Source organism: Benincasa hispida, chromosome 3 (assembly GCF_027475165.1).
Source record: "Benincasa hispida cultivar pf3 chromosome 3, pf3_genome.v1.1, whole genome shotgun sequence".
In the NCBI taxonomy this organism is placed as follows: domain Eukaryota; kingdom Viridiplantae; phylum Streptophyta; class Magnoliopsida; order Cucurbitales; family Cucurbitaceae; genus Benincasa; species Benincasa hispida.
In genome coordinates this window covers 11298890-11370000 of record NC_143480.1, presented here as the reverse complement: position 1 = coordinate 11370000, position 71111 = coordinate 11298890, and the positions used below count along the sequence as shown (strand labels likewise).

Sequence of the window (71111 nt, the reverse complement as noted above, 5' to 3'; positions counted from 1 at the left end):
TCCTCGATCACCAACGAGTAAAACTCGATCCTCAATCCTCAAACAGAACTCGACACCACCACAATATTACTTTGGTGTGAGAATTCAGGAGTTGTGGGCTCTGTATAATTTTGGATAGAGGGAATGAGGAAGTAGACGATCAAGTATGTGATAAACAATCATATAGAGGAAGAAGTCCATCATATAGACTTGATACTCGATCGCATAAAGGAAGAAGTCTATCGTATAGACTTCCTACTCGATTGTGTAGTCTCTCAAGCTATCGTCCAGTATACTCAGTGTTATCGCATAGTCACTCGATTAGTAATCTGATAGCGATTTCTTGTGAGACCTTTCGAATGAATGATTTGGAAAATCTTTTTTCCTTTTATCTCACAGTTATCATAAACTGTGTATAACCACCCACCAAGGTTGGTTATTTTGAAAAAGAAATATTAATTATCATATAATTAATAAATTATAAATAAAAACAATAATCAACTTATTATATTATATTTATAACCTATAGTTTTAATATTTCATCATATGCAGCATATAAACCATAGCTCTTTTCCTATAATATGGTATTTAATATAAATCATATTTATGTTAATTCCTTCAATCAAATAATAATGTATCAAATATATCATATCAATAGTATCATAAATAATTGAATTAATTTAATTATATCATATATAATCAAATTCCCTCCTCTTAATTTGAACACTTCAAACTACCCAAAATCTAATTCTTAACTTGGATCCATTGAACTACCAAGGGATCCTTATGGACCTGTAGCTTGAAGCTCCAATGATACTTGAATGACTGACTAAACTTCTATAATTAAATTATTCACCATCCGTTAACTGTTGAGCACACCACTAAAGACCGACAACTACACTCTTTGCACTACAAATATATTTCTGTGTCCATTGGATATAACTAGTCAACAGTACAATGACCCTTCACAAATTGCTTGTAAGTACAACTAGGCCAAAATTACCGTTTTATACCTATACTTACATCTAACTCCTTAAGTACCACTGATCCCTCTAATTAACAATAAGGTTTGATTTCGTAAGACGAAGAGTCATTCGATCATATTCCCCATACCCAACTCACGGATCTTTCTTAGTAAAGGATCATAGTCTAACTATGATCAAACCCCTTTCGGACCAGGAGAGGGTGTGGCGCCATTGTTCAAGCCTCGGAATCAACCCTTAAAGGAGCAATTTATCTACTTACCTCGACATTGAGGAATGAATGAATTCTTTTTTGTGTAGCTGTATTCCAAGCTCCCCAATCAGACGAATCCCCAAAATGGTAGGCTTGTTGAATCGACAATCTAGCCACTTTCACCCATGCAAATCAAAGGACCGCCTTCATAGGTAATGAGTTCACAACTCACTCAGGATTCAGATCATGTTACCTATGATCATCTTGATGAAATGTAAGTCTTTATTATGAACGACTTTATATAATAAGACTAAACATTTTGTGGTCCCGTCTCATATAAACTCCTTTGTATAGAATACCTCCACTCACATGTCTCTACATGAATGATCAGGATCAGATCATTTGTAACACTTTACAACAATTGTAACATCTACAAAGCGGGTGGTACTCGTAGTGTCACCAGGATAAGGTATCCAGCCTTATCCATCTACTACAGACCATTTAGATTATTACTTACACATGATCCACCCGTATGTCTCTACATACATGTTTAAGCTACAAGATAACCTTGGATGTTAGTTTATTGGTTTGTGGGTTTAATGCAACTAAATGTCAAATAAAACATCATATATTTTATTAGATAAAAAAAATGTCTGTACAATACAATTATAAACTATAGGACTCTACGAGATCTAGGGCATCAACCCCAACACATGGAAACTGCAAGGGAGATTATGGAATCTCTAGGAGATGTTTTGGACAACCATCCTATTAGTTTCACCATGATGCCCTTAAATACATTTATAATTTTCGTATGAAGGAGGGCACATTGTTCGGGAACATGTCTTGGACATGATGATCCAATTTAACATGGCAGAGGCAAATGGAGCGGTCATAGACGTGCGCCGTCAAGTTACGTTCATCATGGAATCTCTTCCGAAGAGTTTCCTACAATTTCACAACAATGCTATGATGAAAAAATCCAATATAACTTGACCAGTCTCCTTAATGAGCTACTGACTTATCAATCTCTTATAAAAAATAAAGAACCGGTTGAAAGAGAGGTAAACGTTGTCCATTCCACAAGAAAGTTTCAGAAAGGTTCATCCTCTGGAACTAAGTATGTTCCTCAATCTTTTGCATTGAAAAATACTCAGAAGAAGAAGGGAGATAAGGGGAAGGCTCATGCCGCTGCTGTAAAAGGCAAGGAAAAAGCCAAGTTGGTCGACAAGGACAGGTGTTTCCACTGCAACATGGATGAACACTGGAAGGGGAACTGTCCTAAGTACCTCACTAAGAAAAAGAAGGAAAAAGAAGGGAAATAGTTTCTTTCAGCAGTTGGAAGGAGGTGAAATGACGCTCAGGGTCAGAACAGAAGACGTCATTTAAATCATGAAATGTTTAAAACGGCTGAAACTCAAAATAAAAGGCAACACATTTCTTTTAAAAGTAATGACACATATCTTTGGCACTTAAGACTAGGTCACATAAACCTCGATAGGATCAGGCGTTTGGTAAAGAATGAACTTCTAAATGAGTTAGAAGATGATTCATTACCACCATGTGAATCGTGTCTTGAGTAAAAAATTACCAAAAAATATTTTAGCAGAAAAGGTTATAGGGTCCAAGAATCTGTAGAATTAATACATTTGGATCTCTGTGATTCAATGAATATAAAAGCTCGAGGAGGATATGAATATTTCATTTCTTTTGTAGATGATTATTCAAGGTATGGTTACTTATACTTAATGAGGCATAAGTCTGAAGCTCTGGAAAAATTCAAGGAGTTTAAGGCTGAGGTTGAAAACCTATTTGGTAAAACTATTAAAACACTTTTATCTAATCGAGGTGTAGAGTATATGGATCAAAGATTCAAGGACTATATGGTAGAACATGGAATCTAATTCCAACTCTCAGCTTTTGATACACCTCAACAAAACGATGTATCAGAAAAAAGAAATAGAACCTTGTTAGACATGGCTCGCTCGATGATGACCTATGCTCAATTGCCTAGCTCGTTTTAGGGGTATACAGTATAGACTGAAGTCCACATCTTGAACAATGTTCTCTGGAAGAGTATTTTTGAAACACCTTTCGAGTTATGGATGGGGTGTAAACTTAGTTTGTGCTACTTCAAGATTTGGGGTTGTCTAACACACGTGCTTGTGACAATTCCTAAGAAATTGGAACCTCGTTCAAGGTTGTTCCAATTTGTTGGTTATTCAAAAGAAACGAGAAGTGATCTTTTCTACTACCTACAAAAAAATAAGGTGTCTGCATCCACAAACGTTACTTTCTTGGAGGAAGACCACATGAGGGATCACAAGCCGCGTTATAAGTTAATGTTAGGAAAAGCTACTAAAGAGTCTACAAGAGTTTTTGACGACCTGACTACTACTTGGGTTTAACTGAAACTCAAGTCGTCACACCTGATGATGGCGTTAAGGATCAATTGTCCTATCGACAGGCAATGAAAGACATAGGTAAGGACCAATGGGTCAAAGCCATAGACCTTGAAATGAAGTCAATGTACTTTAATTTAGTATAAGAGCTTATAGATCTACTTGAAGAGGTAAAACTCATAGAGTGCAAATGGATTTATAAGAGAAAGAGAGATGCAGGTGGGAAGGTACAGACCTTCAATGCTAAACTCATAGTAAACGGTTATACCCTGAGAGAAGGGGTTAACTATGAGGAAAATTTTTCTCCTATTGCTATGTTAAAGTCTATAAGAATTTTTTTGTCCATAGCCATATATTATGACTATGAAATTTGGTAAATGGACGTCAAGACTACTTTTTTGAATGGTAATCTAGAAGAAAATTTCTTTATATCTCAGCTCGAGTGATTCATAGGCCAAATTCAAGAGCAAAAAGTTTGTAAGATGAATCAATCCGTTTATTGGTTGAAACAAACGTCCAGATCTTGGAACAGTAGGTTTGATACTGCAATCAAATATTTTGGTTTGACTAAAATGTTGATGAGTCTTATGTATACAAGAAGATCAACAAGAATAAAGCAGCTTTTCTAGTACTTTATATGGACGATATTCTACTTATTGGGAATGATGTAGGGTACCTTACTGAAATGAAAAACTAGCTAGCGATCCAAATCCAAATGAAAGATTTGGGAGAGGCGCAATATGTTATTGGAATCTAAATCATAGGGATTGTAAGAACAAAATGTTGCCATTGTCACAAGCAACGTATATCAATAAAATGTTGGCTCGATATTCGATGCAGAACTCTAAGAAGGATTTATTGTCTTTCTGGCATGGGATTTACTTGTTTAAGGAACAGTGTCCTAAGAAACCTTAAGAAGTTGAGGATATGAGACGCATTCCCTATGCCTCGACTATCTACAACTTAATATATGTTATGCTCTACATTAGGCCTGACATATGTTATGTAGTGGGAATAGTCAGTAGGAACCAATCCAGTCAAGGGTTAGACCATTAGGCGGCAGTTAAGAGCATTCTCAAGTATCTTCGGAGAATAAGGGACTACATACTGATGTATGGGGCTAAGGATTTAATCTTTATAGGGTATACTAACTCTGACTTCCAGACTGACAAGGATTCAAGAAAATCTATGTCAAGGTCAATGTTCACCTATAACAGGGGAGTTGTAGTTTGGAGAAGCATCAAGCAGGGATGCATAGCAGACTTCACTATGAAGGTTGTGTATGTACTGCTTGTGAAGTAGCTAAGGAAGCAGTTTGGCTCAGGAAGTTCCTTACAGATTTGGAAGTTGTTCCAAATATGGACTTGGTCGTTACATTATACTGTGACAATAATGGGGCAGTAGCCAACTCAAAAGAACCTCGCTGCCACAAACGAGGAAAGCAAATAGAGAGGAAGTATCACCTGATACTGGAGATTGTACAACAAGGAGATGTGATTGTCACTGAGATAGCTTTGGAGTACAACATCGTTGATCCAATTACGTCTCGACTAAAGTGTTCAAGAGTCATCTAGAGAGTTTAGGTCTGTCAGACATGTATATAGTATAATCTATGGCAAGTGGAAGATGTGTGATGGGTATAAAGATGCCCTAGTTTATTGTATTTGTATATTTACTTTTCATGTAACGTACATTATACATTTGACATTTTCAACTTTGGATTATTTATTGTATATACATTCCACTGACTAGAGTTTTAGTTTAAATGAGAGTTCAGCAATTGGAATCAGAGCCATTTCAAAATTTTAATTTACGAATTAAAAAATAGCATGTCCCCATACAAATGAAGGAAGCTTAGCTCTCATAAGTAATAGTCTTGCAATTAATTTAAAACATTTTATAAATGATTCTACTAAGCCATTTTATGTATGAACATGAGCTACAGAATGTTCAACACTTATCTCAATTGACATACAATAATTATTAAAAGTTTGGGATGTAAATTCACCAGCATTATCAAGACAAATAGTCTTAATTTTATAATCAATAAATTGTGCTCTTAACTTAATTATTTAAGCAAGTAATCTTGCAAATGCAAGATTTCGACTTGATAATAAGCATATGTGTGACCATTTGTTGGATGTGTCTATTAATACCATAAAATGCTCAAATGGTCCACTTGGTGGGTTAATGGTTTCACATATATCACCATGAATTCTTTCTAAAAATGCAGGTAATTTAGTTCCCACCGTAACTAGAGATAGTCTAATTATTAATTTGCCTTGAAAATAAGCATCACATGATAATTCATTAAATTGAAGAATCTTCTGGCTCTTCAATGGGTGTCCATTTGAATTCTCAATAATTGTTCTCATCATTATAGACCTTGGATGACCTAATCTGTCATGCCAAATTGTAGATATGTCTGGATTAATGAACTTTGGGTTCATTATTGCATATGTTTTAATTACTCGTATATGAGTATAATATAATCTAGAAGATAAAGCAAGTAACTTTTCCAATATATGTTTTTCATTTAAGACAGTAGAGATAATATATAAATATTCCACATTATTCTTACTATCAGTCTCAATATGATAACTATTGCTACGTATATCTGTAAAACTTAGAAGATTTCTCTTTGATTGACTAGAGAATAATGCATTGTCAATTATAAATTTTGTTCTTCTAAACAAAATAATATTTATTTTTCCAAAATCTTCAATCAAGTTTGTAGAACATGATATTGTATTTACTTTTGCTTCCAACATTGTCAATTTGGAAAAGTTTTTTTTTTTCTTTTTTTGCTTGTAAGTATTGTGTGTAGTAGTTGCACTGTCTACCAGACATAGATCTTCTTTGTTCATTTTTTAATCACCCAACATATGAAAATGACTCAAGTTTCTTCATTAAAAATAATAATTACAATAAGAAAAATAAAATTTGGAAGATACAAAAGTTAACAATTACTAAGAGAAAAAAAATGGAGAGAAAAAGCAACATTAAGTCTAGATATTTTCAAAGTCAAAAGAAACAATTGATGTTCCATAAACTATGCCGATCTTCTCTTCGAAAGATTTAGAGAAGTCTGTCACATCCAAATTTGTCATATGGGATGGGTCAAATATGTCATTATCCTAGCATGCAAAATTTGCTTTTACGTTTTCTCCTTTTTCCTTCAGGGAGACTTGATAGAGATCAACTAAGTATTTTAACATATGACAAGTATAAGACCAATACCCAGTCATTCCGCATTGGAAGCATTTATTTTCAACACATTTTCAACCCTTGTCTTGTGGAGCTTTTCCTTTGTGATCATCATTTTGTGTGATTCTTTTGAAATTTAAATGATTAAAGCGACAACCACGAAAATAATAATTATTTCTTCCTCTGCCACGGTCACGACCTCGACCACGACTGTGACCTCAACCATGATTATTATCATTCACAACATTCACTTCAGGGAATGGTGTTGTTCCAGTTGGTCGAGATTTACGATGTTTTAGCAATAACTTGTTATTTTGTTCAGTCAGAAGAAGACATGAAATTAGTTCAGAATACTATTTAAAACCTTTCTCTCAATATTGCTGCTGCAAGAGCGTATTCAAGACATAAAATGTAGAAAATGTCTTGAATTTAAACAATACTTTTCCTCAAGCATAAGCTAAAGATTCCTTTAGCAAGTCAACTGCAAAGTTCTTTTCCTAGATTTCTCAAGAATACCCCGTTCAACTTCTATATACCAGAATTTCCTTAAGGCTTATTTAAGTCTCTTCTTTAAAATATTTCTAAGACCTAGGGACTGCAAGCTTACCTTTCAAAAGGACTTTACTAAATTCTGGAACATCGCATGATTTATTTTGAAAAGAAATTTTTTCTACCGGGGTGTCAAATGATTTTATCCTTGCATCAAAAATTTTCTTCATTGCTATTTTTTCTGATCTTGCGCTGATCCGAGTGCCTTGCCTTCGTTTTGGCTTGCCCCCACGGGTGTCATGCGGACATCCAACTACAAGTAATGCACTCTTTCTCAAACTAAACTCATACCGATTTGGCAGTGGAGTTGCGGTCATTGGTCTATGCGTTGATCCTGGTAACTTACTTTCGTTTTGGCTTGCCTCCACGTGTGTCATGCGGACATCCAACTACGAGTAAGTGCCTTTCACAACTTAACTCTTATCAACATGGGTTTCCCATTGCGTTGACTGTGGAGTTGTTATTCTTTTTTTTTTTTTTTTTAAGAAAGAAATAGCAAGGTCGGAAACAAATACCCCAACCCCAAATTTAAAATGCGGCAGTGTCCTTATTGCCCAAAGATTAAAATAAGTCATGTGATGGTCATAGAATGCGCTGTAAAGAGAGTTTGAAAGAAAGCTAGCAAACTCTTAACTTCTAGAATTATTTCATGAGGTTACTATATTAAGACTAAGTTGACTTTAGTATATACGAAAGACATAGAAGCATATTTTTCATCATTGAAATCATACTTGGCAAAGAAACAGAATGCGGTAAACTGCTAAATTTATCTACTTGTCAAATGATTGCGGTAATTAAAGAGGATGCAGTGATAAAACTTTGTAAACTAAAATGCAATGTGATAGCGCAAAATTTGAAATAAAGATAAGGAAGAGTACACCCCAAAATTTTTGCGCTATCGCCCGCATTGTATTGGTGCATCCATCTTTGCGACGATTTTTCTTCTTTGGATTGCAGTGATGGAGTAAGATAAGTACTTTATCGCGTAACATCTCCGCAATCCAGTGCCTCGATCATTGCAGAAAAAACAAAGAGAGAGTCAAGTTATTTTAAACAAAACAAAACTCGATATCGCAATCTCCATTTTTTTTTTTTTTGGTAAAAAGAAGTGTAGATAGATAATTAACAACAATAATGAAAATATTGATGCAGGAAAAAGGATGTTCAAAAGAGTTGCGTCCCCGATGAGGTTGAATCATATAATAACTCAAGGACTGCTTATTCCAAGATGGGTTGTTCACGTCCATGGTGACTTTTCCCTCTTTTCCTTGTCCTCTAAGATCTTTACTGCCTTAATCCGGAGTCTTTCCCCGTGAATATTCATTACAATCTCCCCCTTGCGCACATCAATTTGAGTGCAACCAATCGAAAGGAATGGTCGTCCCAATATGATGGAAGCATCTTCATCTGCTTTATAATCCAAAATGAGGAAGTTTACAGGCAAGATGAATTTATCGATTGAAATTGCGTCTTTTCAACTATCCTTCAGGTTGTATTTGAGATCTGTTCACGAGCAGGAGAGTTTCCTTTGTAGGCGTAAGTGTGTCGACATTCAATTTTTTGAAGATTGATAGCGGCATTATGTTTATACTTACCCCAAGATCGCATAGTGCTTGGCCACTGAAGGTCCCTACGATAGAGCATGGGATCGTGAAGATTCCTGGGTCGCCCATTTTAGGTGGGATCATAGCATTTTGCGTTGCAACCACTATTGCGATCTTTCCTTCCTCATTTTATTCCACTTTTAGTCTTTGCTGAGTTGCTGGTGGTTGGACTTCTTCTGTCTTAAGATTTAGAAGCGCAAAGGTGGGCACAACTTTGGGATTTATTTTCTCGGGTTTTCCAAACTATAGGTCAACGGGTCTTCGGTTGTCGCCGCATTCAAGTTGGTCGCAATATCCTTCTCCCCTACTTCCGCAATCATGTTGTCACTTAGCAAGGAGACTGCTAAGCATTATTCCTTCCCGTTACCCCCAGCATTGCGAAGTAGCTCAGTTGAGCTCGGCAACGCTCCTTGCGGTCTATTTTTCAGCTCGTCCGCAATTTGTCCCATTTGGATTTCGAGATTTCTAATGGATGTAGCTTGGTTCTGAAGCACTGATTCATTTTTCTCAATGTATTGCTTCAGCAAGCTTTCTAAGGACGAAGATTGCGATGGTTGTGAGCTGCTAGCTTGGCTTTGCGCTGGACCGTTGTTTTTTGGGAAAAATCCAGATGGCCCTCCTTTTTGTGCCACAGATTGAAAACTTTGTTGTTGATTTTTCCATGCAAAATTTGGGTGGTTTCGCCACTCGGGGTTATATGTATTAAAAAAGGGATTATCTCTCATGAAGCATACCAACTGCGGGTTTGTTGGGCATTCCTCCATCGGGTGGGCATCTCCATAAATGACACAACTTACGGTCATTTGAGTGATTGCGCTGACCTGCCCTTTCTTCGCTCCCGTATTATTAATTGTGATGCCTTGTATCAGACTCATCATTGCAGTCATTTGATTTTGCAGGGATGCAATGGCCCTATTGTTTGCGTCATTTTCTTTTATTTTTAATCTCAGATCACTTTCCCTCCAATCTTCGTGATTTTTGGAAATGCGATCAAGTATACTCTTTGCCTCTTCATTTTTTTTGTCGAGCAGACCACCAGCAGTTGCCACGTTGGCAGCGGTCTGTGAAGAGGGATTCAATCCTTGGTGGAAAATCTCCATTTGCAAGCAATCTGGTAATCCATTGTATGGATAGTTTCTTATCAGCCGCTTAAACCTCGCCTAGGCATCGCTGAGCGATTCGTCATCTTCTTGTTCAAAATTTTTTATTAATTTCCTTCTTCTAGTGTTCTCAGTTGGTAAGAAATACTTCTTCATAAATTTTTCCACCATCTGTTCCCACGAAGTGATCTTTCTCGGCTCGAGAGAATATGCCCATTTCCTTGCCTAATCACACAAAGAGGATGGAAACAGAGTTAGTCGAACTTCCTCGGTGGAGATATTCAGGAACACAAAAATATTGCATACTTTAATAAAACTTCAGAGGTGGGCGTGCGGGTCCTCGCCACGCCTTCCTCCAAACTGACCTACAGTCTGGATCATCTGCAGCATCACCGGTTTCATTTCGAATCTGCTTCCATCGAGGGCAGACATCATGATTCTCGGAGAGAAATCATAGAGGTTTGGCATGTATAGTCCCTAATGGGCCTATTGCGATCATTTGCCAACAAAATTGTATTCGCCATGACATTGTTATCATTTAGTGCTCCATTTCCAGGCTGTTCCGCCATCTTTTCTTTGTCTGATTGTGGTTGTTGTTGGCAGTCTCTCAGTCTCCTTCTAAATGTCCTCTCAATCTCCGAGTCGTAATTCGCTAGAGATTGAGAGTATGCAAAGAAATCAGGAAAATTACTGTTAACAACCTATTTTGTCGAAGTCCCCGGCAACAGCGCCAAAAACTTAATGCTTGGTTTTATGAAGTGGAAATATGGATGATATGCATTGATGGAATTGCGTTGTGCACTCAAGTTTCCCCAGTGGAATCCAAGTGTAAATTCCTTTGAGTTTCCTAGTAAGTCCAGGGTCGAACACAGGGACTTGTGAAAATAGTTTGCGTTGGTAATTTTTATGAAAACCTTCACGGTAACTGGATAAATAAATAAAGTGTTGGGTATGTTGTTTGCGTTGATGAAAAAAAAAAATAAAGGCGGGGGATTTGAGAAAAGACAATTGCGTTGATAGATACAATGAGTATGCGATGAACGGGTTGAGAAGATCTTTAGCTAGCGTTACTTGAGAATGCGTCAGACTATCCAATCATGTCACCACCATGCACTGTAAGTCATTTTCCAATGTAAATATGATGCTCCTAAGTCTAAGACGCATATGTTGAATGCAAAAGTGTCCATAGAGCTTATCCCTAAGTCTCTACTCTTGTCCTATGCATTGATGCAGAATGCATGAAAGCAAAGTGACCGCATACAATCATAACCTATCTCTAGGATGCATGCAATGCATTGATGACAAATAGTGCTCATTCCTAAGCGCCTATCTCTCGTTTATGCGTTCTAATCTGATTCTTCCAAACCTAGATTTTAACCTGACCTTCCCAAGTCTAGATCTTGTCCTTAGACTACTCTCCCGAGTATCTCTAATGAACGAATGAAGCATACATAAACAAGATGATCGCAAAGAATGAAGATTCCCTAGTTGTGCTAGCTAAATGCTTCTCAATTCATTCAACTGATTTAGCTACTCATGCATGAATAACAGAGAGTGAATAAATATAGAGAAGGAAATTTCATTTCTTATATGAGTTGAGTACAAAATGACAATGGAAAGTAGAGGTAGAGAGCTTGGTAGCAATTCTTTACTGACCGAGGCTTTTTACACTAAAATCTCTATTATGTTCTAAAGATGTTCCCGCTTCCGCAGGCGTCGGCCCTCTTTCTATCCTTGAAGCTTCTGGCGCTCTCCTAAGCTTATCGGAACGATCTATCGGCACAACTTTCTTTCTCGCATCCGCCTTAAAATGAAAGAAAACTAAGAACGAAAGCGTGTGAATTAAAGTATGAAATCTCTAACTACTTAACCCATTCTTTGAAGAATGCCCTTGATATTTATAGAGCATCCATGGTGAAAGGCGGCTTCTCTCTCCTAGTTGTACAGATGGGACAACTTTAATTCCTGACTGATGCATCGGATAATTGTCACCGATAAAGTTGAATGTACTTTGTGATCGTTATCGACTGTCAACTTAATTTGGATTCGACTACCATCAGCTTTTTGTCCCATCGCTCTTAATTATCCTTTCACCCGGATGCGCCCACCATGTTGCATTGACCAAGTTGCGGCGATCCTTCTTGGGCGAATGTTTACAAGCATGATCAACGCAAAGCCTTGTGGTGAAGTTGCGCTCGACCAATGATTTCCTATGATCGCAATCTTGCATTGCGTTAACGCATGTTCTGCACAAAAATACAAAGACCAACTATTTTAATGCGCTAAACGCATGCGACCGCAATATTATAGAATTTATGCTTAATGGACGCAATTTAACACATTTCATCAACGCAATCCAACATTGTTTAAGAACTTAGCACTAAGATAACGTGCATTTCTGCCCGTTATCAGTAAGCAACATTGGAATGTAGCGATTTAGAGATCTCAAGTGATGTTTCCATGAGGAGGAGCGAATATATTATATTCTTTTAGGATTATTAGATTATATGAAATATATACCCTTTTTCCTTCATTCGGATTTTTTCCCATTGGATTTTTTCCTAGTAAGGTTTTAATGAGACATATTTCACACATATATAATAGACATCTAAGGGAGAGTCTTATAAATATTATAAATATGTGTTAGATGGTTGATGCGCTGATTTATCATGCGATGAAAGAATGTGTGGATGTGATGATCATGGAAGTTTTCCTAACAAAGGCACGCTTTCTTAGGGACCTGGTAAGTCCAGGGTTGAACGCAGGGATTACTAAATAGATATGCGACGGACTCTCTGATCCTATTGTGATGGTGATTAAGAAATGGATGGTGATTTAACTTAGATTCTCTAAGGAAATGGAATTAAATGCGGAGCGAAGAAAGGGTGGTGTTGTAATAAGTATGCGATGAAGGGGTTGAGAAGAGATTTAGTTAGCATTTCTTAAGATATTGTACAAGTCATGCAATCATGCTATACACAAATACTAAGCACTACATTTCTCAATGCATAATGCCACATTTCCTATTTCTAGGATGCATGCAATGTGTATGGAATGTAGCAAATAAAACTTATTTCTAAGTCTCTAATCTTGCTTATACGATCTAATCTGACTCTTTCAATCCTAGATTCTGTCTTTGGACTACTCTCTCAAGTACTCCAAATGGTGAATCAAGCATACATAAGACAAGATGATAGTATAAAGTGCATAGCTTAAGTCATGCTAGCTAAGTACTTCTCAACCCAAACCATTCACAAATTTAGTTACTCATGCATGGTGTGGAGGGACTGATCATAAGTTGAAATGAAGTTTCCATTCTTGCAAATAAAGTGTTTGAGTACAAAACAATAAATGGTGTAAGAAGTATCAAGCCAGGTAAGCAATGTCTTGCTTCTTCTGGCTTTTTACACCACTCTTGTCACTTCAATTCCTTCCCGAATTGTAGACTCTTGCTCTCACAAGGGTTAGGTGTCTCTCCTCTGTGCTGTTTCCGGCAGTCTCTCGACCTTTCCAAAAATTAATTTCCTCTCAAGAATTCCCTTCCCTCGACTTCGCCTCGCCTCCTCGCACGTTTTTTTTGGTTTGGTAGCATTGGGTATTTATAGACTTCTAGACAAAGTAGTTCTTCTCACTAATGATTGCGTGGATGGGCAACATTAATTTCCATACCCTGTTGCGTCGTTTGATAGTCAACGAAAATTCAATATATTTGCAACGGTATGGTCTTCAACGGCCGCCAACTGCATTTTCGATTTGACCGTTATCAGCTTTACGTCCCATCGTGTTTCATTACATTAGGCTACCGCCTTTATGTAAAGTCATCTTGCGATCATCTTTGAGGTACCCTTGGGTCGCAAACTCGAAACGCTCCATCGTATTGTGCCTGCACAAAATAACGCAATTTAACTGCTTTTATGCGATGAGCGTTAGCGATTGCAATTTTTCTTTTAGTTTGGCATATTCAATCGTAATATTGCCTATTTCAACATCGCTTTCTCCCATTGTTTTAATAATTTGAGCTTTAATAAATTGTATTTCTACCAGTTATCAATGTTCATGCTTAGTGTCCAATGCCAAATGTCATTTTTCTATTATCACATATGTTGCCCATGTGTCATTTAACCACCTATCCATAGTCTCTAAGTGTGTCATTTCCTACTTGCCAAAAATCATCTCTATAAATTAATGGTTATTTATGGATTATGTAGATACACATACATGGGTGATGAATCTAAAAAAGTAGAGAAATTGGAGAAAATTTTCTTTTGTTATTTTATTTACTTTTGTTATCTATTTATTTTATATGTTATTATTATATTATATTTTCTTCATATCCTTGTTTCGTTGTGATTCCCAATTTTACGACAAATATATATTTATCGGGTTGAGACTTAATTATATTTGCACCAATTTAATGTGAAGAAAAGGAACTGAGGGGATGTTTGGGGGTCCAACATGAGATGGTATAATATGGGTCGATATATCATCTCAGTGTTTGGGGGCCCATTATCCTATCTCACCAATTTGAATTATTTGTGGGCCCATTTTCCTTCCGTGTTTCGTATCTCACCATTTCATTTTCCTCCATGTTTCGTTCATACTCAATCATGCTTGAACATACTCTATCATACTCATTGTTCATACTTAATCATACTCGATCGTCCATACTTGATCATACTCGATCATGTGCTTGAATATACTTGATCGTTCATACTCGATTATACTTGATCGTTCATACTTGATCATATTCGATTGTTTATACTTGATCATACTCTATCATACTCGATCATGCTTAATCATACTAGATCATACTCGATCGTTCATACTCGATCATGCTTGAACATACTCGATCGTTCATACTTGATCATACTCGATCATATTTGTTCATACTCGATCATAGCTGAATTGAATTCGATGTTTTTTATTCCTTGATGAAGATATATTTATACATCATATAATAATGTAAAAAGACCATAAAGGGCATAATAGAAACTTCAATAACAGAATGGTATAACTAATATCTAACTAATCAGTTTTATATATAATACCAGCCATGTTTAATTTTTCTAAACATGCAACCTATTGATGAGACTGTTCTGTTTCTTGTTTCGTTTTTAATATTGTGTCTTGTTCTGTGTCTTTCTCTTCAAATTTTCAATTTCATTTTTAATCCCGCCATGTTTTGATTTTCCAGCCATGTTTAATTTCAAATTTTTCTAAACATGTAATGCATTGTTACGTTTTTAATATTGTTATGTGATGTTCTAATACTAATGCCCCCGTGAATTTTGAATTGTGCTAGTCCTATTTATTAATTTTTTGAACGTTTTCAATATTATGCATTATTAGTTACTTCATTTATTAAACTGTTCACCAAATTTATTAATGACCATTCTGATTGTTTGCTAATTTTATTCCACTTGCATATTTGCATTACCTATTCAACCACTTTATTAATGACTCGACATATTTATTAATTGAATTTGAGTTCATCTACCCATGATGGATGCAAAATTTTCTAAGCAAGTTGTAAAATGGTCTAAGTATAAGGTCATTAAATTATGTAAAATCTTTTGAGGGGAATGAATTTAATGAATTTCATATCCGATCTATTTTTTTTTTCGGTGGAATGAATTTAATGAATTTCATATCCAGTCTAAATTAATGCTGTTTTGTAAAACCATTTGGCTTTCTTCAATGAGAAGTTTGAAATGAATAATATAAAATTGAACTTTATACCATATCTCGAGATTGGAAAGAAGAAAAAAAATGCAATCAATGTTTTATTCCAAATAGGATGGATACAATAATTAGATTATAAGATTTTTTTATAAAAAAAAAATATAGTGTTCATACACGCAAATTATTATAGAGTACAAAAACTAAACCAAATAACACTGACATATGAACTCTGCACACCTAAACACAAACATATGAATTCAGACATAACAACTCTGCATATCCAAACACAGACATATGAACTCAAATATAACAACTTTGCACACCTAAATACAAACATCGTAACTCTCCAAACATCAGAACTCCAGATATCCTATATCATCCCAACGTCCCAAATAGTCTCCAAATGTTTCCAAATAGGTGGAATAAACTTCCTTTAAAGAAGAAAAAAAAAAAAAAAGTGATTTTGGGGCATTAATAGATAGGTATATGATTTGGTTAAGGTTAAGTGAATGGGAGCACCACATTAATGGACAAAAAGCCACCGTTAGTGGCGGGGCAGCCTTTAACTTTAGCTTCAGATACCCCATTATCATTATCATTATTAATTCCTATCCTTTTTCTAGTGGAAGCCATATGAGCACGTTTTTTTTTTCTTTTTTCTTTTTGGTAGTAGATTTTTCGTGTGATCGACGATTTCATTTTAGTTTTTTTTTATTTCATTTTTCGTGAGATCGACGATTTCAATTTGAAAACTCAAAATTACCCTTCGGTTCTTACAAGTCACCTGATGCCACGTCACTACTCCCACCATTATTAAACTTTCAATTCTCACCTTTTCCTTTTATTATTCGATTCAAAATTTCATTTTCCTTGCATTCCAATGATTTAAAAAGAATGTGATATTTAACTCTTTTTTTTTCACATGACAAAAACATAAATTTATAATTTGGAGTAGAGAAAATTTGAAAAACAATAATAACTTTAAGGAAAAAAAAACTATCATGCCAAAATCAAAGATAACAACTCTAGAATAGAGAAATTTAAGGGGATGGATTATCCGAAAATTAAATAACCATTCATTGTTATAATAAATACTATTTTGTAGTTTTTCATTAGTTACGGTCAACATTATTTCAACACACATACTATTATAACCCTAATTTACACCTTAAATACAAACTATAATAATCCAACTAAAATAACCTAGGACTATAATATCAACTCCTGGCCTAAATGTTCTCTAAATTATTTGGAGCTGTGACAATATATTTATTGGAGGGTTGATTAAAAGTTCATCTTATCCTAGAAGGATTAGGATATAATTCTTTTTCATAATTCTAAATAAGTTGTGATTAAATCTGAGTAGCTCAATCACTATTTGACATTTTGACTTATTTAAATAAAAAATCTGTTTTATCTTAAACTTATTTATTTTTTTAATGATATTTCACGTATTTCGTCCCGTCTAAATTCACCCTAACATAATTAACTCATTGATTTTCTACTAAACTCTTACGTTTGAATTATTCTTCATAATTCAGCTTGCTTTCGCATCAAGTAATTTGAATTTGAAGCTGAATTCAAACTGACCTTATCCATAGATTTGGCAGATGACGTCACTGGCTCTACTAAAGAGAAAAGGTCAAATTTGTAATTAGGTAAAGTTCGATTGATTTTGATTTGGAAAAATTGACCAGAGAGCGGTGGGGTCAAAACTCAAAAGCTCATTCATCACAAAAGCAACGGCGAAACGAAAACCAAGACGCCATCGCCAGTTAGGCAGGGTCAAAATCGTCAACTCCTACAAGGGCATTTCCGTCATCTTGCATTCTAGTTTTGTGAGTTTTTTTCTTTATATATATAGGAATTCCGAACTAGTTCAAAGCATAGCAAAGCTTCTTCTTCTTCTTCTTCCTCTCTCTCACTAAATCAGAACTTTCAGCTGCACAGAGATGGCCGGCAACAGGATCAACGCGATCAACGGTGGAAATTTGTCGAGGAAATATTCTGACCGTCTGATTCCAAAACGGGGTCAGGTGAAAATGGCGATCATAGTGGGTATTGCCCATTCTGTGACTTCGATCTTCTCTCACGGCGGCCGGAAATGACTATGGTACCGAGAGAGCGAACGAGTTAATCGGGAGCGTTGAGTTGGTTTTTTTAAAAAAAATCGACGGTCCTGATTATCCGGTGTGAGCGGTTCAAATTTTATCGAACGTCACAGATAGACGCTGAGATCTTCCGAATTGTTAATTGAAAGATAAGGAAGAAACTGAGATGGCCTTTTTTTTTTCCATGGCGTCAAGCAATTTGTGTGTGTGTGAGATTTTCTTTCTTATTTTCTTTTTAATTTTTAAAGAAGTTGTTAATTAGAGGATTTATTATGTGAGGTGTCTGTAAATTAGCAGAATTGCTTAATTTACTGTAAAATATTAATATTCTTCTTGTTGATTTTGTACTCATCGCTTCTGTTGAATTATATAAATGTTTTATTTTTTCTGATTCCAATTGAAATTTTAGTTCAACTATTTAATTGAAAGAGATAATGATCATACGGAGTTATGAACTCATGATTATATTGTTTTTTTGACCACATAGAAGTGAAGGAAAATTCTACTCAAAATAAAGGAGGGGGGGGGAAGATGTTGGTCGAGGCTATAAATTATAGACTAATTGAATTTTGATTAGGTTGGTAATTAAATTCTTATTTGGTTTTAGTGTTCAAGTAGAAAAAAGAAATGTGCAATTCTCGTTTTTCTTTTTTCTTTTGATTATTGAATTGAGCAGGGTAACTGGTTAAATTAAATATTTGATTAAAAGTTTTAAGGTGGTTTAATAAACTATTAGTTTTTAGTTTTTTCAAACTAAGTATATAAATGCTATTTTGGCGCAAATTCATTAAATTTAGTTGAGAATTGAAATTAGAAAAAGTCATAAGAACATCGTAAATAAATGGTTCCCACATGATTTTTAACTCTCCATATGGTTTTTAAAAAGATATAAAATTGTCATGCGGTAGAACCTAAATTTTACCAATAGGACGGACTAAAATTCAAGATAAAATTATCAAATATAGACTTTGATGGGTAAAACTTTAGTTTAAACAAAGAATCAAAATGCACTAAAAATGATATTTTAATCTAGATAATGGTCCAAAAACTCCTTTTAAAGATTGAAAATGTCACGTGAAATTATAATGTTGTCATTGTTTTCTTATTTTTTTCTCTCTATTTTTTTTCCTTTTTTCTCTTTTTCTTTTTCCTCTTCCTTTCTTTCGACTTCTTTCGTTGCCTCGTCTTTTTCGACTTCTTTTTTGATGTGTCTTCTTTTTTTCCAGTACAGTAAGTTCACACGAGTAGTTTTGAAAAGAGCGATTGTTAATGTCAGGTATTTGATAAAATCCTATGAGGAAAAAAAAGAGCGAAATTGTGAGGAAAAGAAGAGCGAGATAGACGAGGGGAAAAAATGGATCTTTTATACATGCGAGCAATAAGGAGAACGAGACTACTTTTCTGTTTGTACATGAACATATTTTAGTAATTTTATTCCAATTTGACGTCAACAAAGAGTACATTTTGTTAAAAACTAAAATAATTTATATTTTTATTTAATTTTTGGATCATCCATCAGTTATACCTTTGAAGCAACAAAAATCAATGTAAAGTTATTGTTATAGAGAATATAAAGTTAACAGTGACAATATTACTCAGAAAACACTCAAAATAAATAAATAAATAAAAAGCCGTCACCAGATAAGAAAAATGGTAACAAAATGTCAAAATCCCAGAAAAGAGAAAAGGACAAAATCTCAGAAGATGGATGCGAATCTTTTTGGCCTTTTAACACAATCCAACACTCTGTCAAATAAATTTTAATAATAATATTGATAATATAATAATAATAGTTTTGAAAGGTGTGTGTTGGGTAGGCTCAGGCTCAGTGCATTGGATTCAATTCAGTCATGCCATTTTCAAATTCAATGTCTCCACTATTCCAAATTACAATTTTACCCTCTATTTATATTACAAAAACAAGGGGATTATAATTTTACTATTAACATTTGAGTTCTGTTACACTTCTTTAAAATTTTTTAAGTAAGTTTCACTATTTTCTATCACTATTAAAAGAGAATAAAAAATTTTATTTCATAATTATTTTAAATTAATTAATAGATATTAATATTAAATATTTGAAAGCGAGCATTACGTAAAAATTTTGATAAATATTTGATTTAGAAACCTATAGACTAAATTGAAATAAAACTCAAATCTGATAGTAAAATGATAACATTTTGAAACCTATGACTAAATTGAAATCAGATTCAAAATTTAAAGTCTAGAAGTGTAACGTTTTGAAATTTAGTGTACAAATGAAAAATAGACAAAAAGTCTAAAGACTAAAAAAAATATTTTTCTCCAAATATAATAATTTTATAGTTTCTAAAGATTAAATCTCCATAAATTTTGAAGTTTGTGTTTATTCATGTTCCTTAACTTTTAAAAACCTTTAATATGTTTCAAAACTTTCAATTTTGTTTACAGCTTCTAGAACTTTAAAATGACTAATAGAATTTTAAAGTTTTGATTTTGTGTTTAATGGATTCTTAACCTATTTGATATCTTTTAAATTCATAGCATAAAATTAAAAATTCAGAGTTTTATTTGATCTAACATTCAAATTTTATATTTTTAATGGATCAATTAATTTTTTAAAAGATAATTGAATATTCAATGATCTATTAAACATAAAATTGAAAGTTTAAAAATTTATAAGGACCTTTCTAAATCTAATGGATTAGATACAAAATTAAAAATTTAAAAGTTTATTAGTCATTTTTAAAATTTAATAGAAAATAATCTGTTAGTAAACTTGTAATTTAATTTTTCTATTTAAAAATATTTAAAAAGAAAGGGGTATGTTTGTTTAAAAGAAATGAAAGAGGTAGTTAAACAAATAAAAGTCATAAAATGAAACTAATAAATTTTTGGTTATTTAAAATTGGGCATACAGACAAATGTAAAAATATGCACTTGGTGGTATTAAGAATTCATAAATTGACATGAAATGCAATACAAATAGATAAGGATGATGTTGTGTGCATCATAAATTAAACCTAACTTGAATCAAACGTAACTTTCACCTTTCCTCACGTAAAACGACGTCGGATAAAGTATTAAAAACATCGAGATAGGTTATGCCAACTCATTTTTTTATGTCGACATAATCGTCATCGTATTGGAAAAGTTTCACCTGACGAAAACTATTTTTATCGACATTAGTACCATTTTTTGAGACGCAATTGTTTGCGTCGGCATATGTTTTTCCCAATAAAATACAATTTACATCGGGAAAAGCATATTCCTAAACAACAAACAATTTCAGTTCAATAGATAGATTTCTACCAATGTTTATTTGTATCCGCATAAGTTGTTTATAATTTTATATTTTTTTTTTTTGTAACAATTACATAACCAATTTTTTACTTCCTTAATACCTAATTATGCATAAACAAAAAATAATCTTCAAATAAATCAATTTGGGATAAATATAACAAAAGTAAGCTTATATATTTAAAAATAAGACTAATATTCAATATACAAGCTATAAAATTCTACAAATAAAAACTGTGTATACAAATAAATTTGAGGTTTTCTAGCTTCTTACAAATACCCTAAACCAAAATAAGTGAGATACTAAACCAAACTAAGTAATTATCTCATAAAATCTACTAACCAAACTAAGTAATCATCTCATAAAATCTTCTCACAATCTTAAAAAAAAAATGATCTTTAAGAATTTACATGAACAACCTGAAATAGAAAAACAAATATTATTAAAGATTTATTAAAATCAACGAAGAAAAATGCACAAAAAGATCTTAACAATCACACAAAGACTTAAACAAAATGTTTAAAATGGTTACGAGGAATGATCTCTCTCTCAAGTTACAAACACATCGTCAATGTTCATAATTAAAACATGGACACCGCAAACAACCATTTAACTATCTAAAAAGTGATTAAAATGGTTATAATTAAGACGTGAACCCCTCCCCCATGCTACAAGCATGTCGTAAATCCACTTAAACAAATAGATAAACACTCTTTAAACCTCCATAACTATCAGATCCTTACAAATAAGCCAGGAACTTGTTTCTTTAAATCCACAATTAGGCTTCAAGATAATCTAAAACATAATTACAACATATACATCCCCTCCCCTCCCAAGCTACGAATATGTCATAGTTTTACCTAAACACCATTTAAACCACAAAGTAGCAACAAATGCATAAAAATCATCAAAGTGAATCCCCCCAAAAAAAAAAAAAAAAAAATCCACTAAATTTCTTTCAAGGCAAAACCCGTCATTTTATAGTCCTAAAAGCATATAACTCAACTCTCGGATCCCAATGAATAAATCCAAGAATAAAGTTCCTTTAAAGTGCACAATTAGGATTCTAGATAATCTAAAAAACAATTACAATATATACATCCTCCCCTCCCCTCAAGCTATGAACGTGTTCTAGTTCTACCGAAACGCCATTTAAACCACAAATTGGCAACAAGTACACTAAAACACACATATTTAAAGTGACTACCATAACTGCAGGATAACCATAAAACAAACAAATGAAGTTCCTAAATCCGCTAAAATACTCATATTTGAAGTGCCTACCATAACTGCAGGATAGCCACACAACAACCAAATTAAGTTTCTAAATCCACTAACTAAGAAATGAAAGTTATCATAACGTACCTAGTTATTCGAAGGTCAATTTCCTTGTTTTTGTTGTGCAGCTAACTGTCTTGTGATTTCAGTCAATTAATCTTGAAAGCCCGAAACTATTGACTTCAATATGGCTAACCGAACATTCCTTAGATCTGAAGCAAATTCAAGAAACTCTCTATCAAAACATTTCTACCCTTTAGCATCAACTGGATGTCGCAACACACCAATTGGTTTCAACTTAAAGCATATTATTTTCATAAAAAAGAAAGATTAGACTATAATATTAACAAATGAATCTCATATACAAAATTAAACCAAAATACACAAATAATTCATCCTTCATTGTATCCATCAATATACAAACCAAAGATAGAAGAATGATTTCATTCATAAACAAATGAATATCCTAATTCTAATATGAAACAAAACCCTTTATCAGAATAATAACACTAACACAACCCATGAATAACATTTATTAGAAAAAAGTAAATAGAAGGAGAACCAACCAAAGCGTGTGGTGGTAGTGTGTGACGGCGTTGGGTGTTGGAATGGTGGCCGTTTGTGTAAAAAATGGAGGGGAAAGGGGAACTAATAAGGAAAGGAAGAGTAGGGGTGGGGGGGGGAAGGAAGAGTCCGGGGTGGGGAAGGAAAAGAGAAAGGAAGAGTGGGGGTGGGTAGTTTAGTTTGAATTATTCAAATTAAATAAAGAATTAATTGTGTAAGATACAATTAATATAATGTATATAGATACATTATATTATAAAGTTAAGTTTGGAGAAGATTCAAAATTATACTCTATAATTATAATATGAGAGAGAAATATTTGAATAAGATTCAAATATCATTAATATAAATGAGATTCATATTAAACCTATAGGTTATATGAGGGGATGTGATTTGAATATGATTAAAAAATATTAAATATCTGATATTTAATAGTTGATCAACTAAATGTTAGATAATTAAAATTATATATATATATATATATATATATATATATATATAAAATAGAGAACAACTCCTAGTATAGTGGTGGAGGGAGTCCTTTCATCTCGTCATGTTTATACCCAGAAAAAAGAGGAGAGTAGAGATAACCTTTACATAGAGCAAAATTTTATCTCTTAAGAATTGTTCTCTAAAAAATTCATTCGTCCCTACCAAAACAAGGAGATCTTATAGATCTACACATTAGAAGCTTCAATGATATGAGATTAATTAATTAAAGTAATCAACATTCATTAACTACATATCACTTCAATAAAAATCCACAGCTATACTATTCGTACTGTAGATATATTTCTATGTCCATGAATATAACCAATCAACAATTACTCGATCCTTCATGAATTGTCTATAACTACAGTTGAGTCAAATTACTGTTTTACCCCTATAGTTACATTTAACTTCTTAAGGACCACTAATTTCTCTAATGAACAAATAGTTCATAGTCCAACTACCTCCTAGTGAGAGAGAGACCTCATTGTTCAAGACTCGGAATCAGCTATTAAGGGAGCAATTCATGTACTTACCCTACCCTCAAGATGGGAAAGAGTGGATTTCATCTTATATAGTAATGTTCTCAGTTCCCTACTTGGACAAATCTCCAAAATGGAGGTATATTGAGTTGGCGAATCTGGCTACTTTCACTCATACAAATCAAAGGATTGCCCTCATAGACAGAAGCTCACAACTCATTCTGATTAAGGTCGAGTCACCTATGGTCATCCAATTGAAATGTTAATCAGGTGACAACATTATAAAAAGAGACTAATCATTTTGTGGTCTGATCTTGTAAAAACTCTTTGCATAGGATACCTCACTCACATGTCTCCATATGAATGATTAAGATCAAATCATTTATAACACTCTACAACTATTGTAATAATTATAAAGTAGTGCCAAATAACCTTAATTATATGACATTTTCAAAACAAATGGGTTATCGTCTTCGCTTCGCTTGAGCACAAGAGACACCAAATTTCTAACTCGATACTCTTAGAAGCCAAAATCAAATCAGTATCTCTGACAAAAATTCCTAGAATCTTGTCTTCATCCCATTGTCCATCATAAAACATCAACTACTAAATTACATTATTATGAAAGGTTGTTCAATAATTGTTTTTTTTTTTTTAATGAAAGAAATCGAGAAACAACCAACCAAAAATTACATCCTCATCTCTCATCATGGACAAGAGGGAGAATACAAGTATAAATGACATCTTTCAAGACAACGAACAATCTTAAGAGGATGCCAAAGCTGCAAGAGTATGAACAATTTTATTCTCCTATCTATGAATTTGATGAAAACAGGAGCTATTAATAGATTCCAATGCATCAAACTCTGTCTCTAGCAACGAGTTGATGTTGATCATTCACGCTAGATTGCAATTTGTTCAATAAATTCAATGAACAAAATTTATCCATTTCTCAAACTTCGTAGCATAAAATATCACTTTTTGAAATCACACGAAAAAAAACAAAACAAAGAAAACAAAAACTTACTCTTTCCTAAATTATTATAAAATTTTGAAATCACACATCGAGAAATTATAATGATCAAATTAAAATGCATATCCATTAAAAAATATTGAGAGTGAATAAAATCTTGAACCTCATCTCCCACAAAATAGCTTGATCTGAATTTTCTAAATTATTAATAATAAAACTTCTAGAAGTAATTTCTTGAAGTTGAAGCATGATCCACATATTTTATATCAATAAATGAATGGGACCTACAGTAAAATATTATATTAAAGATTACAAATTAAAAAAGAGTATATTCAATAAATAAAATACATGAACCTCCCCCACTCCAATTCCGCAACCACAATACCCCGGCGGCGGGGCCTCAGTTGTTACAATCAGTCACTGTATTATCACTAAAAATAAAATAAAGGATAAATTTTTTTTAAAAAAAAAATATTATATTATAAATAGGATAATTCAGAATTTAAATATTATATTATAAATAAAACCGCCGGCTGGTTATTGCCAGAAGAGGTGCCATGTGGTTCAGCTGAACCGAATAAAAAGCCACCGTGGCCCAGTAGGTGTGGGTCAGGAGAACTGCCACCTGGCCACTTTCTTTATTTTTCATTTTTTTATTAGAAGCAACTTGATTTTGAACACGTTTTTCATTTTAATTTCGTCAATGGATTCAAAAGCATCGAAGTCCACTTTCATTTTTTTTTTTTTTTTTTAATTACATGATTTGTCTTTGCCTTTATCTTGTTCCCCACGGTCGAATAGAATCCCATTCTCTTTTCCCAAAAATCAAAAACACCCTTCTCCTTTAAAAAAAGAAAAACTCCTCAAAATTATAAGCCAGAGCCCCTAAGGTGGAGAAATTGGTAATTTCACAAAATATAATATAAAATACAAAAGACAGCTGTTGTGCAAAAGCCAAGACCACCTTAAATTAAGTCCATAAGCAATTTTAAAGTAAAGTCCACAAGTAGTGTATAGCACCAAGTAACTTCTTCACCAAATTAAAGAGTAGGTGCTTATCTTTCTCTTCCAATAATTATTAAATTATAAATTTTGAATTGGCTATCTATATAAATCCACCCCATCTAGTCCATTTCAAGCATCCAAAACTTCAACAACAAAAAAAGGAGTTTTCTTTTACTTGCACTTAAGTCATCTCTCTAGAAAATGGGTGAAGAAGCTAAGATGATGAACAACATCGACGGTCACAGATTAGGAAGGAGAGTTTCTGGGCGTCTGATCCCAAAGAGAGGGCAAGTGAAGATGGGAATCATGGTGGGGTTGGCTCAAACTGTCACTTCCATCTTCTCTCACAGTCACAGTACTCGGCAACAACATTGTACATCTACATAGACACAAACATGGATAGCTTCGATGTAATTTTGAGGTTGTTGAAGAGATTAAGGTTGTAAATTTGTAGTGATATCAATATCAATTTGTTGCTTTTCAACTATTTCTTGCAATTCTTTCCAACTTTTCTACATGAATTTGGAGAAAAACACCAAAAATCAAAGAATCAAACTTGTCTAATTCTAAGAAATGTGCAACAAAAAAATAATAAGAAAAAGCAAAAATAAAAAAATTTCGTGGTTATTGGTGAGTTTAACCAATCCGGGAGTTGTCTCTGCCGAAAACAAGAGTGGTAGCCCAATTGACAGCCACATAAAACCTGTTTCTCCAGCTGATTACACGAGTCAGATATGCAGATCGCCATATGACCCAACTCAAGAAGCCCGCAAGTGATATGCCTCTTGCATCCTGTTAATACCCAAGCACCCACAAATCAAATCATCATCAACAAAGCATTAACCCCCAAGAAATTCAATTTCTACGTTCATTTTTGTGTGAAGTTGATGATATTTGAATCCATCAAGAATGGTTTTCATTTGTTTTTACCTTGGACTGGCGTAGATCGACAAGAGCCTTGTAACGACCGACTGATGCCATGCTTCCCAGATGTTTATACACAAAAGGGTCACCCAAAGGAATGTCTTTTGCACTCAAAGCCTTGCCTCCGTTCTGTTTTCCAATCCTATTGAACATTTCAACAAGATACTTTCCTTCCCTTTCTGCAACCTGTTTCAAACGGTTTTTGAAGATATTGGTATGGTATGGTTGTTTTAACTCAGAAATCCCATTAAGTTAGGTATGAAACAACTGTTATGAATATTGCAGCTCCTTGCTGCATACCTGAGCTAGAGCGGGAAGAACAGGTTTTCCTGTTTGTTCAAGAAAACCAGCGCAATCCCCAAGTGCAAAAACATCTTCCACGGAAGGAACTCGCATCCATCCATCCACACCAATCCTGTTTCACTCAACATTATAAGCTTTGACTGAAAACCATTGTAGATAGTAGGCCTTGAAGAGAATAGTGCTCTAACATCCACATATAAGCACGTGTCCTCGACAAGGATACATATATACATTTATTCATTTATATGCAAACTACTGTGTGCATGCTTCTTAGATAGAGTGGCCATGCTTCTTTAGAGCTGGTAGGAATGTCAGCTTATTCTAAATATACCTTCCACCAGGGGCCTTTGGAAGATCGACTGATCTCACAAATTCAGAGGGCCCAACGCCCGTAGACCAGACCAAGAGGCCGTATGGAACATCAGTACCATCACTGAGAACTATCCTCTCGGGAAGCACTTCCTTTACAACACCCCGCATCAGGCGAACGCCACACTGATTAGCAAAACAGAAAATTTTCTTTAACACACAGATTCTAAGCAGAAAACTTGTCAAAGTGTTTGATGCAGGCTGTACTACCTTGGTCAAGTGCTTTGTTGCATACGTTCGCAGCCCGAAGTCAAAAGAGGACAGAATCTCATTAGCCTGTTTAAAAAGGGAAGTGTCAAAACCAACACAAATGTTAAAGTTGCATATCTTCTTAGCAATGTTGAGTGGTCTGAAGTTGGAAATGAATGGCACCTCAATTAGTGTAACTTTAATGTCGTCTTTAATATGAGCATATCGATCTCGAACATCTCTCATAATGAAGTCGCTCAATTCACCGCTAAACTCAACGCCGGTCGGTCCACCTCCGATCACCACGCAGTGAAGAAGACGTTTCTTTTCTTCTTCTGATATACCTGCAGGATACAGCAGCATCTAAAGTTATAAATCATCAGATGTATGAATGATCAAATTCCATTGCCAAACAGATTTTCCATCTTTCTTTGCTGATTGCTTAGAGTGTCAGCATGGCCGAGCTAACCTGGTTTTTCAGAGAGCATTAGATTCAAAAGAAGCTTTTTCCTTATTTCTTGAGCATGATTTACTTCACGGAGGAAAGAGGCGTGTTCTTTCACTCCCTTGATACCGAAAGTCAAAGGCTCAGCTCCAACAGCAATCACAAGCTTATCATAAGCAACTCTAAATTGGTAAGGCTCATGAGGGCCTTCACCATAGTTAACAGTCTCACAGAACACCTGGTTAATGAATGAAAGAAACGATTATGTCTTTTCGGAGACGAAAGATGACAACACAGATGAATTCAGCATCAAGTGAACTGCTTTCTACTTTTATTTTAATTTTGAAAATACATAGTTTCCCACTCCTGAATTGGAATAGAAGTCATGTGCCCTTCCTAGAAGCAACTATTTCTGGTAGGGAATCCATTTTAGTTCTTTAAGCGGGTTGATTATCCATAACTCAGTAAAACAGATATTTTGTTCAGAGTTCAAACAAATTAGAAAGGTTTTCAAGTACAATAGATATTCGTAAAGGGAAAATTGCAAACACAACTTCTAAAATAGAGTGGTAGTTGCAATTACACTCTCAAACTTTCAACGGTAAAAATTGAGTCCACAAACTTATCCATGTGTTAAAATCAGATCCGTAAACTTACAATATACATAGAAATTAGACCCTCAAGTGATAAAAATTAAACCCTCAAACTTGTACAATAATTACAATTTCTATCATTATATAAGTTTGAGAGTTCAATTTTAACACTTGAGTTTGAGGGATCAAATTTTATAATTGAAAGTTTGAAGGTATAATTGCAATTACCACTATACTTTAGGATAGTTTGTAATTAATAAAATAATAGGAAGGCATATAAACTGATAGGAAAAGAAAATGAAGTGTCTACATGATTCACTAACCTCATGTTTATCTGTATCAACGCCAGTGCATGAAGCCAGATAAAAGTAAGAATTGGGATCCTTTGCCAATGCAGTTTGTATTCTACTGACAGGCTCAGCTACAGAGCGAAATTCCAAGGTTCCAACACAAGTTGAAGCCAAAAGAGGAGTAAATACCATATGATTTCTAGGTGATATGCAAACAACATCATAAACCTTTGTATCAAGTCCCTTGAGGAAACGGCATGCAGCCCAGCCAGTGCCAAGGACAACCACCCTTGGCTTTTCCCCTGGCTTGGTTGCTTCCAGTCCAGGCCAAAAAGATGGCTCATCACACTCTAAATCAGACTCCTCTACAACCCTTTCAGCTGATGGAAATTGGCGCTGTGGCGTTATACTTATTCCCCTGCTCCAAAAAGTCATGTGATTCACTCTTTCAATGTGAGGAAGGTTCAAGACATAGCCATTTGTAGTGGCAGTGTTGAATGATTGGATGAAGCTTTTATATGTTGATGATCCTTGGGAAAATGGATGGAGTGGTTGCTTATTGAATGTGCTTCCTGATCTTCTCAGTCCATTCTTGGCAATTCTTGATAAAGCCATCTTGACAACAAGATTTGATAATGCTTTTTCCTGTTCTATTGGAAGCCAAATTCTGTAATTCTAGTCTGTTGCAATTGAAAATAAATAAGAATGAGCAAATATCATGAGAGTCCCTTTGTCTAATTTATAGAAAGTAGATTTCACCACGACATGACAAGAAAACAAAAGACAACTTTACTCTGCTCATCAAATGGTGGCAGATACAAAGGGCAGTTTCTTACATGTCTAAATAACCAAGGAAAAAGACAACAAAAACTCCCATCATTTCAAGCATCATCAGTAACGAACTGCTTACATTTATTTTTCCTTTGGGAAACAAAACTCCTAACGATTGTAACCACCATTAGCGCAAAGACCAATTTAACTCCCTCTTTCTCTTGGTAGGTAGCATGTTTGGGAGTAGTTTTAAAATGCTTTTGAAATATTCAACATCAACCTCTCAAATACGTATAAAATCAGTTTAATGTTTGATTTTACATTTTTAATCGTGATTTTGATAAAACTAAAATTGATTTTGAATGATCAAAGGCACGGGAAGTGATTTTAACCATTTTAAATGTCTTGTTTTTCTACTTCATAAATGTATAATTCTTAGCGTCACTACATGTTAGAGAACTGACACTTGTGCATTTAAGGATGATTTATGGAATCTTTAATCTTAGACATTAGGATTACAATAATGATATACACGTATACAATTAAAGAATTGACTATTTTATTCAGCAAGGGCAATCAAATCTCTAGCAGCAGAAGTAATAGACCGCAACCAACTAAAGAGCATTTCTTATTTATTAATACTATACGTCTAGGGAAAAGGGGAAAGATTTTCTTGAGGCCATCGCTATTCCCTGGACAATAATGAAACATATATGCATCCAATGAAATCTGTATATGCAATGGAAGCATCTTCAAACATCATTAAAAACATAGATTTGGACCCTTGTCAAGATCCTGTATTCAAACTACTTCCCCATTAAAATTGATTTCTACTCGTTAGATGTTCTACAAATTTCTAAACCCACGAGAGAAACTTATGGGCAGCAATAACAACCCTTGACATTGGAAGGACATAAAGAAAAGAAAAGAAAAGGACAAAAATGTGAGAAGCATTATGACAAACACATGCAACCACATTACAACAGATCTACAAAAGAAACGTAACCCTTTCATACTTATACATTTCCATAATGAAATCATTCTATAACGACACAAAAAAGAAGGGGCAAAAAATAACATGTAATCTGTAAACCGTGGAAGAACAGGACAATCAATGGTGAAAAAAGTATCGAGAAAAAAAAATAATGGGTTACTCAGTTAAATGCAAATAAAATAAACAGGAAAGCAAAGGCAGGAAGAACACAAACAAGATCACTTTTTTTTCTCCTTTTACTTCTGATGGTGTTGTGATGGGAGCTTGAGCAAGGCGGCGAGCAAATCCCAGAAACGTGGAGATCCTTTTCAAGAAGAAACTGATTTGGGTTTTTTTTTTTTTTACTCTTCATATATGTAAAGGAAAGTATTCAAGGCCATGTGTTAAATGGATGCAAAAGACAAGGAGGGATAGGAACCGAAGGTCAAAATTCCGAGTACTTGGGGTGCAAGTAAGCAATTCTTGTGGGGGGAAAAATTTACATTATTGCTTCTTTTTTTTTTTTTTTTTTAATAAATTGATTTGCTTTGTCTCCGAATATTCCTTCATTTTTTTACATTATTGTTCTATAAATTGAAATTTGGGTGAATGGGAAGACAAGTTTAAGGACTTTCCTGGAAAGTATACTTAACAAAAAGACCGGCAGCCGCCACCTGGCACCTCCGGCTGCTTCTTTCACGGTTTCATGTTGTCAAAACCGTTCATTTTCTTTAAAATAGGACTTCAAATGTGTTTAGTAAATTTGTAATAAGTTACTCTTATTTCTCATAGTTTCTTAAGAATTAATTCAGCTATTTAAAAATAAGAAAAATTTTCACACTTATTAATAAACTTCTATCGGCGTCTATTCAGTTTTGATATTTATAGACTTCTATAATTTTCTATCAAAAACATTAAAATTTTACTATTTTGTATAAATAATTTTTCTTATTTTTCTATTTTTGAAAATTTTTATTTAAACAAAATAAAATAGTGTGATACAAAAATTAAAAGTTCAAAAGATATGTTGGATGGATTTGAAAGTTTTTAGGGTTTTTTTTTTTTTTTTTTACTTCAAACAAAATTATGCATTGATGGAAGCGTTAATATATTTTCTTTTTCTTCTTTTTTCTAAGACATCCAAAAAGTCAGTAGAACAAATATCACAAACTATAAGGATATAGAATTCAAACTATACACTTTTTTCTAGGATTTTTAAATAGAAACACAAAAAAGAAAAAGAAAAATACAAATACAAATACAAACAAACTTACAAATGGCAAAACAAAATTTAATCTTTGTTTGAATTTATTTCTCATATACGTAATACTTTACACACGAGACACGAGGGTAGTTTGACTTTGTAGGTCGTGGTCGTTGACCAGGAGAATGTTTAAGATGTGTTCTGTCATTGTCCTGCGTCCTATTTCCATGCTATTGCTAAGAATTTATTGACAGAACATAGAAAATACAATCTCCTTTTCTTTTAATCTCTAAATTTCGGGTCTAGTTTTTATATGAATTTTAAGTTTCAAAATCTTAAATTTTTAATTTTCTACATCTTGATTTCAATTTAAATCTTAAATTTCAAAATTATATATATTAATAAAATTTAAGTGTTTAACAAATATTTGTACTTTCAATTTATAGAATGTTATCTACTAAAAAGTGGCTAGACATATAAATTTAGATTTGATGTCTAATAAATTTGTTGATCTAAAAAAAACTCTTATTAGCGAATTAAAATTGGAGGAAAGATGAAGTGAGAAAATACTTAGTCTAATAGCTCAGAAGACTCTTATTAGACATTTTTCATTAAAAATGTAGTGAATTAAAATTGGAAGAAAGGCGAAGTGGGAAAATACTGAAAAGCATGTAACATAAAGAAAACTTGGCATTTGTTGGTCTCATAATTATGGGTAAATTGGGTTAACTTGGCTCTTCGAGAAGATATAAAATTCAAAAAATCAACAAGAACTTGCGTGTTAAATGAGTATTCTTCTTTCCCAACGTTTGATAATGCAAGAATAATGCGCATATGTCAGCTTCTTGCAAAGTAGCAATTCAAAGATGCCATCTTTACAATTACACACCACTGTTTTAACTACATTAAATAGACTAAAATTTGATTATTGGTGGACTGGTCTTTTGACCTTCAATTTTCAAATTCAAAAGCAATTAATTCCATTAAGACTGCTTGAAAATCATAATCGCCATAGAGTGCGCTGTCCAGGATGTTAGACTCAGATCTTTGAGTTTGACACTTTGTTATCTCCTATGAATCTCTCATAAAACTGGGTTTCTAGATTGAATGTGTGATGGTATGGGTTTGTCTTGAAGTGACAACACTCTTAGAGCTTCAAAATGAACCATACTTGCACTCTTGTTTTAAGTAGAAGCTGCAATGCACAAAAGTAAATGAGCACCCGACAAGAAATAACGAGGAAACAATGTGGTTAACAATTTTGCACTATTCAATGTAAGATACAAATTCAAGATGCTTTTGAAGTAGTCAAGTTGTATCGGCCTCAAACAATTTCATATTGTTGAACTCAACGATGCTCTACTTGGCCTGTAGACAGATATTGTTTAAAATTTAAGGACAGATTCTTAACATATGAGAAATTTGCCTTAATTGCAATCTTGAGCTTTTTGATCTCTAAAAGCAGTAAAGCAACAATCATATCATTCCTGAATATCATGTTCTTTTACAGTGACTGCTCTAGTTACAACTGACTCTCCTCATTTAGGGTTCTTTTGGAGTAATAGCAAATACCATAAATCAATTCATGTTCTTCAACCATTTTAATATCTTATTGAAGTTGATCTGATTTCTCCCGCTCATTGTCTTCAAACTTCAGCCACTTTCACTTCAGAAGCAAAGATACGGTTGAGGGTAGAAGCCAATCTTATGCCACTTTGTGCTAACCTCTTCTCGACGACTGGCAACCGGCTAAGAAAATAACTGTCTGCAACAAACAGGAATTTTTTTGCTTATTTGTGCACCACTGACTCTAAATTCTATAGATCCAAGGTGTAAAGAGCACAGAGAAAAAAACGAACTATTCTAGCATGTTCATATGCCTCGACAATGAAGAAAAAACTGAAGAGTTGAATTTCTGGAATGTCTTTTGAGCAGGAGCAACTATTAACAGATTAAGAGTTCAGATTTTTGCATCATATTGAAAGAACAGAAAGGAAGATTTACGAATGTACTTGTATTGGAGACATTCCTACGGATAGAGAGATGGGTTTTAAAATTTCTCGAGCAGAATATAGAAACTGGAAGATTTAACACAATCAACTCATCTGATCTTTATGACAGGCAAATGTGTATCTTTTTATGGCAAGGAAGGATTGCAAGTGCAACAACAAACCAAGTACCACCTAACCGATTTTGACATATAGAACCAATTCCCATAGGGCTACACCCTTTTCTTTCTTTCTTATCACCAGGATATCAAGGTCTCAAATTCTGCATTATGCTCATACCCACCTCCACCAATCCCCATTAAAAAGATCAGATCCCACCTACTTATTACCACAGCATTGAAAAGTTAACGTGATTGTGACCATACCTTCTAGTGTGCTTCCTGGAGTGGCGTTCTTGTATGCATATTTACATGCCAAGCTAATACTTTCAGAAGCATACCTGAAAATTAAGAGGCACCACAATAAATTTTTGTTATGCCTAGAACTTTATGGTAGGCAAATGAAGGTTACTATTCATCCTCTAAATGTTTTTCTCCCCTTCCAAATTCAGAAAAGGACATCATAAGTCTTGAGCAACATGTTATACTCCACTGCTTGGAGTCTTGAAGACATAACAAGGCAAGTCCATCTTTATCACAAGCATCATCTCACTTTCGTATACTGATCAGAGATGTTCGAATCATAGCAGAGGAACAATTCAAATATATGATTTAACATTAGCATCTCACCAGACATGGATAAGGGAGAAGAATATAAACACTCACGGGTTAGGACAAGCTGTGTGGTTCAGTGTGCAATTTCTCCAAGCTGAGACATCATTATACCATTCGTCCTTCAGAAATTTAAAAAGATGATGCCATAAGGAAAAATAACTACAAGTAAAAACTACAAAAAACAAGCTGTTCCACTCCTATCGTAAATGGTACACAAGGACATAAAAGTAGAAAGAGGAGGCATATAATACCGAAATGTTGTTTTGAATCGCTTGAATCATTAGCGTAAGGTTTGAATGGTAGAATGTCTTCAAGGCAGACTCGATGATCATGTTATCCCAGACCTAAAGCAAAACTATTTATTTTTTATAGACAAAACTATTCCAATACCAGATGAATAAAAAACCACAACATTCTGCAGAATGTCATGGGATTTCCAAGCTTGGCAGGGTACTCGTGGTGTGGGAGGGATTTGAAATCTCTAGGTGACACTTACATGATGGAGATTAGTCTTTCTACGGTACCAACGGACTGTTATTGAATTACCTCCTAGATCTCCAACAAAACCGACATGCAGAGGCTGCCATTGAATAACGGTAAAGTCAGATGCAAAGAGATAAAATCATTGATTATCCCACTCTTTTTCGAAAAATAAAATAAAGGAGACATTATTATTAGTAATATGTGGTTAGGGGTAAATTTTGCATCTATTTAAGGGTGCAAAGAACAATATCCAGGCACAAGCAACCAGCACCATTGAAGAATTTCAAAAAGCATTATATTATGGAATTTTAGTGCTGTAAAAGGAAAAGGTGAAAGTCCATTAATGGAGGCTATAATGTATGCATGTAATCAATACACAAACCTGCTTAAGAAATCTTATTTAAAAAGGATGAGGGGCATGAACAGCCCATTGATGAAAATGAACTTTCAACAACATTCAGAGCACTAAATTTTGCAGTTACACCAATTTCATGAATCTAGCACTTCACATTTTTCATTTATCTCTGCCTTTTAGTGTAAATCTGTAGAAGCAAACCTGATGGACATCTCCGATAAAATGGGACAAGAACATAAGAGCCTCTGTTAAGTTATCTGAAAATATCATGTGAATAAAAATGACATTTGTTCAAAAAGTGTATAGACACAAGATTAGTCATCTAAGATGCTTACATCTAATTTCTGAAGTCATCTCTTTGTAAGCTGATTCGAGTTGCATAGTATAGTTGTAAATTGCTGCAGTCACACATCTACCCTTATGTCCATGAGTGTCATGACAGTCTCCTATCAAGAAGCAGAGAATACTGTTACACAAGCAAACATCATCAAAATATAACTTTCAAGTTTCAAGTATTGAAAATTAGTTATTAGAGCTAAATATTGGTACCTTGTTGAACGAATGGAATCAAAACCCAGTTGAATTTAATAACAGTCATATATGACATATCCAAAATGACACACTTTCATTAAACTCAACCGAATTGCAGAATGAGTTTGTTTCAGTCAAAATCTTAGAGTAGGAAGACATTGATTTTACAGTACTATATATCCAAATCAGATAGATCATGGTGACATTAACCATATAACATTAGAGGACATGAACTATGAAATTTCTCAGTCTCAGACGTGTTCTTCTGGTTCAACAATGAATTTGATTTTAAAGCTCATGAACACAATGACAACAAGCATTACATCAAAGAGTTATACGGCATGATAGACTACAAGAGAAATTGAAAATACCATAAAGCTTAAGCTTACTCGAGCAATTATAATTACAAAAGAAATCGGGCGTGTCAACGTAGTGTAAGGCGCTACTCCAGCGATAATGAGCTTTTCGTCGAATTTCATCAGGCCAGGAGCATACAGCCGCAAGATCACCCTCAGCAGAAGCTGGAAGCAATTCTTTGACCGTGGATAGAGTATCTTCAGTGAAATATCCCTAAACCAAAGGAAGTGATATCAGATTTTGGCTTCAACAAAATTTGTACAGGATATAATGGTTGAAATCATAATCATAGAGTGATATGTCATAATCAGCTGCAAAATAACTGACCGCAAGAAAGTTCTAGCTTACTGAGATGCTCAATTTTTTCAGTTTTTATGCAAAAAATCCAAATGGGTCCAAATGTTTTTCTAATAGCAAACCAAATCTCACAGGACCCCTCTCTCCTTTGCCATGTTTGTTTAAAATTGAATCCTGGCCTATGGTATCACAACTACGAGAGGAACACTTTCAAGAACTCAAGATCCAAATCCCATCAATTATAATCCTTCCGTATTAACCTTTCATTACACCGAAAAGCTGGACAAAATTAAACGCAATTGATGCTTAAAATGACTCGAATATGCTTACCTCCGCTATCTTGCAAATTACATAGTGACCTTCCTTTCCCCAGCCGAGGATTCCAGGTAAAAGTAGCAGAAAAACGAAAGCATTCGCAGTCCAGCAAAGTTGAGACTGGCCCATGTCTGCTCCTAACAACAAAATAAGATAGTGAACACAATGGAACTAGAAATCAACTCTTCGCAGCGATAGCAGCTCCGACTTCACCTACTTGACCGCCGGCTCTGAAGCTTGTCTGCAAAATTAAACCAGCTTCGCTTCTCGTTTTTCGACGCTTGCCTCTCACCCAATCAGAGGTTACGAACGTTAGAATCTAAAAAAAAAAAAAAAAAGACAGTTAAATTAACAACTGATTTTCCCATCATTTTTTATTATTATTATTTGTAGAGATTCTTTTTTTAAAAAAAAAAATTACGAATGATCAATTCACAAAGATTTTTATGATTAATGATCCGACTTTTACAAACGTATGAAATCTAACATTCTGCATAACGTATTGTCGAATTTGTTTATCGGAATCCTAACGCGATGTCCATCACAATTGGGATAAAAATTTTCAGTCGTCTTTTCCTCATATTTCTTTATTGTGTTTTTGGGTGAACTTGTATCATGATAGAGATAGTCATCGTGATAGGACTACACATGACCATCTCCAATGCGATACCTTATATTAAATGTGTACAATTTGTTGTGTTTTCCCCATTTTTCTCAGTGTTTTTCCAAGAATTTTTTTTTTTTAATCGTGATAGATATGACCATCGCGTTGAGCCTACGATAGACATAGTCATTCCTAATGCGATATGTTTGTGATAGTGTCTATAACATTAACAAAAGATCAGATTTCATACGTTTTTTAGAGGCGGGTCATTAATCATAAAAGGTGCTTGTAAAAAAGTCGTCAGTATAAAAATTTCTTATTTAGGTTTAAAGTATAATGGCATAGAATTGGAAATGTCCTGTGTTTTAAATCTCTCTATTCTTATGATTTGAAATATGTATATATATAGATATAGATATATATATATGTATGGCTTTTTCTTACCTTTCATTTTAAAAATTGGATGAGTTTTGTCTTTTGGCCCACGATCGTTTATCTATACTATAAATTTTAATAAATAAAAAAATCAATTCATTAAATTTTCTATTCATCGAACTAACTTTTCATTGATGTATTTTTTTCATCGAGATCAAATTTAATTTGCGATGTCATTTTCTTGTTCCCAAATGGTCTTCTTCAATTCTTTTAGGTTTATGCTCTACTCCGAGTCAAGATCTACACACATAGGACAAATGCCCCAACAGCATGTCTTTTTGCTTCGATTTTTTTTTTCAATTTACTTCATGTCTTCAACCAAATATTCGACCAACGTATTCATCATATTACTCAATTGGTTAAAAATTTTCCGTCAATGCTATTTATAAATTGAATATTATATCCTCACTATACTTTTTTCTTAAAAAAATTGAAAGCTAAAGACCCAAATTGATATAACCAAACAAGTTTAAAGTCAATAGGGTCCACCCCCCCCCCCCCCCCCCCCCCCCCCCAAATTTGAAACACTCTCCAAGTGTTATTTTAAACTATTTTTTTTTATCAAAAGAGTTTAAACAAAAATAACTTTTAAAAAAGATTCTATAGTCAATCTGAACTAATTCTTAATCTTTATGGGTAAGAATTTATTTTAGTCTTGTATGTCTTATCCATTAAACTATGTTACGTGCATACAAAATTAACATGTGTGGATAGGGTAGAAACTCAGACTTTTGACTTGGTTAAAGATATATATCTAGATAAACTATGCTTGTGTTGACATATAATCAGATTTATGTCAAAAAAAAAAAAAAAAAAAAGTCCTGATTTATTAGATATTATAGAGTTTAAAAATATATAAAACTAAAAGTAGAGTCACCTCTAAGTCTCTTTTATATGTGGACAAGTTTAAAGAGAGCTATGGTGATGGATCCTCTTCACGTTAGGTTCTATCAGTGCCAATCATTGTCGAGCAAGTTCCTCCTCAAAAATCAGTGATGTCATTTATTTGGGATGTTGCATGGTTATAGACTATTGACACAAGAGGATTCGATTAAGTGGTGAGGAACATCATGTCAATATCATTACGACAATCAATCAATAATCAACATTTCTCTATTATCTTATTAAAAACAAAGGTGATCGAGATGAGTTTGAGATCGATTGATTCCATCGATTCTTCTATCTTCATTGAATCTCATTGTTTAGGGATTAAATCAAATTAATGAAAACCAACTGATGTGAAGATTATTATAATGGAAGATTATTATAATGGAGATTTTGTGGGTAGCTTCTTTAGTAAATATGCAATCATTGAGAGATGACTAGTGAAGTGTATCTCTCAACTTGTTCATAATATTTATAGTCTTTCAAATCTTGCTAATTTCCTTGTATTTTTTTTTCAAAAAAAATATATCTTTTTAAAAAAGAAATTAAATTAACCAATAACAAATTAGATACAAAGAAGTTCCACAAATAGAAATAGAATAGAGGATACTCATCTTCTTGCACTGTTCTCGAATTATTTTGGACCTTTTATCACAAAACTTCTTGCTTGATTCATTGTTAAATTATTACTGTAAGGCCAAAGTTTAAGTTGAGATATCAACACTTTTAATATCTTGTTAAGGATACTATTTTTTAGTGGGGCGAGAGGTATTGCATAATGCATGGGAATTGTTTTGAATAAGCTTTGTGTAATTTTGTAAAGCCTGTTTCTTCTGTAAATGTTCAAAACCCTTTTATCAAAGATGATTTAACGTTCTTTAATGATCTTTTTCGGGTAGGGAACAATTCCTAATATACTATATGCATTAAGGAAATTACATTACTAGCATCTGCAGCACAGGCATGTGCTATTCTTGCTGGAGGCGGATATGGCTACCCCAGCTGGGCAATTACTTCCCCATTCCACCTGGTGTTTCATTGAAGGATGCTGCTAGTCTTCCGGAGGTGGCTTGCACCGTTTGGTCGGCTGTGTTTATGACAAGTCGATTATCGAGAGGAGAGACATTGTTGGTATGGATTAGTATTAATTTACTGGGGGAGATACAAGAAGACTGAAAAGGGTGATGAGACAAAGGGAAGAATGTTACTCTAGGAGATATGTTGACAAACTTGGAGTTAGTTATAATCACAATTGAATTCATTTATGTATTGCCATCATGAATGAAAAGGTATTCAAATTTCAGGTTCATGGACGCTCAAGTGGAATTGGTACTTTTGCCATTCAGATAGCTAAATACCAAGGGGCAAGCAATTACTTTGGTCTTTTATTGGTTCCTGAGTTTGTCCTGATGTTTTTGAATCTTCGTCGCCAGGTAGTGAAGAGAAATTAGCTGTCCCGCTGCTAGATTTTCAAAGTTTGTTTGCGAAACGCCTTACTGTGCAGGGTATGATCATTTTAAATGAGGTTTGTTGATATAAATTGCAGTCTGAACGTCCATTCAAAGATGATCTGATTCATTCCACCCAAATCAGAAACTCATTCTACCGTTTAGAAATTTTAGGAGTTCAAATTAGTTAAAAGTATACAAATGTCAAATACATATATTGAAGATGTTATAGCAATCAATATATCATTATCTTTGTTGTACTATGTCTGTGCTTCTAAGATTTTATACCATGTCTGTGCTTCTAACATGATTAAGATACTACTTAAATAAGCATCCGTATACACGGAAGTGTTTTCCTTCCGATGCAACCATCCACAATAGTACGATGTTGTCCACTTTGGACATAAATCCTCATGGTCTTGCTTTTGGTTTCACTTAAAAGGTCTTGTACCAATGAAGATAATTATACTTACTTATATACCCACCACATGTATCATGTACGCAGCAGCTGGCTTGCAAAACCGGTCTCCTGAAAACAAAACAGTCATTTGTAAGTGAGGTTGAGAAGATAGTTTGGCCAGTCATTGCAGCAGGCAAGGTAAAGCTTGTGATCTTTAAGTATCCTCCATTGTCAGGAGCAGCAGAAGCCCGCAAGCTAATGGAGAGCAGAAAGCATATTGGAAAGATACTGCCGATTCCATGATGGACAGTGCTTTGGCAATATATTGTGTTGTGTGGGTGTGTTTTCTTGTCATTTGCAAGGTTATTCAACTGGATACCTAACATAGGCCTTCCAAATTTGGCAGTAATAAATTGTATATTGTTTTGTGACTTTGTAGTTACTTTTACATCTCCGATCGGTGGGCGGAGGACTGCACCGGTAAGGCGATGGGATGAGGGAGAAGACTAATTTGAACCGTGAAGGTTAGTTCATAATTCAGTTTAAGAAGTTTCAGAAAAAGTTCAAAACTAGTGAGAAGATTCGAACGCAACTAGCAAAGTACTAAGTTTAAAATAAGTAAAGTTTGTAACGAGACACAACCATGTTGTTCCATATGGCTTGGCTCCAAAGGATAGTTACAATCTCCTTTAAGAAAAATTTCTCTCTTTTTTTACACTATACATTTATCTTTGTAAATATGTAAATATTAGTGGATTCATAATACTAGAAATTTCCCCCAGTTTGCAAGCTTTTCTCATATAAACAATGGCCAAGTAGAGTTAACAACTGATTTTTCTATTATTTAATGCATAAATATATGTTTTACTTCTTACCTTTTTTGCAATATTTTTTACCCTAAACATATCAATTTGTATCAATTTTAATCTAAAAAAATTAATTTTATTTAATTACACATCAAACTTATATCTGTGTTACACTTGTAATCTTCAATTTTAACTTTTAAAAATTTTTGCTCCAAATATCGTTTAAAAAAAAGTTTTATTATGCATTCAATAAATTATAAAACATAAGTATGATATGAAATTGACAAAATTTTAGAGAAAAACGACATTAGAGCAAGTTATGATATTTGGTAAATTTGTAAATACTTATTTAATTTGTATGTTTTTTCAATTCATTTTTGTGTAAAACTTAGTTGGTTGAAATTAATGAATATATAGAGATTTTTAAATGGTTTTATGTTAAATTTAATAGGTGAATTAACTGAAATTGAAATGCAGATAAAAATTACATCAATTATTTAATTTTATGGTTTAATTTAATCAAAATTGAAAATTTAGGATCTGAGAGTCAAATATAGGTTTTTTTCTTTTCTTTTCTTTTTTTTTTCAATTAAATCTCCATTGCTTAGGATTTATTTTATAAATTGGTCAAAGGTTATGATGTCCTAATAAAGCTACCCACTAACAGCCCATTTGGTTTGAGGGCATTGAAGATTTGCTCATGTTTGTTTGAAAATAATGAAATTTATTTTTAGGAAAAGAATTTTCCCATTTCACTTAATAAGGGAGGCCTTTTCTATCCCCTTGAAAAGAAGAAGAAAAAAAAATAGAAGCTTTTGTTACATCATTTGGTTTCTCCTCCTCTTTTTCTTTATTGTTTTCTTAATTTCTTTTTTAAATTTGTTATTTTTCATTTCCTCGTCATCTGTTATTTTCTACACCCATTTCTTCAATTTCTTCTCTATTTATTAAAATATATTAAAATTAAAATTATTAATGTTGAACTAAATTAATTAAAAAAATAATTAAATATTAAATTATAATTAATACGACTTTCATTAAATATATTAATGGGTTAGTTTAACTATATATATTACTCAATTTTCAAGTTATTATTGATTTTTAATTAAAGAAATTATTTCAAATGATATAGCAAAATTTTAAAACTATCAATGAGTGTCTATCAATATCTATATCAGCGTCTATCATTGATAGTTCTAAAATTTTGCTATATTTTGTAAATATTTTAGTTCAATTTTCTATATTTAAAAACAACTATTTTAATTAGTTAACTTTTATCAATACACTGATATTAATTTTTATTTATTATAATATATAAAATTGTAATACTTAATTTCATAAATTTAACATTAAACAAATTTAGAGTTTCAATAAAAAGAATTCTTATTAATTATTTGATGAGTTATTTTTAAATATAAAAAATGAAATAAAATATAGGACACAATTTTACAATATCTTATAAATATTTTTCTAACGGTTTGAAATAATTTCTCTAATTTGACACGCGAGTCCAAAAAAAATCACACAACCATAACCGAGGGACAAACATGTAATTTACTTAATAAAATTTTTAAAAAAAAAATGTGTAATAATATCTTCTTTTGAATTGCTTGGGACAGTCTGGACAGAGCGGACAAACAAACAATGAAGGCTGTTGTGATTAGCGAGCCCGGCGAGGCCGAAGTTCTTCAATTGCAGGAGGTTGAGGACCCAATAATCAAGGAGGATGAGGTTCTGATCAAGGTGGAAGCCACTGCCTTGAACCGGGCCGACACGATACAGAGGAAAGGCTTCTATCCCCCGCCTAAGGGTGCCAGTCCCTACCTCGGCCTCGAATGCTCTGGGATCATCGAAGCTGTCGGCAAAAAAGTCTCCCGCTGGAAAATCGGCGATCAGGTCATTTATGGAATTCATGGAACTTCACTTCTGGTTCATCGAATTACTTTGAGTTCTGTTCTTTTTTCTTTTCTTTTCTTCAAGTCTTTTCAGCGCGGTGATTTGATCTAAAAGCTGATGGGTTACCGTGTAAACTTTACATTTTATCACGACTTTTTGCTCTGATTTATCGATAAATTAGTACTAAAAGCAAAAGTTTGAGTTGAAACTTGAAAAATAACGATGAATTTAATCTTATATCAACATTTTTAATATCTTTTAAAGGCTTTTTATGTTTTAATGGGGTGCGAGAGATATTACATGCGATTATTATTGTTAAAACGACAATTAAATAACACAAAAAGGAACGTAGAGATAGAGAAGATCGACATACAAATATACGTGGTTCACTAACAGTGTGTTAGCTACATCCACGAGTAGAGAGAGAATAATACTATTTGAGAGAATGTTTTCAAAAATTACATCAAAACGGCGTCTCTAGGGTTTGAGAGTTCATATAGCGCACTACTCTAAACCCTAGGGTCATAAACTTGGTTGTTCGAAGCACCAACAAACAGATTCAAGGCATCTAACAATTTTTAATAAGCTATGTGTAAGTTTGCAAAGCCTGTTTCTTATGGAAATGAATGCTCAATGCTGTGATCACAACCCTTTTATCATCAGAGATGATTTTACTCTTCTTGTTTGAATATTCTAAACGTTCTTTAGTGATCTTTTATGGGTAAGCAACAATTTATCATATACTATATGCTTTTGGGAATTGAAATAATTAGCATCTGATCATTTAACATACTGCTGCAAGCACAGGTATGTGCTCTTCTTTCTGGAGGCGGATATGCTGAGAAAGTGGCTGTCCCAGCTGGGCAAGTACTTCCCATTCCACCTGGTGTTTCCTTGAAGGATGCTGCTAGTCTTCCGGAGGTGGCGTGCACCGTTTGGTCGACTGTGTTTATGGCAAGTCGACTATCGAGAGGAGAGACATTGTTGGTATGATTTTGGAAAACTTCATGTTGGTATTACTCTACTCGGGTGAGCTAGAAAAAGACTGAAAAGGAAAATGAGAGAGAGAAAGAGAGAAGAATTTTACTCGTTGATTACCATCATGAGTGAAAGAGTATTCAAATTTCAGGTTCATGGAGGCTCAAGTGGAATTGGTACTTTTTCCATTCAGATAGCTAAATACCAAGGAGCGAGAGTATTCATTACTGCAGGTCTAGCGATTACTTTGGTCTTTTATGGGTTCATGAATTTGTTCTGATGTTTCTGAATCTTCGCCAGGTAGTGAAGAGAAATTAGCTGTCTGCAAAGACCTTGGAGCAGATGTTTGCATCAATTATAAAACTGAAGATTTTGTTGCACGAGTGAAAGAAGAAACAGATGGAAAAGGTTAGTCTTTAGCATATCTATAACTCTTCAATGTTTCAAGGTTCCATTTCCTGAAAATGCTTGTTCCTTTCTAAGATTGTAGCACTGAAAATTTATGTGATATTCTATACCGTGACAGGTGTGGATGTTATTCTTGATAGTATTGGAGCTCCTTACTTTCAGCGGAATCTTGAAAGCTTAAACTTAGATGGTAGGCTTTTTATTATTGGAACCATGGGGGGAGCAGTAACGCAGCTAGATTTTCGCAGTTTGTTTGCGAAACGCCTCACTGTGCAGGGTAAGATCATTTTAAATGAGGTTTGTTGATATAAATTGCAGTCTGAACGTCTATTCAAAGAAGCTTTAATTCATTCCACCCAAATCAGAAACTCATTCTATTCATTACATTTTTTTTTTTTTTTGATGCATACTGATTAGAAATTTAGAGTTCAAATGAGTTAAAAGTATGCAAATGTCAAATACATATCGAGAATGTTATACCAATCAATATATCATTATCCTTTTTGTACATGTGTGTGCTTCTGATACTACTTAAATAAGCATCCGTGTGCAGGGAAGTGTTTCCCATACGATGCAAGCATGTATTATATGCTTCAAATGGAAGTATACCTGAAAAAACTTAAGAGCGGGTTAAGTGCTATTGAGTGAAAGACCAATCATACCATTAATTTTAGAAAAACATTGATAAATACATGTTTCTCTAAAAGACTTTTTTTCAAACTTTTAGAAATTCTTTTTGATACGTAGTCAAGCACATTTTAGGATATTAGAAAGATATTTCTCTCTAAATGCGCCTTAGTAGTGGTTGTGTGGAATGAGGAATCAAGATTTTGATAGACCAAGTGTGTGCTTGGAGCAGGATTATCTTAAGAGATAATAACCACTTCTTGCTACAGTAAATATTATTTTGTATTCCCCAATTAACTACCGTTAACACTATTTCAAAACCCCCATTTACTACAATTTTTACTATTTTTACATTCATCGTTTTTTTATTATTTGCTCTAGTGTTTACTATTTCATTCTTAAACTAAAATAGTTTACACCTCAAACACATATTATTATAACCTGAACTAAAATAATCTACACTCCAAGCACAAACTATTATAACCCAACTATAATAATTTAGGACTATAATAACCAACTCCTTATCCTAAATGTACTAAAAGATATAAGATAACTTGACTATAAAATAAACCAAGTGTCTCCGTTACTTTGACCCTCCTTCTTTTGAGAGAGACTCTTAAGTCTATCACTCACTAGAATATTGTCTACCTCCTTGAATCTCACTCACTGTATTTGTAACAAAATTTCCCTATTAAACCCCTTAGCTAGATACCGGCATATCCTTAATGCCTACTAATGTCCCTATTTCTATTCTAATAGCATTCCTATCAGATTTGTTCTCAGAATATTTCAAGTTTCATTGATTATCTATACACATTCTTACCAATTTCCCCTTCACCGAGCCATCAACTTCTGTGACCACACTGATAATCTTTTTTTAATGTTTAACTTTTGAGGTTATATTAAAATGAAATTGATACATGACCCAAAAAAAAAATCCCCTTGAATTTGAAAGTTTCCACATTTGGTCCAATTTCGACACTGCACACGAGAGACCTAATGATAATCTTTTTTACTTTGAATGCTTCACATCTGGTCATTACAAGGAAATAATTTCTCCATTTTCAAAGCATTGGTCTTTTTCTCATATCCCCCATCTTTTTCGGTGCATAATCTTTCAATGACAAAATATCATGCATCGTGAATGCAGCGGCTGGCTTGCGAAACCGATCTCCTGAAAACAAAGCTGTCATTGTAAGTGAAGTTGAGAAGATAGTTTGGCCAGCCATTGCAGGAGGCAAGGTGAAGCCTGTGATCTTCAAGTATCTTCCATTGTCTGGTGCAGCAGAAGCTCACCAGCTAATGGAGAGTAGCAAGCATATTGGAAAGATACTACTAACACCATGATGCACATGGATCGTCAATGGACCCAGGTGAAGACATGATTGCTGATTAAGTTGTGGATGAAGTTTAGTTTTATCTGGTCGGGTTCTGGTTTTGTTGTAGGCCCTCCAAATTTGGCAGTAATAAAATGTACTTTGTTAGTTACTTTTACTTCTCTTACCGGTCTTGTTTCCAATGATGGTACAAATTTAATTAAAAACGTTACCGCCCCATTTGGATTCAAGAAACTTCAAGGATTTTAAATTTTTTTTATTTCGCTTAGAAAAAAAAAATTGAAATGAATATATTTAAATCTTTGTCTAGATGGTGCCTGGAAAAGAAAGTAAAGTTCAAAAGATTATTGATATAGTTTTTTTAAAAAAATACTAATATAGACTTTTAGTTCTGTTTTATTAATTGATAATTGATAATTAGCCTATGACAATGAAAATCATATAGTTCCAAACGTGGATTTTTTTTTACCTAAAATCTTTTGATATTTATACAAAATAATGAATTAAGATAAGTTAGAAGTGTTCAAATCAGAGTCATGCTACATCAATCCTGATTAAAACGCTATTCATAAAGCAACATCTAGTTGATCCAAAGTTTCAAGTATTAATGCGACTTCATTTATGGGTTTATCTGTCTTCTTTTAAAACGCATGTTGATCCAACTACAACAGTACGAGAAAATTAATCAAATTAAACAGAAATGAAATAAATCAATCTCAATTTTCTAAACAATTAGCAACCCACAGCAATAATCGATTAACTATAACTCATAATCTAAAAAGATGCTATTTTCTACCATAAAACCCCAAGAAATGCGGACGGGGTGTTTTTACTATTTCCTTCAAAAACTCATTGATTTTAAAACAACTCTAATTTACATTACAAAACACTGTTAGGCTTTCTTTTGCCTTTTTATTCTCTCAAGCGCACCTAGGTGGCTGTCATCATCCTTTTCTCCATCCACCTCATCGGAATCTTCCTTCTTTCGAGCAAGACCTCCGAAAACTGCAGATGGGACTTCTTTCTGAGCAATTTCGACGTTCTCGTCTTCTTCCGAGTCGCTTTCATCTGGCAATTCAATGTCTTCTTGATGAGCAGTAACCTTTAATCCTCCATCAGCCTGTGATTCCACTCCAGCACTCACAAAACCAACTTTACGGCTGTTATCTTTGGCCGTGTCTTCAATTGCAGGGGCCAACTGCCTCTCTAGAGCAGCCATTTCGTCTTCTGTAACCCCAGCCTGCTTCAATTTGTCTTTCGCCTCATCGAGGTTCAGTGTCTGATCCTTTTGCATTAGATACTCGGGAAGAATAAAATGTGTCTGACGAACATAAAGAAGGTAAGAATGTGTAAGATAAGTATTCCAAACATTTACATAAAATAATTAACCATGTGTTCATGCAAGAAGTAAAAACGTGGCTAAAAATCTCATCAAAGTAACATTTTAGTCATTGAACATTCAAAAAGTAACAATCATGTCCCAAAAATTTTAAATGGTAACAATTTAGTCCCTCTGTTAAAAATTCAGTTTCCTCCTGCACTTTCATTAACTATCTCTTCCCTATCCTTTGCTTCCCCCTCTTCTTTCAAATTTCTTTGGTTTGATTCCATAAAGGAGGACTGATTTCTTGTCTTCATTAACAAAAGTTCCACTAAATAATGGGAGGATACACTAGAAGTGTTGAATAAGAACATACCTGGCTATAGCTAGCAGAAACACTCCTTTTGATACGAAGCATCTCTCTAAAAGTATCTTCATTTCCATGTTGCACCTCAAACTCGTGCCACTTATTCCAAAAGTTCAAATCTGATCTAGGATCTGCAAACTGTGAAGCAAATACATATATTCCACGAGAACGATCAATTTCTCCCAAACTCTTCTCCAGCTCAGCATACTTCAAGCACATAGTCTTCACATCTTGATCGGGAAGACCAGATTCTATTGCTTGTTCATAGATTTCTCTAGTTTTAGGAACACCAAATATCTCGGCTGCACGGGCAATGTATATTTCATACATGCTCAATTTCTCATTGTTCGGAACAGCTTTAGTTGCCTGATCATAGACCTTCATAGCTCGCTTTGCCAAACCATGGTCTTCCTCAAGCTTCGCGTATTGAAGATACAAAGGCCTAACAGAATCAGCAGGTGCCTGAATGCACAATCAAAATATAAAACCATTAGCATCATCATAACCATTGTATTCGGTAAATGTGATAAGGAAGAATTTCAATATCATTCAACTCGGAAACAAAGGCAAGACCTTGAATCTACTTAATGAAAAAGAATGTTATAATGAAACAAGAACTACTCAAAAGTCTATATCAAGCCCTTGAAGGGAATAAAGGTGGGGAATCGCTGGATTTTAAGATCCTGAATGGTCAACTTAAGAACTACCCAAACATAAATTCTAACAACCATTTTCGTTATCTCCATAAACAGAAACAAAGAAAATTATTAATCTAAAATATATGCAGAAGCACAGGAGAATATGACAACCACTTGGAATGGAAAAAAGAATATATATCTACTAAAAGAGAGGTAATTTAAATTTGTGTTTTAACTTTGATTTCCTTTTTTAATTTTTTTTTTCTTTCTAAAAAACACTCCACTATTTCTTTTTTTTCTTTTTTTTAGAGAGAAACAGAACAAATTATTAATTAAGAAATCAGACTTGTTTTGGAAACTCTAGTACATTGGCTTACACAGGGACTCATCCTCAAGGCTCTCCCAATCAAAATCAGCAAAATCTATCAGCTAACATAGGGATCCCAGTAGAAATTCTAGTACAATACAATAGCTTACACAGTGGCTCATCCCACTAGAAACCCTAAAGGCTCTCCAAAAATCAGCAAAATCTATCAGTTAACAAGCAGTCTAAGCTAAAACAAAGAAAAGGATTTAAAAAAAGAGAGAAGAAATGTTAGGGAGAGGGGATACTTGAATACACACCACCCCCCACCCCCAATATAATAGTCATATTCAGCTGACACAAGATTGTACAAGGCACAGGTTGCCTTTTACTCCAAAACCAATTCTGAGAAAACTTGTTGCATTATGTGCACTTCCCCAGACCTCGTCAATTCTCACCTGAAATGAACTGATTTGGAATAAGAAAGTAAATCATTTAGCTACTATTAGAATCACTATCTTCTTTGGAACCATCCGCCCTAAAGTACCTTGCAGGCTGTAGGTTTAATGCATCAAAAAACCACAGCATCTCCATCTGCTAACTTATGAGCAATTGAGAAAACCTTCCATCACCCCACTAAATCCTGTTTTTCGTGCCAAATTTATTTTTGGATACTCATATCACCATCTTCATCTATTAACATCATTACTCCATCATTCTTTGGAAGGTGCGTCTTGCAGAAATGAGCAGAAAGGCCCAGCCGGAAACAACTACTAACATGAGACTGGACCATCGACTTTATACAGATGGGATAATTTGGCTCCAATCCTGCTGTAATTCCTGAGCTCTTTCAAAGGCATTCTTTCTTGCTTCATCCAAAGCATAAAACTGGTCTGAAAATTCTCTTGCTCTGGAGATCCTTCTAGGAATCACCATGCAATCAACAAGAACTTCAGCGTAAGCAGGGGCTGGCTGTTTCACTATGCGACTGGACCTCCTCACCACCATAAGTTGTTTCTGAGTCATGTGAGGCTTTGTGGGCTTACTATGGAAGGACTTGAAATGGGAAGAGTTGATGAGAGATTGAGAAGGCAAGGGAAAATTAGGGCTTCCATTCTCTTCTTGTTTTCAACTCTTTTACGACAATATTCCTCATATAAGAGGTTAGAGATCCCTATGTTCTCTTCTTCTTCTTCTTCCTCGCTTCGTAGGGTTTGGTGCATAGACGAAAGCAGAACTGATGCGGTATTTGGGAATTGGGGAATTTTGATTTCATACAAAAAATTGATTGATAGTAGACCGTTTAACTTTCCCACTGTAAAAATTATTTATTAAAAAAAAGCACCTCCACTATTTTGTTTCAAATATAAACTACAGGCATCCGTCCTTCCAGAACTGTTACTACAACTTCGTATGCATCTTGAAACTCTTGTGCTTTCTTCAAACTAAGCCAAAGTAAAATAGCTTCATAGATATCCAATTTTCATGGAAGACTCGATTGCTATCAGATAGTTTTAGATAATTGCATTTCAGCATAATTACAAGAAGCCTTTTTTTCCATAAGAACCAATTCTATTAATTCAAAGAAATGCAAGAGATGGAGAAGAGATCAATTTTACATACTGTTTCAACCGCATGCTCAAATAGTTCTCTTGCCCGCTCCAATTTTGTCTTCCCATATCTTTTCACAAACTTGGATAGATATGTGACCCATATATCTTTGACATGAGGATATTTGAAAATCTTCACGCCCCTTTCATATACCTTGAATGCATCTTCAAAGTACTTATGTTCCTGAACATGTCAAAATCATGAGTAAATCTTAATCCATCCACGGAATAAAGGTAATATAAAACGACACAAGCCAAATTTAGCATACCTCAAGAAGCAAGGCATAGTTGATTATTATTTGTGGGGTAGCGATTCTTAAGTCCAGTATTCGCTCATAAACTGCACGGGTAGACTCCAAGGTTCCAAGACTTTCTTCCAGATCCACATAAAAGGTCCAAAGTCTTAGGGACTTGTGCACCTTCATCTGGACTGGTTCATTCCCATCAGCAGCCACTGCAATTATAAGCATAAACCAATGTAACTATTACTGTTGCTCCATATACCTTGAGTTCATTTTAGATTCACAATGACAAATATAGGTTTGTTGAAATCAGTATTCTTCTGTTGAGAAACAAACTATTTAATTTACTGTTCAAAATATCCTACTAAATAACCTCTAATTTAGTTCCATGTCTGCTATACAACCAAAATACTTGCGACTAAACCCCAAGTAAGATGCTTTAACACAAGAAAAACCAAGAGTACTGTTAACTCTAAATGAGATAATCAGCAACATAATTAAACACGAGTGCAATTACTAATGAGAAAGCTTTATGGAGTTACCTTTTCGTTTGACTTCAACAGATGGCTCTGCTGTAGCACGACGCATCAGCTCCAAAGCCCCTTTGAAGTTTTTATGTCTCAATTCCATTTCCGCCCATTCACACCAAATGCTAGCCAAGTTATCCACTGTCTTATAGTTAACTTGTACAGCTTTGTCAAAAATAACTCTTGCATTTGGAAGATCTTTGTGTGCTTCATACAACTTAGCAAAAGCAACCCATAAGGTATGAGGCTTACCTACTGCTTTCATGGGATCCACTGTTCTCACAGCCTCAGTATACGTCAATATTTGTCTTGTGGGATTGCCCTCAAATAATTTAATCCTCCGATGCCATTGTTCAACATTATGAGGATTTTGTCGTAGAAGAACACTATTAGCTAATTCTGGTCTTCTGTCCATAAGATGGTCTAACCTAGCTAGTCTCAGATCAATGTCATTATCATCATACAGCCAAAACCCTTGAAGTATTTTCTTCTCAAACTTAGAAACTGATAAATCAATATCTAATCGGATGTCCTCTTCCTCCTCCTCCTCCAGGCCATTTACCTGTACTTCATCTTCCTCATCACTCAAATCTATATTTTCCATTTTATGAGCTAGCATACTCTCCTCGAATTGAGAGTACGAATCAAATATCACACTAAAATCTCTTACAGTAACAACAGTAGTCATCCCTTCTTCAAATATATCTCTTGCCTTCTCGTGTAAATTCCTTCTGATGTAATATTCTGCGAGTGATGTCCACAAGCGCCCTACTTCATCGGTGAACTTCCTAATGCCGCCCCTTATTATGGCATCAACATTCAACCCTGAAACTTCAGTAGCATGTCTAGTAAGCAAATCACACAGCTCCAACCACAACCGATGCTTGGTCTTCCCCTTTATAGAATAAAATTGATCGTCATTCAACACGGAAGCCAAATTCTCTGCAGCTTCTTGCCACAGATTTGAATTAACCAAAAATTCAATCAAGTCTTCAATGTGTGTAGGGTCGTATTTTAAATACCTTCGATAAACTCTAAGTGAGGTCTCAATTGGAATACCCTTTTGGCTAACAAAAACAAGGTATGGCTCCCAAATGCGATCGTGCTGTGTAACTGGAAGAGCACAAAGGGCTCGGTCGAACGTCCGACGCGTTCGGGTCACTAATTTCTGGTTAGTCAAAGTCTGTAGGTACATTATCCATATTCTTGGCATTTTATGCATAGTCACAAGCGCTCGTTCAAACGTGTTGTTAAGAGTTTCGTATTGAGAATGAGTAATGGGAAGATTTCGTACCAGATCGAGGCGTTCGCGCAGATATGCATACCATAACTTATAGCTTCCGGGGAGGGCCTTGAGAGCCCGCTCGTAGATAATGAATCGCTTCTTGAATGGTGCTTCTGCTCGTGCTATGAGGTAGCGCCACCACAACTTCAAACTAAAAGGATTTCGAAGGAGCTCTTCTTCGTAGAGAAGGTCATCTTGTGATGGATATAAATCTTGGGAAATCGACATGAAAGAAACCTAACGGTCCTAATTCGACCAATCCTCCCACAATCAAAAGCTCTGAAGTGCTTCCCGACTTAAATTGCACAAAGGCATTGAGAGGATAAACAATTGTCTGAAAGTTTTAGGTCTGAGGTTAGAGAGAAAGCAAAGTTGGATTGTGTACGATGAACTCAAAACACCGAAGCAGAGGGCACTTGCTTTAATGGCTGCCTCTTGAATAATAAGAATATCTGAACCCTAAAACCCTTCAGATCAGTGAGGAGAAGCCGATAGGAACATGCTGAAAGTGAGAGGAAAGAGGGTGGGAATTTATTTGTGGATAATTGCTGGAAATTTGTTCAAACTAACTAAAAAAAATGATATGAGGAGTGAAATTATGTTGAGTTAATTGCAATGGATAGCATTTAACCCTAAATTCCATATAGTCTATCAATTTCGAAAGCTCTAAATTTTATTATTATCTACAAATTCTTTTATATTTTATTATATTTATTTTGAATTTGGTTGTTATATTTGCCATTGTTCCTAATAAATTACTCTTTGACAAATTTAATTTTAATTTATAACTATTTCATTTAGTACTTTTAATTTTGTAACACTCATATTCAAACTTTAGTATATACTAATTTAGTCTTTGTGATTTTAAGCATTGCATTTTCAATCTTATGGTTAAAGAATTTCATAAAACTAAGGCATGATAACCATTTTATTTTTTATTTTTGTTCTAGAAAATTTAGCTATAAACACTACTTCTGTCTTCAAATTTCTTATTGTGTTATCTACTTTTCACTGATGGTTTAAAAAAACAAAGCTAAATTTTGAGAACTAAAAAAATAGTTTTCAAAAAGTTGTTTTTGTCTTTGGAATTTAGCAAATAATTCAACCATTATACTTAAGAAAATGTAAATCATTGTAAGAAATGTGATGAAATAGGTTTAATTTTCAAAAACAAAAAATCAAATAGTTACCAAATGGGCTTAAATGTTAGGTTTTATTATTTACCAATGTAGACTTCTTTTAGACAACTATATATTGACGTAGTTTTAATAGTTTACAAACATATTGATACCTAATAAAATTATAAATCTAATCATGTGAGAAATCTCATTAAATTTTAATTCTAATTTTCACGACATGAACTAAATTACTACAAATTTTAAACTACAAAAACTACATTGTTACATACCATAGTTCAAATATTAAATTATTACAAAATTAAAATTATATAGACTACGTTATTAAATAATGAAAAATAAAATTTAAAAATTAACTTGTTGCTTTCTTAAAAATGTAGAAATCCATGTTCGGAGAATATGAAAGGCGATTTTATTATATTTCTGACCAGGAACAAATCCTATCATAAGAATATTTTGTAAGTGGAACGGTAGCTTCTATGTTTAATATATAATCAAAGGACTTCACAAAAATAACTTTTAACCTTTTATGTTTTTCTTGATATTCTTCTACTCCATTTAAACCTCCCTGCTCCTTTTTTTTTTTTTTTTTCAGTAATATAAAAAAGAACAAAACTAACTAGATGTCAAATCTCCCTACTCCTATTTTTTTTAGTAATATAAAAAAAGAATAAAACTAATGAGATGTCAAATCACAAGAGGTAATGGCATCAATTTATGGGGTTATCTTCAAGCCATACATTAAAGATTTTGGCTTGTCGTGCATAACATGCCAAAATGTGAACAATGGTATTACAGATCCGTGGAAAAAAAGAGAAGCATAAAATAATATTTTGTTGATTAAAAGCTTGAATGTCATAGAAAAAAATGCTTGATGAAACAATCCCAACCTTTTCAAGTAAGTTCCATAAAACCGTTACAATCTACAAAAAGGATAAATCCATACTTCTTCGCCTGTAATAATTTCATCTAAGAAAGCAGTAACCTCGACGAGCTCAACAGTATCGCTAAACTTTAGAGCTTTCCCGTCAAAATCATAAGTTTAACATTAGAATCAATTGATTGTTGGTTAGATTCTAAATTTGGTCCCTAATAGTTGGAGAAAAGTTATAATTTACTCCCTATAGTTTACTAGTTGAAACTACGTGTGTTGTACGTGTTTAATGGAAAATAAAGTTATGTAGGTTGAAATAAGAGTCTAAACGTAATAAAATAAAAATGTGTATTGAATGAGTAAAAATGTGCTGAAAACTATCACATAATGTCTTTCCCACCAAAAAGAATTCTTAAATTAAATATCGAAAAAAAAAATATTTTCTATTTATGATAAAGATTTTGTTGGAGTTAGCAAACAATCAGCGGAAGAATTCAGAATCATTAAGCACTCTAATTCATCAATTTTAGTATAAAAATATGCTTATTCGTAGAATACCAATAGGGTTTCATAAATACCTTTGAAGATTTTCTTTGATCCACAAATTTAGCTCCAATTTCCTGTCCAAATGTGTAGAGACCACCAACAGATTTTCCCTACTATTTTCTTGGGTCTTAAATTAATTTGTGGGAATCAAAATGAGCTAAATTGAGGAAGAGTTTTTTTAGGAGAAAAGATGGTTTTGAGAACTATATGAAGAACACTTCATCAACCTTTCAATCTCAGAAAATTTCAATCTTGCAGGTCTTTATCTCAGCTCAAAATACTGAGTTTTGTATAAGAACCTCATGCGATCAGATTGTACAACAATAAGATAGCTCCTACTTGAATAATTTTAGTGGAACTATGAGTGAGAGTGGGAAAAATCCACTTAATTTTGATTTTTCCAATTTCCTAAATTAAAATCAAATTTTAATTTAAAATTACTGTTTCAAAATTTAATTTAAAATTCTAAAACTCAAATTAAATCAAAATTAATTTTTATTATTTTAATTTTCATATAATTTAATTTTTTAATTTTAAATAAAATTAATTCAAATTATTACTTTTAAATAAAATTAAATAATTTAATTAATTAAAATAATTAAATATCCAATATTAAATTATTAAAACACCAGTTCCACAAACCTAAATCACTATTCACGTAATTAATATTTAAATCACATTTAAATATTATCCAATTCTCCAATTTCGTTTAATTCGATAATTAAACGTGTAATTATATCATATATAATTACTAATTCCCTTATTTTGGATTTGAACATTTCAAATTTTCTCATCACAGTATTCTAAGGTTTAATCCATTTGTGACCTAGTAGGGGACCTAATTGACCTACAGATCATGAGCGTTAGCGATCTGAGATTAACCAACTAAACTCTTTAACCTAATTAACCACTATTCGTTAACTACCAGGTCACTCCACTAAAGCCCAAGTAATTGCACTCCCCTCACTGTAGATATATTGTGACCACTCGATATAACCCTCATTAGTAAGTTAACCCTTTACAGGATTTCGTAATAATGGTTGGATTAATAACTGTTTTACCCCCGAGATTACCTATTGTTCTTTAAGTCCCACTAATCCTCTAATGAACAATTAGTTTGAGTTCCAATCACCAAACCGAGTCCCTATCGGGCCAATGAGAGTGTTTGTTCAAGACTCAAAGTCAGCACTTAAGGGGACAACGTTTCTACTATCCCTAAAAGCGGGTATGAGTGAATTTCATCTTGCACCCTATGTTTCCAACTATCTATCCAGTATTATCCCTAAAATGTGAGGCTTATTGAGTTGGTGTTGTTGAGTCAACCCTCACCCATGCAAAACTAAGGACAATCCCGAATAAATAGGAGTTCATAGTTAGCTCAAATGTCAAGTTACCTAGGTCATTGCTTCGAAATAGTCAGTTTTAAACAGTAAACATCGTTATAAAGTAAGAATGACTTATTTCTTGATCCGATCTTATGTAAACTCTTTACATAGAATGCCCTCATTCCTCATGTCTCTATAAATAAATCATGATCACTTCGTTTGTAGCACTTTACAACATTTGTAACATCAACAAAGTAAGCCGCATCCGATAGTGTCCCTAGAATAATGCACCTAGCCTTATTCATATACTATAAACCATTTTGACTTTTTACTCAAATCCGATCCACTCTTATGCCACATAAAGTTCAAGTATTCATGTAATAGCCATGAACCTTAGTTTATTGGATTTTGATTATTTCTAAAATAAAATAGGCAATTCATGTATTCAATAACAGTTTTATTGAATCGAACTTCCATAATATATATCGATAAACAAAGATAAAGGTGTACATGGATCAAGTTGGGTTGGATTTGGGGAATTTTTTGGACCAACCCGAATGACCCGAATAAGGTCTCCAACTCATCCCAACCCAACCCAACCCAAATTTTAAGGGTTGCGTTGTTAGGTTATTTATTTCTTTTCTTTTCTTTTTATTACATTTTTTTTATTAACGTACAATAATTAAATTTGTATACATACTAATCATTAAAATTTCATAAAACACAAATGTTAAATATCAAAATCCAAGATATCTATTACAAACATCATAAAGATATATATGAGTTATAATATTTATAAGTTATAATATATATATATATATATATTTAATAATATTAGAAATTTGGGTTGAGTTGTGTCAACCCGAATTTTTAAAAGTGCAATCCAAAAAAAAATAAAATAAAAAAGCCAATCCAACCCAACCCAAAATTAAAACTAATCCAACCCAATCCTTATAATTTTGATTGGGTAGTCCAAATGGTTTGGATTGTCGAGTCATTTGAACACCCTAGTCAAAGAGAACATCGATGAGTTAATAAAATACAAAATCGTTGTATGTGGCATAAAAATAACAAAAATATTTACATGAAATGAAAAATAACAAAATCTCTATATGTAAAGAGAATAATAAATATATTTACACTAAATAAAAAATAAATATGGAGAGAATTCATATGTCTCTCCCCTCTTATGTTGGCAATAATTAGTTGAGCAACCAATCAAAGAAAACTCATGATGTATATAAAACTAATGGGAAAAAGTCCAAAAAAAAAAACAAAAAAGCAACAAATGGACTAACCTATTATCCAAAAAGAAAGAGAGAGAGAAAGATAGATAAGAACCTTAAAATATTAGGAGTATACTTTAATATAAATAGATAGTATATATATATATATTAAAGTGATAGTATATATATATATACACACATTATCACTTTAAATCATTTAATTAAAAAAATTCCTCCTATTTTTAGGCAATCACGCTCAAAGAAAAAAAAAACTAAATTTCTAACCATTTATATTCACTTTGAAAGAAGGATAAAAAATTAGAAAGAAAGAAAAAATCTATAAAATAAAAATGGCTATAAAAATAATCCTATACAAAAAAACCAAAAGCATTGAAGAGCTTATGGAAACTGCTAAAGGAAATTGATAGACAATTTGAAAAAAATGAACGTTGAAGAAAGTACCTAAAAAGTAAAATTTGTTGAAAAAAATTATCTTATATATATATAAAGTAAAAGCTTTAAAGAGATCAACTTAAGAAAAACAAGAGATCAACTTAAGAAAAGTTGTTTGATGAAATTATAAAAGAAAAATCTAATAGAGAATTGGGAATTTAATTTAGCTTAGAAGACAAATTAGATTTCAAATTCTTGAAATAGATAAAAGAAATGGGTAGAGATAACCTGTCCAAGGTTAGAACAAAAACCTAAAAGCTTTAAAGAGAACGAAGAAAAATAGGTGATTGGAAGTAAAATAAAATTGGGGATGTTTATCGTTGAAAAACAAATATTGGACAATATAAACAAATCGGAGCTACATAAAAAAATAAAAAAAGATAAAAATTAAAAAATTTAAAATAAAAAGATATTTTAGAAAATTTGAAAGCATAACTCAGTCCTATAACGCAAATTTAGATTTAAAATTAAATTCGTCTTATCTTAAATCAAATCTTTGAAAAAATCAAGACTATTTTTTTTTTTTTTTTTTGTTTATCGTGATGATGCTTTTTTTCCTTTTTAGAATGTGATAATGATAAACTTGAATCTTAAATCAAATATCGAAAGGAAAAAATCAAAAACCGAAATTTATTTTTATTTTATAGTGATGATGTTTTTTTTTCTCTTTTTTAAAATGCGGTAATGTTATTCTTTAAAAAAACGTGATAATGTTATTAGTTTGAAATATATTCCTTTTAAATTAAAAAAAATACAACAGTATTGTTATTTTGAAATATATAGGAAGAAAAATCAAGATTTTATCTTGATGATGCTTTAAACGTGAAAGGTAGGTTAAAATCAAGATTTTATTTCGATCATGGTAAATAATGGGTTAGAGATAAAATGTGATTTTTTTAAAGTTGTAAAAACATTTATCTAGTGATTTACATGTGGAATTACCACATATATCCTCACAACCATCCACTAGAAAGGGTAAAAGGAAAAATCAAAAGTTTCTCTTGCACATCCTTTTATATTTTAGATAGATATTTATAATTTAATCATTATTCGTTCTAACTATTTATGAGATTTTATTAAACATAAGGACTAAATACTAATTTTAAAACGAGAGGCACTCAATCCTAAGTTCCTAACTTCCTCCAAATTGCAGGAATATTTGGACTTTTATTTGGGATTTTGGTAAAATGAATTTGGATTTTGAATTATGGCAAACGTCTAAGATGCACGTGCTTCTACTTTTTGTTTATCCTAAATTGTCCCTCAGCATATTTAAGTTTAATGTAATTAGAATTTTTCATTAACAGATTTGTTTTTTTTTTTTTTTTTTTTTTTTTTTAATTTTGTATATTCTCACTTAAATTCTTGGGAAGCCTGCACTAAACCCTCCCCCATTCTCATCTCATTCTCCTTCTTTGTTAGTTCTCCAGCCGCCTATCTCCTCCACCGCACCGGCGTCTTGACTCGACTCAGTCGCACGCCAATGTCGTTCACGTGTTGCTCAGCCACTCGTCTACGCGTTCAGCTGCTCACAATCGATCTCGTCGCCCAACCAATAGTTTATCGTTGGTTGCATAACAGTACCGTCGAATTGCAATCTATCATTGGTTTTCTTGTTCGCCAGCCTCGATTTCCCCTTTGTCGTTCCTTGTACTCCACTATAGATAGGTATTGTTGTCCCTCTCCTTTTTCTCATATCTGGTCTCTTTCTCCCTTATCGTCTCTCTCATTTAGTCAGTAACTCTCTTTTATCCTATTCAAAATGGTAAGATTCCAATCAAATGATGAATATTCAAATGCTAGTCATTGGCGGGACATAGCATGATGGAGGTTTTGATGGAACGAACACATGCACAATGAAAGAAATAATGGATGTAAAGTACTCTAATTAGGTTAATTTCAAAGAATAAACATGCAATTAAATAAACTACGAAGGGACAGAAGAAATACAACCTTTGTAAACTCAAGTCTTCTCCAAATCAGCTCAAATCTCCTCATGAACGGTTCGTAAACCATCACGAGAGTCTTCTCGACTATTCTCCAGCCTTAGAACGGGATGGTGGGATCCGGTGAGTGACTAATTCGGAGAGGAAAAGGCTAAGTCTTTGAGAGAAAATAAGGGTTGAGATTATCAAATAATCTCATAAAATCCCACTTGGCCAAGAGTTTTTCAAATTCATTGAACTCTTCATTTTAAAAGTCATTTCATGCAAAACATTCAACTTTGAGTTTGATGAGAATTTGACACTAAAAAATCCACTAAATCAAAGTGAAATTAGTAGGGCAAGTATCTTCAATTGAAGACAACATTTAGCAATGCAAATGTTGGCATTTCTCACTCACAATGGTTGGATCTTTTCAATAACTTGGTCGAAAGTCAAAGTTTGACTCTCAAAGTCCAAAGTCGACAATTTTGACTTTTTGACTTTCAAAATCAAAAGTGACTTTTATTGCATTTTTTACCTAGTCAACAATTTTGATGGTTAATATGATTTTGACCAATTTCATTTAATTTCAAAATTAATTCTAATAATTAATTTTAATATTAAATAGTTAATTAAATAATTTAATTAATTTAATTTAATATTAAATCCAATACTAATCCCAAATAATATGAATCTGTATTCATAATCTTGATATTTAAATCTTATTTAAATATCTCCTATTTTCTCTCTTTTTATATTCAACTCACGATTAAACATTAGGTTAAATATATCGTATATAGTTAATGCTTTGCTCCAAAAATCGAATTTGAACACTTTAAATTTGTTCATCATATTGTTCTAAGGTTTAGTCTGATATGAGTTAGTAGGGGACCTCATGGACCTACAAATCATGGGCTCCAATGATCTGAGATTAATCGACAAAACTCTTTGACCTAATTAACCATCATTCATTAACTATCGAGTCACTCCACTAAGGTTCAGTAGTTGCACTCCCCTCACAGTCGATATATTGTGTCCACTCGATATAACCATGATTAGTAAGTTGACCTTTCTCAGGTTGTTCGTAATAACAGTTAGGTCAAAAGTTGTTTTACTTCCGAGATTACATCTTGCTTCTTAAGTCTCATTGATCCTCTAATAGACAATTTGTTTGTTATCTAATCATTAAACCGAGTCCCTCTTGGGCCAATGAGAGGGTGGGGCCTCTTGTTCAAGGCTCGGAGTCAACACTTAAGGGAACAACCTCTCTACTATCTCTAAAAGCGGGTAGGAGTGAATTCCGTCTTGCACCCTATGTCCCCAGCTATTTACTCGATCTTACCCCTGAAATTGGAGGCTTATTGAGTCGGCATTGTTGAGTCAACCCTCACTCATGCAAATCTAAGGATAATCCCGAATAAACAAGAGTTCGTAGTTAGCTCAGGATTAAAGTCAGGTTACCTAGATCATCGCTTTGAAATAGTCAGTCTTAATTAGTAATCAGTGTTATAGAGTAAGATTGACTTATTTTTTGGTCCGATCTTATACAAACCCATTGCATAGAACACCCCCACTCCTCATATCACTACATGAACGAATCAGGATCACTTCGTTTGTAGAACTTTACAACAAATTGTACCAACTACAGAATGGGTCACATCCGATAGTGTTACCAGAATAAGGCACCCAACCTCATTCATATACTATAGACCATTTTAGCTATTTACTCGAACTTGATCCATTTTCATATCGTCACATAAAGTTCAAGTATTCATATAACAACCATGGATCTTTAGTTTATTGGATTCAGGTTCTTTCTAAAATGAAATGAGCAATTCATACATTCAATAACAACTTTATAAATAAAATAAAATTTCAATAATATCTTTATTGATAACAGAATAAGTTTATTGTTTACAAACAACGAGTTTTAGGACATAAAATCCAATAGGCTTGATGAGGTGAAATAGAGATTGTACATTCGAATTCGGAAGATGAAGAAGAAGATAAATAATTAACGAATAATTAATTTTTTATTCTCAGCAATTTCAGTCCCTTAATTTACAGAATTATCAACTATGCAGTAAGTTGTCATTATTTGCTTATTTCTTTTGTTGTGGACTAATTTTTCTTCAACAACATATTAAAATGGCAATTTAATTAACCAATGAACATGACACGATTTTCAAACAATCATATCAATTAGAGTGTAACACAATTTTAATAATGTTTATTAGAGAAAAGAAAAATTGGACTACATGACATCTTTTTACATTCCATTCGAATTCATAATCTTTGCAAAATAACTCATTTGCACCTGATGATGACTTCTTTTATCCTAAAATGCCTCAACATTATATTTAATTTCGATGTAATTGAATATTGATATTCAAATATTTGAAGCAACCTCCAATATTTTGAATCTAAAAATCTTTTTAAATCTTGTTAAAGAAAAAGGTTAAAATCACACATCTTCATCTAAAAATCGAATCTCACCTTAAAAAAAAGAAAAACTCATATCTTCATCTTGTTCCATTTTTTTTTATCTCGTTTCGATTTTAAAAATCTCATATCTCCCAATCTATGTCTCTAGCTCCATCTTCAAGCCATTGTCGAATTGCTACTGATTGTCTGAGTTTCTTTCCCTTTTTCTCTCGTAACCATCCAATTCTCCAACTTATGTACCAGTTCTCACCTTTTCATCGACTTTTGTTGTGTTGCAAAGCACAGTCTCAGGCATGGCAGAGGAAAATCAAGACCCTAAGGTTCACATTGTAATTTTTTTCTTGCCAATTAATCTTAATTTGCAATGGAGGATTTCTTTAGTTTTGGAGTTTTAGTGGGGTTTTTGTGTTTTAATCTTTAAGAATAGGTCAATCATTTATTGTAAAATTCATGTCATGTTTTAGTTTTTTAGGAAGTTGGATCATACATTAGTTTTTAGAAGGTTGAATCAAATCCTATTTTCTTTAAATAGAATATATTTTAAATACCAATAAAATGTTGTTAAAAAAAAGTATTTTTGGAATAAACTAATTGTAGATAGTATTTGAGTATTTTTGTAATCCAATAATTAGTGACCAATTAAATTCAAAGTCGTTTTGCTATTTTTCTAACATAAACTAAAATATCAATACTCTTAAATACTTCTCAGATATCTATATGACACACGATTTGACAAAAAGATAAGCAATTAATCAAATCTTTTCCAACTCCAACCAAAACAGCCTATTGAAAAAAGCTCTTCGGTCCAAAACTAAAAGGGAAAGAAACAATAAAAGATCAAACCCTATAATCATCTAGTTTTCATCTTCACGTTTGAGTCTTTACGAAGCCCCCAAATATAACCCACTTGAATATCTTAAAACTTCTCTCTCTAATCTTATTTTTCTTCTCCGATTAAATCCAAGTCAATTTTCCCCTCCGGTCCAAAATTAAAAGGGAAAAAATAATAAAAGATCAAATCCTAAAATCACATATAGTCTTCATCAACATGTTTGAGTATCTAAAAAGTCTCCTCAAATATAACCCACATGAATATCTTTAAACTTCTCCCTCTCCCTCTAATCTTATTTTTCTTCGATTAAGTCCAAGTCCATTTTTTGTTTCATTCTATTGACTATTATACTTCAATATCTCCGAGATTACTTTTTGTATTGTATTCAATGTTTTATATTTTGTGCTATTGTCATCAACTTGATATTTTATAATTTTTGGTAGATTTAGTGGATTACATTTAGTATCTTTTTGTCAAATGTATCTATATCCTAGATTTTATAAGGAAAAAAGCGGATCTTCAACATATTAGTATCTTAATATTTTAAAAATTAGTATCATCGTATTCATATTTGTATCCGTGTCTGTACTTCATAGATCTAACACATATTGCTATTTTCTAAAACGAAAGTTTGAAAAATTGCTATCTCCTACTAAAAAAAGTAAAAACAAATTTCTCCATAACCCTAGACAGTGGGCCGAGATAGATTTTTGTCAAGCCCATGGAAGTTCGTATCTCCAACCTCATGATGGGGCCGATCAACTAAAAAGGCCCAACTGTAATCATGTAACTAAAGAACGGAGACTACATCAACTTCACTGTGCCGCCGCTCCACCGTAACAGAAGATGAATTTCTTTTCCTTTTCTTTTATTTTTTGTTGGTATTTTGCTTTGCAACTGCCACACGCAGATGCCGTAAGCAGCAATAATAATATGTGCGAGCCCACACGCAATCTTTCCCCTCTCTCTCCAGATTTCTTCATCCTCTCCCCCGACACGACCTTTGTCTCTCACCATTCACGAATCGCCTCTCTTTCTCTCATCAGGGTTAACATCTTCCCTTTCCTTTTTTTTCCCCTTCTACTCAGATTGTTCTTCTTGATTGTTTCCATTTGATCTCGCGATTGTTTTACTTTTCCCCTTTTGTTGTTACTGATCATCCTGTTTGGCCGCCGAGAAATCGGAGGAAAATCATGAATAATAAGTTTTTGGTTGTTGTTTGTCTCTTGTTCTACGAAAGGATTTGTCTTCTCTTTTCATAGATCAGATTCGATTGAATTTGGTTGATATTAAGAAGGGTTTATTGTGTTTTCGAATGTGTTTTTCCCCCAATTAAGAACCCGTGTTTTCTTTTTCCTTCTTCACGACTCTAGACTGAATGGATTGTGGTTTTGTTTTGTGGGTTTGCAGTGTTGATCTGTGAAATTCAACCTTTCTGGATTTATGTTTACTCTATCTCTGTGTTTTCTTCAGTGAAGAAGGTCTTTCTCTTTGCGCGTGTCCCGTTCTCTTCTCCAATCCTCCACAGATCATAAAACCCCCAATTTCTCTTCACCATTCGCACCCGAAGATTGCTTCTATGGAGGTCAAGCTTTGGAACGACAAGCGCGAGAGAGAAATGTACGACAATTTCGCAGAGCTATACGCCATTATCAAGGCCACCGAAAAGCTCGAAAAGGCTTACATCCGTGACATTATCTCCTCCTCCGATTACGAGACTGAATGCTTCAAACTCATCGCACATTTCAAAACCCTGGCCTCGACGCTCAAAGACACAGTCCCGAGCATTGAACGATTTGCAGACACTTACAAAATGGACTGTCCGGCGGCGATTAACCGTCTTGTGATAACTGGGGTGCCTGCCACGGTGGAGCACAGGGCGGCCGCCGCTGCCTCCGCAACCACATCCGCGGCCATTGTTGCGGAGTGTGTGCAGAACTTCATTACGGCTATGGATTCGTTGAAACTGAATATGGTGGCGGTTGATCAGGTGCATCCCCTGCTCTCGGATCTCTCTGCTTCACTGAACAAATTGACCATTCTGCCGCCGGATTTTGAAGGCAAGACGAAGATGAAGGAGTGGCTTGGACGACTTTCGAAAATGGGCGCGGCGGATGAGTTAACAGAGCAGCAGGCTCGTCAGCTTCACTTTGATCTTGAATCTTCATATAATTCATTCATGGCGGCTTTGCCTACTGCTGGTACTTGAATGTTAATGGTAATCTTGTGTGTATATAGATATAAGAGCTTATTGATTTTGTCGTACTGCATAAGTTCACTTTCTTCATAAATCCGGATGGGTTGTGCTCCATTTTCCTATTAAATATGGAATGCCTGTTGATGGAGACAAACCTTTTTCTTCTTCAAATTCTCATATCCAGTTTAAAAGGGCTCTTGAATTTCCATTGGCTTAGATTGTTTGAATTGTGTTTGTAATTCTAATTATGTGAGAAAAAAAAGTGCTTTGGAACTTGGGGGAATTGGGATTTTTATGGGTTAGGCTTGGCTTGATGGCCTGGGCCCATGGTTTTGTGAGCATTGTTAGCTTTGTTCTTCTATTAGGCTCTCACTTTCAAACTGATGGGTTTTTGAAGAGTGCTTTATTGAGAAACCTACTTCATTGTTCATTTCACCAAATTGTTATTTGGAAACTGGTACTGAATTATGCATGTGATATTCTGATTGTTGTAAGAAATTTTTTTGCTTTTGAACCAGATTCTGCTATGCCATCTACATCTGATCTACAAATCCTTTTTTGGATACTTTTGGGGTAATGTGGGGTTGGATTTTGTGACGTTTGTGCTTTCAGTTCCAGAACTCATGGGTTCATTGTTACAGTTCTTTATCAGAAACCTGCCTCATTTCCTCTAACTTTTTCAATTCTTTTGTCCTCTATGCTGAGTTTTCTTATTAATAAAAGCATGTCAATCTAAGTCACGGCCAAGCATCTAGTGACAATCTTGGCCTTGGGGACCGCTTTTATTATTCCCTTAATCCATGACCTTCAACTAGGAGTTCAAAGGAAATTTTGATGTCTAGTACATACAATTTTTCTTATGGACAATGGCAAACCTTCAAAGTTCCTACACCCATTATCTTTTGGGATTACGTTTAGGCATCTTCTCATGTTGCAGGTTTAATTTATATTGTAACAGAATTAAGAGCATATTACAAAAACCACTCAGAGTATGGTGGTAACCCTCAAACTTTCCTGGATAAAAATTGAATTCTCAAACTCGTACAAATATTAAAATTAACAATTGAGGATTCAATTTTTATCATTTAGAGGTTTAATTTCTACTATTATTGTAAGTTTGAGGGATCTAATTTTAATACTCTAAAAATTCAAAGGTCTAATTATTACTATTGAAGGATATAATTACAACTATTATCATACTTTAATGATAGTTTTACTATTTGCCCTAAAATTAATTAGAGTTTGATAACAACATTTGAATTTTAAAAATGGCTATTTGGTAACCTCATACTTCACATCATTCCTAACAAAGACTGTATGATAGATGACATTATGACAATGGCTGTGACCTAATTTGGTTGGGTTGGATTTGATTGATTTGAGCTATAAATTTGTGGTTAACATTGATTCATAGGAGAAGAGTAATCAGAATTTGTTTCAAACACTCAATTTCTTCATAAAGACACTTGAATAGTTACATGTGGCCACCTAGTTGGCTACTTGGTTGTTGGACTACATTAGATTTGATGATGGGTTTAATCTGGATTAGGTATCACACCACAAAATTGGAATCCTATGTTATCATGTAAATGGACAATATTTTTACCCAAACAATGAATTAGCATATGGCATAAGAATGATGGGGCAGTAAATGTCTTAATTACTAAGTGGGATTTATGTGGGGAAATTGAGGAATCTGGGTGGTAGGAAAAAAAAGAAGAAAAAATGGGGGGTAGATACTATGGCTGTGAGCTGCTGCCCAAAGTCTCAATAATTGCTGTGGCAAAAGTGAAGGATAATGTGATGTGGAATGGAGTCTAGAAAGAAGATAATTTCCAACTTTTTGGTATAAATTCATTTCAAGCGTGCAAGTTTGCTGCATAGGAATCAGGATAAATGCTACGGACGGACCTATTGCACTCAACATAGCTATTTCATTTCATTCATTATATATTCTATTCATTCTTTTTCCTTATTTATTATTATTTTGTTTATTTCTCGAGTGTCCGAGTCAACATTTACAAATTTATTTCTAAGACCCATTTGGTAACTTTTTTTTTTTTTTTTTTTTTTTTTTTTTTTTTTTTCAAAAGTCTTCATTTGTTATCTATTTTTCACTATTTTTCACCAAACCAATGGTTTAAAAAATCAAAAGCAAAATTTGAAAATTAAAAAAAAAATAGCTTTGAGTTTGTTTTTGGAATTTGGTTAAGAATTTAACCATTGTACTTAATAAATATGCAAATCATTATAAGAAATGTGGATGAAATATGTTTAATTTTCAAAAACAAAAATAAAAACCAAATGTTACTAAACTACCCTAAGTAAGTGGTCATCATAAATTGAACCTATTTTGTTATTATTATTATTTAGGGAAAACTTTAGATTGTGAATGTGTGAAAGATTGGCACGAATAATTAGATATTTTAAAGGCTAGCTATTCTCAGGTTCATAATTGGTTTTAGGGTTTAATTTAAGATAATTGAAATTGCAACATCTACATCTAACAATTGTAAATCCAATCGTTTGTTAAAAAACAAAAAAAAATAAAAAATGCTATTGAGAGTTCCTTTTATCCACTTCACCATTATGCTATTCTTAATTCTTATTTTTCATCCTTTAGTTTTTTGTGGAAATTTTTTAGGAATAGTCTATTCAATTTTCACTCTACAAAATCAGCACGCTATTTGAAAATTGTTCCATTTTTCTTAATCTATCTCAAACAAGATCCACCACCTAGATTTAGTTCTCAAGTATAAAGCAAAAATTTTTTGACCCGACAAACAAAATTCTAAAAAAAACAAAATTTTCTATTTTGTCGATTGATGGGATACACTCGGCCATTAACCACTTAGATTCGGTTAATTTTTTTCAAATATTACGTAATCCTCCCAAATTTTATACCAAATCTTATAAATTTTCAATTTTTCTCGTAATTAACTTATCTTTACCAAAGATTATAACATAATTTCTCAAATATTTAACTCAATTTATGTTTCTACAATTATATGAATTTACAAACTTTCAAATGAATATACCAATTATTGGATTTCAAGTAATTGCATTTTAATTTTTAAAATTTAGGAAAAGTTAAATTTTGAAAAAAAAAAAAGTAAGATATTGAAAATATATAAAATCTCAATATTAATCTTGGGCAGGTTAACATTGAGATTTTATATATTTGAGTTTTCTCGGTGAATTCTCAGTCAATTTTGCACTGAGATTCTATATATTTATCATATTTTACCTTAATATTTTGAAATTTTTGTTTTTTTTTCTCAAATGGTAAAAATCACAAGTCAATTATTTGAAAACCATTTAGATAATTTGAAATTCAATATAATTGTTAACAGAAATTACGTAAACATTCGATATAATATTTAAGATTTGGGAAGATTAATATATAGTATTTGAAAAGATCAACAGAATTAATGGCCGAGATGTAGCCCATATAAGTTTAGAAAAAAAATGACTTTTTAATTAAATTTTGGTGGCTGATCTAGTATTGAAAAAACCATTCTAACAAGTTTTAAAAAAATGCTAGTTTTGAAAAGTGAAAACTTGAAGAGGTTATTTGACAATTTCCATATTGTTATGATATTTATATTATTTGAGTTGTAAAATAAGTAAAATTTTAGGCTAATTTAGTTATTTCCTTATGTGGTTGATTCTTTTTATATTTACATTTATAAAATTTTTACAATATTTCTATTTAAGCTCTATACTTTCAAATACTAGGAATGGTTCTAACTCGATGAAATTAGCGACAACAATTTAAATTAAAAGTTCAATAATATTTTATGAAATTTTTATACTAAATAAATAAATACCTTTTTTAGTTCAACATAAATAGAGAGTTTAAACATTTGACATCAAAATTGACAACATATATTTTATAGCAGATAAATTATACTCACTTTAACCATATAATTTTATAGTTATAAAAATTAAATGGGCGCAATTCTATTGGTGCAATCATTAATTATTCTAAAGAAACCTTAATTAACTTGACCATTAAAATAGTTCATTAGATTTATTGAACAAAATGGAAAGGACGTGTCATTACTTTTTTTTAGTTGCCAACCGCAACATTTGTTTTTCTAGTATGTAATACTTGGAAGTAAAGATTACTTAAACTCAACTTTTCCTCATTGCTTCCTCGTAATTTAAATATAAAACTATCCTTCTAACGAAGGAAAAAAAAGAAAAAAAGAAAAAAAGAAAAAAAAAACATTATTTTAGTTGAACAAGGATTTTTATGGTGATATTCATATTTTTAATTATTAAGTTTGAAGTCTCGAGTATAGTTCAAATTTCAATAGTACATATTATATTCGTTCTCTTGAATTTAGGAGTTGAAATATTCATATCTCACATATGTTAGCTTGAAAATTTTTTAGAAAAAAAATGAACCATTTTCATTATATACTTTCTTCTGGTTGAATATTTTCATGAATTCTTTTTAACTAAATAAATTTTCGTACTAAAATTGTAGCATTTCACAGAATTTAAAGATGAATTGTTAACTTAGCTTTGGCATATTAAATATATAGTAATAAATCATTGATTGGAAGACCATGTTAGTAAACTTTTTTGTTATTATATTTTCTTTCCCTTTCTTGTAAGCATCCATACAAAAATTGTAATTTCATTCACTTCAAAATTTCTAATCATTCACGTGTCAGACAAGACAAAATAAAATTAATTAAAAAAAACTATTTCCGAGCTTTACGATGAAGGTTTTTTTTTTTTTTTTTTTTTTTTTTAACAATATATATTTTTTACATTACTTTGGGAATATTATAATTATATTAAATTAGGTGAAATGTAGATGTAGGCCGTGTCACTTATCTATTACATTATGTATTGTTCATGTGTCTCAGTCTATGTAATTCACTTCATACTTGTCTGCATATAAATAGTGGCATGTAGTGAGTTTTGAAAGACATATATTAGATATCAATCCAAAAAGATTGAAGAAAGTGGAAAAATCCATAATTTATTATTTTATTTATTTTATATATGTATATAT

The 71111-nt window shown here is 33.2% G+C and overlaps 6 protein-coding genes, 1 long non-coding RNA gene and 1 pseudogene across 18 annotated transcripts; 3 read left to right on the top strand and 5 right to left on the bottom strand.

Annotated features, from left to right (window-relative positions):
* Window positions 1-21241: 21241 nt before the first annotated feature.
* On the bottom strand, window positions 21242-23058 carry LOC150037017 (uncharacterized). Its single transcript, XR_016528361.1, has 3 exons — window positions 22935-23058; window positions 22456-22580; window positions 21242-21509 (listed from the first exon to the last, which is right to left on the bottom strand). It is a non-coding gene; the product is annotated as an uncharacterized LOC150037017 (long non-coding RNA).
* A 2954-nt stretch (window positions 23059-26012) lies between these two features.
* On the bottom strand, window positions 26013-31161 carry LOC120072702 (internal alternative NAD(P)H-ubiquinone oxidoreductase A1, mitochondrial-like). 3 transcript variants are annotated; one of them, XM_039025157.2, is made up of 9 exons: window positions 30974-31161; window positions 29028-29674; window positions 28136-28349; window positions 27850-28010; window positions 27688-27753; window positions 27440-27603; window positions 27106-27220; window positions 26812-26991; window positions 26013-26673 (listed from the first exon to the last, which is right to left on the bottom strand). In XM_039025157.2, the coding sequence occupies exons 2-9, from the start codon at window positions 29607-29609 to the stop codon at window positions 26518-26520; spliced, it is 1638 nt and encodes a 545-aa protein (XP_038881085.1). In that variant the 5' UTR covers window positions 29610-29674; window positions 30974-31161; the 3' UTR covers window positions 26013-26517. The 3 variants fall into 3 exon arrangements, with proteins under 3 accessions (XP_038881085.1, XP_038881087.1, XP_038881088.1); XM_039025159.2 differs by having other exon boundaries at window positions 30982-31158; XM_039025160.2 differs by having other exon boundaries at window positions 31000-31117.
* Window positions 31162-33387: 2226 nt separating this feature from the next.
* On the bottom strand, window positions 33388-37355 carry LOC120074257 (endonuclease 4-like). 9 transcript variants are annotated; one of them, XM_039027320.2, is made up of 10 exons: window positions 37216-37355; window positions 37018-37133; window positions 36405-36603; window positions 35838-35948; window positions 35704-35759; window positions 35161-35244; window positions 34916-35008; window positions 34716-34783; window positions 34317-34390; window positions 33388-33707 (listed from the first exon to the last, which is right to left on the bottom strand). In XM_039027320.2, the coding sequence occupies exons 2-10, from the start codon at window positions 37129-37131 to the stop codon at window positions 33589-33591; spliced, it is 918 nt and encodes a 305-aa protein (XP_038883248.2). In that variant the 5' UTR covers window positions 37132-37133; window positions 37216-37355; the 3' UTR covers window positions 33388-33588. The 9 variants fall into 9 exon arrangements, with proteins under 9 accessions (XP_038883248.2, XP_038883252.2, XP_090167818.1 ...); XM_039027324.2 differs by having other exon boundaries at window positions 36423-36603; XM_090311692.1 differs by having other exon boundaries at window positions 36423-36603; window positions 37018-37139; window positions 37220-37352.
* A 2534-nt stretch (window positions 37356-39889) lies between these two features.
* On the top strand, window positions 39890-41077 carry LOC150037016 (uncharacterized). The gene is made up of 4 exons (XM_090311850.1): window positions 39890-40057; window positions 40231-40255; window positions 40360-40451; window positions 40880-41077. The coding sequence occupies exons 1-4, from the start codon at window positions 39890-39892 to the stop codon at window positions 41075-41077; spliced, it is 483 nt and encodes a 160-aa protein (XP_090167976.1).
* Window positions 41078-43129: 2052 nt separating this feature from the next.
* LOC120074746 (uncharacterized) lies at window positions 43130-47060 on the top strand. The gene is made up of 6 exons (XM_039027975.2): window positions 43130-43476; window positions 44284-44463; window positions 44606-44687; window positions 44755-44862; window positions 44981-45139; window positions 46640-47060. The coding sequence occupies exons 1-6, from the start codon at window positions 43225-43227 to the stop codon at window positions 46834-46836; spliced, it is 978 nt and encodes a 325-aa protein (XP_038883903.1). The 5' UTR covers window positions 43130-43224; the 3' UTR covers window positions 46837-47060.
* A 554-nt stretch (window positions 47061-47614) lies between these two features.
* LOC120073284 (Tetratricopeptide repeat (TPR)-like superfamily protein) lies at window positions 47615-53803 on the bottom strand. The gene is made up of 5 exons (XM_039026032.2): window positions 51851-53803; window positions 51336-51520; window positions 51080-51250; window positions 48524-48976; window positions 47615-48147 (listed from the first exon to the last, which is right to left on the bottom strand). Exons 1-5 carry the CDS (start codon window positions 53346-53348, stop codon window positions 47719-47721), a joined length of 2736 nt encoding a protein of 911 aa, XP_038881960.1. The 5' UTR covers window positions 53349-53803; the 3' UTR covers window positions 47615-47718.
* On the bottom strand, window positions 48983-51069 carry LOC120073285 (B3 domain-containing protein At5g42700 pseudogene; annotated as a pseudogene).
* Window positions 53804-64747: 10944 nt separating the features above from the next.
* On the top strand, window positions 64748-66295 carry LOC120074314 (vacuolar protein sorting-associated protein 28 homolog 2). Of its 2 annotated transcripts, none has more exons than XM_039027401.2 (2): window positions 64748-64929; window positions 65356-66295. In XM_039027401.2, exon 2 carries the CDS (start codon window positions 65462-65464, stop codon window positions 66089-66091), a length of 630 nt encoding a protein of 209 aa, XP_038883329.1. In that variant the 5' UTR covers window positions 64748-64929; window positions 65356-65461; the 3' UTR covers window positions 66092-66295. The 2 variants fall into 2 exon arrangements, with proteins under 2 accessions (XP_038883329.1, XP_038883330.1); XM_039027402.2 differs by having other exon boundaries at window positions 64776-64929; window positions 65293-66295.
* The last annotated feature ends 4816 nt before the right edge of the window (window positions 66296-71111 follow it).

Bases quoted from the DNA above. Each gene is read 5' to 3' on its own strand.
- LOC120074746 (XM_039027975.2), top strand. From the start codon at position 43,225: ATGAAGGCTGTTGTGATTAGCGAGCCCGGCGAGGCCGAAGTTCTTCAA. The intron at 44,688-44,754 runs GTCTAGCGATTA...AATCTTCGCCAG, and splicing joins GAGAGTATTCATTACTGCAG to GTAGTGAAGAGAAATTAGCT. The intron at 44,863-44,980 runs GTTAGTCTTTAG...ATACCGTGACAG, and splicing joins AGAAGAAACAGATGGAAAAG to GTGTGGATGTTATTCTTGAT.
- LOC150037016 (XM_090311850.1), top strand. From the start codon at position 39,890: ATGTGCTATTCTTGCTGGAGGCGGATATGGCTACCCCAGCTGGGCAAT. The intron at 40,256-40,359 runs GTACTTTTGCCA...CTTCGTCGCCAG, and splicing joins TGGACGCTCAAGTGGAATTG to GTAGTGAAGAGAAATTAGCT. The intron at 40,452-40,879 runs GTTTGTTGATAT...TCATGTACGCAG, and splicing joins GTATGATCATTTTAAATGAG to CAGCTGGCTTGCAAAACCGG.
- LOC120073284 (XM_039026032.2), bottom strand. From the start codon at position 53,348: ATGTCGATTTCCCAAGATTTATATCCATCACAAGATGACCTTCTCTAC. The intron at 51,251-51,335 runs GTATGCTAAATT...TGACATGTTCAG, and splicing joins ACTATGCCTTGCTTCTTGAG to GAACATAAGTACTTTGAAGA. The intron at 48,977-51,079 runs GTATGTAAAATT...TTGTGCATTCAG, and splicing joins TTGAGCATGCGGTTGAAACA to GCACCTGCTGATTCTGTTAG.
- LOC120074314 (XM_039027401.2), top strand. From the start codon at position 65,462: ATGGAGGTCAAGCTTTGGAACGACAAGCGCGAGAGAGAAATGTACGAC.
- LOC120072702 (XM_039025157.2), bottom strand. From the start codon at position 29,609: ATGGCTTTATCAAGAATTGCCAAGAATGGACTGAGAAGATCAGGAAGC. The intron at 27,221-27,439 runs GTATATTTAGAA...TGAGTGAAACAG, and splicing joins CCAAAGGCCCCTGGTGGAAG to GATTGGTGTGGATGGATGGA. The intron at 26,674-26,811 runs GTAAAAACAAAT...GGGTATTAACAG, and splicing joins TCGATCTACGCCAGTCCAAG to GATGCAAGAGGCATATCACT.
- LOC120074257 (XM_039027320.2), bottom strand. From the start codon at position 37,131: ATGGGCCAGTCTCAACTTTGCTGGACTGCGAATGCTTTCGTTTTTCTG. The intron at 35,760-35,837 runs GTAAGCATCTTA...TGATATTTTCAG, and splicing joins GATGACTTCAGAAATTAGAT to ATAACTTAACAGAGGCTCTT. The intron at 34,784-34,915 runs GTATTATATGCC...AAATTTCTGAAG, and splicing joins CGATTCAAAACAACATTTCG to GACGAATGGTATAATGATGT.